This window comes from Tasmannia lanceolata, unplaced genomic scaffold (genome assembly GCF_043159265.1).
Source record: "Tasmannia lanceolata isolate RefF3 unplaced genomic scaffold, GAP_Taslan_0.1 ptg000037l, whole genome shotgun sequence".
NCBI classification, from domain to species: Eukaryota; Viridiplantae; Streptophyta; class Magnoliopsida; order Canellales; family Winteraceae; genus Tasmannia; species Tasmannia lanceolata.
In genome coordinates this window covers 45,079,246-45,151,334 of record NW_027518714.1, presented here as the reverse complement: position 1 = coordinate 45,151,334, position 72,089 = coordinate 45,079,246, and the positions used below count along the sequence as shown (strand labels likewise).

The 72,089-nt window shown below is 39.1% G+C and overlaps 3 protein-coding genes and 1 long non-coding RNA gene across 6 annotated transcripts; 3 read left to right on the top strand and 1 right to left on the bottom strand.

The window, feature by feature from the left end:
* Positions 1 to 6,596: 6,596 nt before the first annotated feature.
* LOC143861478 (UPF0481 protein At3g47200-like) lies at positions 6,597 to 10,512 on the top strand. Its single transcript, XM_077372405.1, has 5 exons — positions 6,597 to 6,659; positions 6,766 to 7,029; positions 7,479 to 7,859; positions 10,275 to 10,328; positions 10,420 to 10,512. Exons 1-5 carry the CDS (start codon positions 6,597 to 6,599, stop codon positions 10,510 to 10,512), a joined length of 855 nt encoding a protein of 284 aa, XP_077228520.1.
* Positions 10,513 to 16,393: 5,881 nt separating this feature from the next.
* On the top strand, positions 16,394 to 18,661 carry LOC143862199 (strychnine-11-hydroxylase-like). The gene is made up of 2 exons (XM_077373211.1): positions 16,394 to 17,353; positions 17,721 to 18,661. The coding sequence occupies exons 1-2, from the start codon at positions 16,472 to 16,474 to the stop codon at positions 18,354 to 18,356; spliced, it is 1,518 nt and encodes a 505-aa protein (XP_077229326.1). The 5' UTR covers positions 16,394 to 16,471; the 3' UTR covers positions 18,357 to 18,661.
* A 4,552-nt stretch (positions 18,662 to 23,213) lies between these two features.
* LOC143860542 (uncharacterized) lies at positions 23,214 to 30,609 on the top strand. Its single transcript, XR_013239748.1, has 2 exons — positions 23,214 to 23,890; positions 27,896 to 30,609. It is a non-coding gene; the product is annotated as an uncharacterized LOC143860542 (long non-coding RNA).
* Positions 29,976 to 53,888, bottom strand: LOC143860540 (GDSL esterase/lipase At5g14450-like). 3 transcript variants are annotated; one of them, XM_077371223.1, is made up of 5 exons: positions 53,411 to 53,888; positions 48,978 to 49,187; positions 48,718 to 48,887; positions 31,275 to 31,545; positions 29,976 to 30,347 (listed from the first exon to the last, which is right to left on the bottom strand). In XM_077371223.1, the coding sequence occupies exons 1-5, from the start codon at positions 53,676 to 53,678 to the stop codon at positions 30,160 to 30,162; spliced, it is 1,107 nt and encodes a 368-aa protein (XP_077227338.1). In that variant the 5' UTR covers positions 53,679 to 53,888; the 3' UTR covers positions 29,976 to 30,159. The 3 variants fall into 3 exon arrangements, with proteins under 3 accessions (XP_077227338.1, XP_077227340.1, XP_077227339.1); XM_077371225.1 differs by lacking the exon at positions 53,411 to 53,888 and adding an exon at positions 49,583 to 49,733; XM_077371224.1 differs by having other exon boundaries at positions 30,205 to 30,357.
* Between the last annotated feature and the right edge of the window lie 18,201 nt (positions 53,889 to 72,089).

Below are 72,089 nucleotides of genomic sequence, written 5' to 3'. Positions count from 1 at the left end.
ATTCGTCCGAGTGCAAGCACTTGGTCTCTTATGCCATTTATTATTAACCTCGAAGAGTTTCGGGCGAAAATCATATGAAATAGGAACAATTCACAGGAATCGTCTACCTAAGCATGCATTTTCCGAGGATAAAGAAATAAGCATACAAAAAATGAAATAAAAGATGGTGTCACCTAAGCAAAACTAGGTTACGAGTTACATGCCTAATGGGTGTCTAAATTCTGGTGGACATACACATGCAAGCTACAGCTAAAGGTATAGGTCTGTACAGGAAAGGAAATCTAAAATTAGCAGTTGATCATGAATAGTAAATGAAATAAGGAACAAACAAAAATGCCAGGCAAATAATAGAAGAATGAAATAAAACCTATGGCGTGCACATAGCGCCTATCTACAATGGGGCGAATACATAGCGCCTAATATAAAATCCTAACACATCTCATCTAGAGCGCAGTAAATGACAGATAACAATTGCAGTAATAAAAACCTACGGTGTGCACATAGCGCCTATCTACAATGGGGTGAATACATAGCGCCTAATATAAAATCCTAACACATCCCATCTAGAAAGCAGTAAATGACAGATAGCAATTGCAGTAATAAAAACCTACGGCGTGCACATAGCGCCTATCTACAATGGGGCGAATACATAGCGCATAATATAAAATCCTAACACATCCTATCTAGAAAGCAGTAAATGACAGCTAGAAAATGCAGAAATAAAAACCTACGGCGTGCACATAGCACCTATCTACAATGGGGCGAATATATAGCGCCTAATATAAAATCCTAACACATCTCATCTAGAAAGCAGTAAATGACAGATAGAAAATGCAGAAATACCGTAAAGTGTTACAGCTAAGAAGATAAACATGCGCAATGAGCAAACATCAGTAGATGATAGTAAAGGATAATAATCAGTAACCTAATAAAGATAGAGAATTACAGCTAAACATGCGAGAACTACAGCTAAGCAGGTAAGAACTATAACTAAACAACTAGGTAAAACACATAAACAGGTAAATGTTACAGCTAAGTACGTAAGTAAGTAAGGAAATGCACACACGCTACCATGATCTTACGCTAAAATCATCAACAAAATGCAAACACAAACCCTAAAGTACTATCAACAAAACCTAAGACTCTAATGTTTCAGCTCGAGTCTTTAGATGATCTGATATTCATCCAAAGAAGCCTACGTATCCCCGCCTCCACTAGAATCAAGGCAGAGTAGTTCTTCGCACATATTCTAAGCTAGGATGCCTAGACACCTAAACCTCTATCCTATACTCGACCTAAAAGACCGGACTAGTTCTTAAAGCTTCTTGAACGATCATTTAGATTTAAATGAATTGTAGATTTTCGGACACCCTATATGCCATAAATAAATGCATGTTAGCCCTAAGCTAATGCAGGTGGTTCCTATAACCTATGTGTAACTAGGCTGTGTTTCCTAAGGAAAACAAAGGGTGGACTAGCGTATCTTATTCTAGTCATCAGTCGGCGATGTGGATCACCAGCTGACCGGACGGAGGCGCTCCTATAACTCTAGAACAAACCCCTAACTCTAAAACAAACACATAACAAACAAACAACCAAACAACCTATCAAAAGAAACTCCTAACTCTAAAACTCTCTATCTAGGAGAAACTCCTAACTCTATAGGAAGAGCTTTTCTAAAACATGTTGTATAAAAGATTTTTGTATTTTTTAAAAGGTTTGAATGATTTATTTTACAAAATTTGGCTGGACTTGGGATGTGAATCCCAAGCTGCACTACGTACCTCGTGAAAGAGGATCAAGCCAACGTAGTTCGAAACGAACTCTCCTAATATGCTATAAAACTCAACACTTTAGCTGATTTAAGGTTTTTTAATGTTTTTCAAATGTTTTTGATATTTTTAAAGTTTTCAAATATTTTTGAGTTTCAAATTTATAATGCTTTTTGGATTTTAAAGCTTTTCCAATGCTCTGGACCTTTAAATGCTTTCAATCTTAAAGGGAACACGCAAGCACAACCACAAACTAGGGCAAAGCCCTAAATCCAAAGGGGAAAACCCCGAACAAGCAACTAACGCCTCAAAGAGATGATCCACAACAAGTAACTGGTGTCCCAAGAACAATGAAAATGATCTAAGATCCCTAGCAGGTAAAAGCATCTTAAAAGATAAACTCCTATCTAACAGACGAACCAAAAGGTTACGGGGCGAACTCCTAACATATAGGATAACCAACTCTAAATGGGAAGCAAATGAGTCCAAGACTCTCTATTGCTCTATAAAGGAGGTCAAATGAGTCAAAGGCTCGCTCTAGAAAGGAGGGCTCTAACATGAGGCTAGGTAAGCCTTCTAAAGGGAAAACTCTCTAAATGAGACAAGACTTGTCTCCAAAAAAAGGAAAAAAACATTCTAATGAGACAAAGTGTGTCCCCTAGAATGAGACTCCTGGAATTTGGAAGGTCTGGACATGATTTGGAAGTGATCCTAGAAGTTTAGATGTCTAGGTTGACATATAGCACGAGTTCCAGTCATTTAACATAAAAAAAAATTGAAAGCACTCTACACAATAGGCAATTTTTGCAAATAAGGCTCTAAAATATAAAGTAAATCATGAAAATTGATCATTATATGATTTGTGACTTGCTAGCATGCTCATCATGTCTCAATACAAGCATTATAATCAATATAGGCTCAAAACAATCAAAAAAAAAAAAAAAAAATGAACTTTCCACTCAACATGTAATTTTCACAAAAAATGGTCGAAAATTGCCAAACAATTCATGAATATTATTCAATATATGATTTAAAACTTGTTACCAAGCTCAAAACATCCAAAACAATCATTAAAATTGAATAGAGCTCAAGTTGTCCATAATTTTCAAGAAATAGCACAATTATGACATATAGTGTGAAAAATACAACTTTTCACTGACTTTTGGACCCCTCAAACATCAAAACCATCAAAAACTCTAATAATCAAAATTGTAGATATCAGCATAAGAAACATTCTCTCAGTTGACTACTTTGTTTGGATCTGGCCAGAAGTGGCTGGAAAATGGCCTCTTCCGATCCATCGCCATTAAAAGACATATTAGTGTTTTAACTGAAAGTTCGGGCTTAGTTTTGACACTTAAAACATCGCTTCTGGAAAAATTCACTCAAGGACAAAGTATTAGAAAATCTTTTTAAGAACATTTTTTCTTTATATGGCTTTGGACGAAACAGACCTGGAATAGCCTAAAAATGGCCAACAAGCTGCTGTTGCAGAAATGACAGTTGTTTCAGGAAAACTGAAGCTTGCAAGTTATTTTTGACATATTAAAAAGCATTTATGAAAATATTTGGTCAATAAGACAGTTTTAGGAGATATTATAACGAACACTTTTCCAGTTGACAGTTTCGAACAATTCCGATCAAAAGCACCCCAAAAATTACTCGACACGAAAATTTCTAAAAAAAAACTTGACAAACAACGTTATGGGCTGAAAACTTTAAACGGGCATAACTCTCGTCTTTTGGCCAAATTTGGGCCGCCATATGTCGAACTGACCGGCTTGACGAGATCTACAAAATTGATATGTTTGTTTTTGGTGATTTTAAGCTTTAGAAATCCTAAAATAGAAAACAAAGGGCTGGACAGCAAGCATTTAAGGGTATTTTCTAAGCATACAAAGTGTAAAATAAAAGAAACATTCACTTTCATTGTATGAACAAAATGACACTCATGCAAACATGGAAACAGGGATGATGCTAATATCATAGCCACATGTTGAGGCATGCATTTTAACCCAATGTTCAAACGAAGTTTGGTTAAAAATTGTTAGGGACAAACGATTAGATAAGCTAAGCTTGTGTCATTATAAGAAATGATGATAACCTTAATAATCAAGGGTCCTTACCATTCCTAAAAAGGATTCTCACAAAATTCATCTAGAATAAATAGAAACATCACCAACTCATAAGCAAAAATTGAAGGAAAACAAGGTGGGGCTGCTATGGGCATCGCCATGCCTCACGAATTATACCAAGGTAAACCACATAAACTATTGTAGTTTCACAAAAGGATATGATGAGCAATTGATTGAAATAACAATGGCAGACCCGTTTCATACTATTGCTGAAACTGACTAATGCTATAGGTTAGGACATAGAATAGAGCAATGATATGAACAAAAGCTTGCATTTCTTGTCTTGCTCCCGGTCAAAATGACCACCTTTCTGAGAATTCAACCAACTGTCTAATATGATGGGAGGAACAAAAGGATTCAATGCCATTAAATGAAATTGATGGTGTAAATACATGAAAATCCCCTGCTCAAAGCTATTCCCATAAATTTGGTGAGCAAGAACCAATTAACACATAACATGGCTATGAATATCAATAAAGCTTGACAGAAGACACTTTATATGATACAATCACATTCATATAATCATTTATCCTAATTGAAATATAGATATTTATAATACCTTCTCCTCTTTATCATATGAACCAACTATACACTCACATACTCATACATATATATGTATACACACACACATAACTTGGGCTGAAATATAAATGAATGAGCTGACATTATGACACAGAAAACTTGGGCAGAAATGTGCATAAAAAGAAGGGCTGAATTTTGGATTCGGACTGTGCATAACAAGGGCTGAATTGGTGGACAGAACTTGTGCCAAACAGGGGGCAGATTTGGTGGACAGAATTTGTGCTATACAGGGACAGATTCTAATCCAAAACAGGGGGCAGATTTGGTGGACAGAATTGTGCCAAACAGGGGGCAGATTTGGTGGACAGAAATTGTCCTAAACAGTGGCCGAACCATGGGCTCACATTGCCAAAACATAGGGCTAACATTTGGCTGAATTGTTCAAAAAAACTGGAGTTGTTTTATGCCAAAACAAGGCTTAAACTGTGCCAAAACAGAGATTACACTGTACAAAAACAGGGGATGTTTTATGCTAAAACAAAGGTTGAATTGTGCCAAAACAGGGGTTGATTCAACAGGGACTAACATAGGGGCTGACTCAGCAGGGACCAAAACAGGAGCTGATTCAACAGGGACCGAAACATGGGCTAATTCAAATAATGGGCTGAAACAGGGGCTGATTCTAATAAGTTATAAAGATGAGTGGTGTTGTGATTAAAGTAGAGAAAATAATTTTTAGCCCAAACACCCATTTATTCACAAGAAGTGTACTAGGTGTGTCCTCAAAAGGAAATCATAAACAAATTTATGCTAACCAATACATATAGACCACGAATTAGAACTAAAAATGGTTAACCTCACAAATCAATTAACAAGGAAAAAAAAAAAAAAACCTTTTTTCTTTGAATTATATGGGGTATCAACGATGATCGGAGCTTTCTTCTTCTTTTTCTTAAAAAATTCACCCAAGCAACTCTACTCTATCTCAACAGATCTTGACTCAGAAAAGGAAAAATGTAAAAAATATGCATTTTAACAAATTGATAATTGCAAGGGCAGTAGTGATCATGAGAATAAAGTCTGAGTTAAAATCAAATTGTTGTCTGAATCATTCCGGAAGAACCTAATTTTGTAAATCTGATCAATTACACTCCTTTCCCCTTCATTTGTATCAAAATCAAGCCTTTTATCTTATAAGACAACAAAGAAAAATTATAAATCTAGCACCTGTTTCAATTTCAGAGTAAAAAAAAAAAACTCATTTAATAAGCATCCAAAAGAAAACTGATTTTCTACAGAAGAGGAATTTGTACTCATACATATGAGAAGTGAATAAAAATTGAAAGAAGAATACCTGGAGCAAGATCGTTGTATTTTCTTTATATCAAAGCTTTAACACAAAAGTATGAGAATAATAGCTTCAGAAATTGCCATTGACAACTTGTCTCCAGTCCTTCTCCACTCTTTTCTTTGTTTCTATCTATATTTCTCTTTGATCCCTCGGCAGTTAGGTGAATGGCCGGAGCTCGTCGGACCTTGCCGGAGAAGACAAAAATCTAGGGTTTGGATCGTGAGATCTACTCTCTCTCTCTAAATTTTTTTGTTTTTTTTTTAGAAAACCCCCTTTGCCAAAATGAAGACCCTTGCCCTCTATTTATAGAAAAATCCCATAATTTTTACCCCCCATAAGTTGTCTTAGTACAACCCCCTTCTATGTTATTTGCCTTTGGCTTTGGTTGCATAGGGTGGCCCATGTAAAATTTTTAATGAGATAAAAAAAAGAAGATAAATTCGTGCTTCTCTGGTTACCCAGGGACACCCTCCTGTAGCAAATTACCCACGCTTTATTCCCACCAGGTCACCTCCTGGTCAGGATAATGCACACCCCTTCTGCGATGCTAAATTTATACAACACTACTTACCCCTCTCGTTTGCTATGCAAACCGCGACGGATTTTTCTGAAATTTTAGAGGGACCTAAATGGGACCCTGACCTATGCTAGGAGTGATTTTGGGACATCATATTCACCTATTTAATTTTTTTTTTTTAAACGAAAGCAAGGGTTTAGGGTTCGGTCAAAATGGGGTGTCTACAGTAGTGAACAACAATCGATATACAGAGTACCCACTTGGGTCAAAGACCTCAACATTAAGGCGTATGAGCCGCGATGGGTCTCCTTAGGTCCGTACCATCACGGAATTCCAAAGTTGATGGCAATGGAAGAACACAAGTATAAAGCTCTCCATTACTTCCTCTACCAAACAAATGGTGATATTTGTAATTATGTGAAGCCATTTCATAAAATTGTGGACTATTTGATGGGTTCATATGAATAGCTCGACGACAAATGGAGGAGAGATAGAAGTAGATTCTTGCAACTCATGATCCTTGACGGAATTTTCTTGTTGGAAATCTTGCGCAAAATCCATGACTTAAACTATGGTCACTATGCTGGTAATGACCCCATTTTTAGCAGACATGGATTATTGAAAAACTTTAATGTTATAAAAGAAGACATGTTGATGATCGAAAACCAAGTGCCTCTGATGGTTCTTGCAACATTAGTTGCTACTGAAAGGGAGGTGACAGTAAATGATGAGGTGAGTCCTAGTCCAAACCACAACTGTTTTCTCTTTCATTCTTTTCCCCTTTGGCTTCTAGCAGCATTTCAATTTTAATTTAGATGTATGACCTCTTTTGATGGATACCTTTAAAAACTATTTGCACATAATATAAGATTAACTTGAAATAACTTTACTTGCAAATAACAACGGACGGATTCTAGTGATATCTAAAGCGGTCCTTGGTGTATATAAAACGAATCCTTTATAATTGTGTTCATAAATCAATCCTTGGCATTGGTCCTTAGTGACCCATTTTGTGATGATCGGTATTTAAAAAAATATGCTTTTTCATCACCCTTCACAAACATGGTAATCATTTAACAAAGATTTAATTTTTTTTTTCTTACCATTTTTTTGTGATGATAATATTATTACAATAAAAGATGTGTCTAGTTATTTACTCACATTCTAACTTCAAAATGCAGGTTATTCGTTACATAAATGATCTAGTGTTCCACTTCGTTGGAGAAACAAAATTTTCCCTTCAAGTAGACCAAAGCATAGAATTGAGATCCAACAGAGGTCTGCACTTGTTGGAGTTAACTTGGCGGCTGGTGAGTGGAGAACGATATGAAAGAGTTTTTGAAAGAGATTTAAGAGATTTCAATATGAAACCCGCTCCTGCGAGCTATCTTTCTGAAAATGCCCAAGTTGAGTTGAAGAAGAGTGAAACCAACAGCCTCAATGGAATTAGATTCGAAAATGGTGTCCTCATCCTCCCTATACTTCGAATCCGGTCTCCCACTGAATCAGTGCTTCTCAATCTTGTGGCCTTTGAACATCTTCATGCCGGCGCAAGCCATGAAGTGAGTTCCTTTATCGATTTCATGAGTCGTCTCATCATTTCGTAAGGGGACTCATCGTTGATCAGAAGTAGAAATGTCATGGAAACCATATGGAATGATGAGGAAGTCGCCATATTCATACAAAAGATTAGAAATGACATGGGATTCAACACTTGCTATAATGATAGGCTACATGACATGACTCTCACTTTGAATAAATATTACATCATGAGTATGGAGAAGAGTACGGAGAAGTGGAGGAGATGACTTCATGAGTGGGGTTCTAACCTGAAGTAGACTTACTTCCAAAATCCTTGGACTTGCATAGCTCTCCTTGCCGCAACTTTGCTTTTGGTCTGCACCCTTATTAAGCAATCACCGGATTACTATTTTTAAAGTGTAACCGAAATTGAAGTTAGCACGATGTTTTGGTCACCATCATGCATGCTTTTGAAGCTCGATTAACCCTCTTCTTCTGTCGAATCAACTTTGTTGAATTATGGGCTTGTTCATAAATTTCAGTTGTATGACTGCCATTACAATATTGGATGACATGTTAGATATGTTGTATGTAATAAAATCATTCTCTAAAATCAATTTGAGAGTGGTTATCATCAAATCCGGATACATGAAGGAGATGAAAGGAAAACTACATTAAAAAACAATGGAGGAACTTTATAAGTTGATGGTTATGCCATTTGGTTAGCCCTGAAGCATCAGTTACTTCAATGCATTAGATAAATCAGAAACTTAAGCATTCAAAAGTTTGTGGTGGTGTATTTTGACGGCATACTAGTGTATATTGCTTACCAAAGGCTCACTTGTGGCGCGCGCGCACACCCACACACACACAAGCTGTGTTGCATGGATTCTTTGCCCCCTATGTTCGAGGGATCGGGTCCCACAGACTGGCGACTCTGCTAGGGACCACCTAACTTCATTAATATTTCAAAGGATAACTCATTTGAATTTAGTTTAATTGGCTCATAAAAACTCTATCTTATTTCTTTCTATTGCTCTTTGCTAGATTGGTTTGTATGTTATGCTTTATTTTCTTATCACACTATACTGCAAACTAAATTTAACAAAACCTGAAGGCATCATAGATTGCGAAAACTTATTGCACACACATTTTCATTACTTGTATCCAATCCCTTGCATCTCACATACATGCACATCATATTTAGGAACCCGGAGTGTTATCTAGCATGGCTGACTCGTAGGTCATGATCCGGTACCTCTATGTTAGAGAAGTATTCCACCCTTCGCCTAGTACCTTTATGGTGCGTAAACGGATTCGTTGGTTCACGTACTGCTACTCTGGACACCGGTAGAGTATAACGAACACGGATTCGCGCTAAGAGAACTCTTAGCCTTACCCCTAGATTACCCCACACTTGCATATAGTACGAACACGCGTTCGTCACGTGTGTGAGCTTAGAGTAGGATATCCTACCTATTTGTGTCTAGATTAGGTCGCAGTCCATCTTCCAATGGCTACGATCGATTTTAGGTACACAAACAAAGTCATGAGTCGAGATCCTTTCTCCACTCCGTTAGATTAGGATTATGATGTGATGCCTTCAGGTAACACCAGATAAGATGCAAGAAGATTAAAAGCTTTTCCTTTGATATTAGAATATAAATCTCATCTTTTCCAAGATCTCATAAGTTAGTCTCTTCTTAATCTATCTCTCAAATCGATCTTGGGTGATCATGCTAAATAATATGATTATGATATCCTGATTTTTCTCTTAATGGCATAATCATACCTGTGTCCCACCATATCTGTTCCTATTCGATTCCATAATTTTCAGATTTTGGAAATTCCCTATCATTCAATCTTTAACTCAGTCCTGTCATTTCTAATCTCATGAAGTTCCTTGCCATTACTATTCTCAGTCTTAGGCAATTTCGAATTGCTTAACCTTTATCGCTAGCCTAAGACTAAGAAAACCTATTCCCTAGGATATCTAGTCTCCCTTGTATATTATCACTTTCATTCTCATTCATCCAATCTTCATCTTTGAGTCTTCTAGATCCCAGTCTATATGTGATCTTATAGGTCATGCGTCATGTATATTAGGGTATCCATAGAATGTTCCATTCATCTAGGATAGAGTTTTCATACTTGGTCATCTAGCCTAGGTCATCTCCTTTAATGTTCATTGCATCCCTATTCTACGGACAATTTCTTCTTACTCTAACGGCAACCATTTTTAAAATCATCTGCTAAGCCCTTCAGAGTTCATGTTGATAGTCCTTAAACTAGGGGCATTCCCCTGCACTGTTGTGTCATCATTATTATGTCTCGGTCATTAAGGATTCATCCTATCATCTCCATTACATGTTTACTCCATAATCATTTTCAGTCATTGAGAAGAAACACTCCTTGAATGTTAAGCTCATATACCATTTTTATTGTTTCCATGTCAGGATTGTCCACCACTGAGAATCCAGAAAAGATCCTTAGGTTTGAATCTATTCGCGGTTAGTGAGGAAGTTAATTTCCCATTTTCTTTGGAAGTGTCTCCACTCCCCTCTTTCCATACTCATGGCAAACTCTATGGAAAATTCACAGCTCTCTTACATCATGGAAGCCCTGACCCGGCTTGTCCAGCAGATGAAGGAATTGAAGGAAGAAAATCAATTCATCAAAGCCCAACTGACTTAGAAATTTGATCCAACCACTGTTTCTTCTAAGGGCAAAGGTCCTAGCTGCATATGAGTATTCTCAAAGTTTCATGGTTATGGGTTCTGAAGAACTGATTGCGAATCTTTCTAGACAAGTGGCCGCCCTAGCGCATGAGGTTCATCAAATCAAGCAGCAAATGCAGACGAATTATTCCCAACCTCAGGACTCCGAACACCAGGATGATAGAGCACAAAGTTTTGTTATATGGGATTCGGCTAGTCAAAGCTCAAAAGAACCTCTCATGCCTGTAACTCATGGACATGATCGGGGAGAATCATTCAAAAAAACCAAGAAGGGAATTCATCAACCTCCCAATCCCACGATCCGATGATCTGAAATGGTTGAGTATAAATAAGGGACAAGAAATTTTAGATTTGAGAAATTAGAGATTCGAGTTCTCCAAACCAGATCCGATAATTGAACTCAGTAGTAGTAGTAACAATAACAGTGATTCAGATGATGAAGGAAAATTTGACGTAGTGTTGCCAGATGGATTCCTCAATCACTTGCGGCCAGAAAAACTCATGAAATATTATCAGAATCAGAATCATCAACGCGCTGTGAATGCTGCAAGCTTGATCTCCACGGGTAAAGAAATCAAAGAGGCCGTGACACATGGGGCTTATAACAGAGGCAATTTTAATTCAAAAAATATCGAGGAGCCTACACCAACTCAGATTCCTGAAATAAGTAATGTATCAAGGACTAACCAGTCGCAAAACCCTATGGTATTCAATCAATCAATGGTTGCATGTCGACCACGGGTCCAGATAGAATTTACTCCTCTCTCTCTTCCACCATCTGAGATACTCAAGCAGTTGTGTCATGCCTCAAATCACACCGTGGGCATAGGACATGGCAGCGCCTTTTGGTGACAGCCTCATAAACACCGAAATACCAAATACTTGATTGGGCTGTCCCGCCATTTGTGGTCCTTGAACTGGCTGCTGCTGATGAGGCTGTTGACATTGCTAATTTGCTAATCCAATCATAGCCCTCATAAAATTTCTCAACTCAGTTCTCTCTTGCTCCATCTCATTTTGGGGCTGAGGTGCCTCAGGATTCACATTTGGTACTGGTCCTTCCTGATTCTGATTTCCTTGAATTACTTTCTCCTCTTGAGCTCCATCCTGAGGTCCATCATGAGCTCCATCCTAATTTCTTCCAACAATATCATCAAGAGTTCTTGTTCGACTTCCTTGTCCACGCTGTCCCCTGCGACCCACGATTCTATAAATCCAATAAAAGTTCAATTGGAATTTCCTAATATTGATAGCAATATTCAAACATTATACTTATATCTACAAACTAAAATATCCCATTTTGGAGCCATATCTATCTCTTAAGGTCTTTTCCCAAGCACATACTCTCTTGCTGCTTAGGCGTCCCCAAGTGCATTTAAGTTCATAACTGGGCTTTGGTCGTGTGACTGACTCATGTGTTATTTATGCATCCCCGAAACACACGAATCTACCAAACGCTGCCTAAGTGCTCCTTATCTAAATCCCCAAATCACATAATCAAAGTCTTTGGTGCAAATGTTCTACCTAGGACCTAAAGCCTAGGCTCTGATACCACTGCTCTGTCATACCCCAAACCCCACCCTCGGCGTAGGACATGGCAGCGCCGTACACCTGCAAGATAAATCCTACAAGCTACAAGGCTACAAAGCAATAATAGTAATAAATCCGGCATTCCATAACTTAAGGTATCAAGAGTCTCAAATAATGTGGACCCAAAATAGTCAAATGAAATCCCAACTCTCCCCCAAGCCAAAATAAAATACCATATTCTTTACAACTTATTCAAAGTACTCACTTCCTAAATAAATCAAATAAATTAAATTAAATCTCCAATCCGAATCCGGTCCAAAAGCTAAGCATCATGTTCCTCGTTCTCCTCACGAAGGTCAAGATCTGAAAATGTTATATAACCACTGTCAACTAAAAAGCTAAGTACACAATAAAATACTACTCTAAGTGTAGGTCTAAGCATACCATGGCTCAAAGGATAAACAAAGGGGTCAGAACTGTATACTGAATATCTCATAGGATGCACAACAAGTACTGGACAATAAAGAGTGAAAGAGAACTAATGGTATCAAGATAGTAACCAAAACCAAATTGGGGTCTAAGTATCAGAACAATAGTCTATGCCAGAATTCAAACAGAAATCAAATTCTGAAGGTGTCCAAAGTGTAGCTCCACTTCAAGATCATCGTCCTGGTCCAGAAGACATGCTATTGCTTACAACGACCATCCACGATGTTGGAACTAGTTCCTCCAAATTTAGATACCTATCGACAGAGCCAATTGTTTCACCCCCATATGGCAGGGTCCAGAAGTCACACGTACTACCCCCATGGATGGGTCCAGAATTTTCCAATTGATTTACCCCCATATGACAGGGTCCAGAAATTACCCAAGCCTCCATCAAATTGTTCAGATAAGAAATCTAAAGTCCAGAGCCCAGAACATATATTTTCCAGAGGTTCAGATAGCATATCAAGGTTTCATAAACAAACTAGAACAACCAAAGTAATGGCGGTAACAAAAGCAATATGAGTCCAAATAGGTGTTGTGTTTCATATGGTTCCAAAACAGGCAGGCTAGACCCGAGAAAGTTTCAGAAATTCAAGGCTAAAACACAGATACATAGTCTCAACAATAGTCTTGCTCAAACTTGGTAGGGTTTAAGAAACACCCAAAGTAGTACTTTATTACGTACCTCGATGATGGATATTCCTTCTCTAAACTTGTCGTATAGTTCAAAACCAAGGATCAAATTTCAAAATAAAACTTCGGAATTCCCAAGGTTCGGACACCCGAACCCCTACCTTTAGACGTCTGACGTTTGAACACCCTCCGGGTGTCCCCTTCAGACGTCTCTGAGTATTTCCACCTTTCGGGTTAAATTTTCCTTCATGTTCGAACGCCCAAGTCCTTCAGACATCCGAACACCCCTCTTCAGGCGTCCAATATTAGGCTGGGTTCCAGTTTGTGAATTTCCAGATTTCGTCCATTTTCGTAAAACTTTAACAATTCATATCTGTTTTGTTTGGAATTTGAATCGCGCAAGGGCAGATCTGTTTGACTCGTATCGACAAGGGGAATCCAACCAACCTAATTTCACGGTCCGAATTCCAACGAACGATAACCAGTAAAATAATTAAGCATCTAGGTCAAAGTCTCCAATTCTCAGAATTCAGATTTCTCAACAATTGATCTTGGGTTCGTTGGGATCATAGAACAATATCAATCCCAAGAAACTCAAGATCAGCCTTGGGATTCTTATTTCTAAGCCATATTAGTCACAAATCTCTTCTTTTACTTACCTAATTCTTGTTTTAGGGTTCTTAAACACCCAAATCTGTCATAAAACATAGATCTTACCTTGATTTGTGTATGGAATTTCCAAGGCGCGATCTTCTCTTCTTCTGTCTCACGAATCTCTTCTCTTGTGGCTGAACAAAACAATTAGGGTTCGTTTCAGCCATGGTTTTGAATTTCGGTTTCGGTACCGGTTTCGGACCCCAAGGAAATTTCAAAATTTCGGCCGAAATCCTGCGAAACAAAGAAAACACTATTTTATTCTATACAAAATTTTGGCTTAAATTTCTGAAATTTCGGTAAATTATTACAAGTTTACAAATTACAACCCACTTTCTTCTTTTATAATTTGACTGTGACACCAGTCACACCTCAACACTTACGTGTACAAACACTCCTCTTTATGAGAAATTACAAGTTTACAACCGACTCTCTCTTTTATAATCTGATGGTGACACCTCAAGACTTACGTCATGTAGAGATGCGTAACGTGGTGACACCTGAGTCAAGACTTACGTTATGTGTAGTTGTGTACAACACTCCTCTTTCTCAAGCTTCATTTCTCGCATAGAAAACAACGAGCCGGAAAAAATGGAGGAAGCAACCCGTGATGGAGAAAAAAATGACCGATGAGGAGAGAACCGTGCACGAGCAAAAGCGACCGGAAAAAACGAAATTTCGACCGAAATTTCGGATTTCGATCGAAATTTAAAACCATGGTTTCAGCTACATAATGATGTATTTATAGGTTTTCTTAAGAAGCCCTAATTAAAATGAAACTTTCCAAGACAAAAACCCCCCTTACTATGGTGGGGGACGAATTTTAATAAGAGGGGTAATTTCGGGTATTTACATGTTGTCATTATAGTTGTGGTACCATATGATATCCACGAGCTGCCGGCTTAGGCTCTGTTCTTTTGAGATTATGACAACAGATGGTGAGCTCCCAAACTGATTATTGGACTTAAGTTACATTAATTTTGACTCCAATAATCGGTTTGGGGGATCATCATCGGTTATCATAATGTCAAATGAACAGGGCCTTAATAGCAGTTGGGACGGTTCAATAAGGTCTATAGCATGTGTACATGTTTTGTTTTCATTTCATAATTATTTGTTGGTTGCATTATTATTATTTCTTATTTTTCTCGGAAAACTAGGGTTTTGATGTCTTGGTGATTGTACATCTATTTGCACATCGTGTCGATTCTTAGACATTTCTGCATTGTCTACTTATTCTATTTCCAATGCATTGGCCTCATGATTTTCTTTTGGCATGCCTTGACCTGCTGAGTGTTCCGTTGTTATCTAATTTTTCCAGATTCCGAGGTCTGACCTTGTGTGGGACTGGAGGGAGCATATGCACGGATTCGCTTAGACCTTCTGGTTTCAATTTTTGTTACTTTTCTTTATTTCAATTAGCAGCTTGGAATGAATAATAGATTCTAGATCGTATGGTAAAAAACATGAAAATTTACGCAGAGAGGAAAGAGAAATAGCCAATAGAGGGGCTACGACCTCCTTAATTCGTTCACTCATTCACTAACTCTGTCTCGTTACAGCCGAGTCCAGGGGTGATGCTAGAAATTTTGCACAAGGGGGCAAAAATTATAGTAATTTTTTATCTATCTTAATTTTAAGATAGAAAAGATTTCTATCTAAAATTTTGCACAAGGGGGTAAAAATTATAGTAAATTTTGCACAAAAAAGGGAGATAAAAATGGTAACATTAAAATTTTAAACTTGTTTTCTATCTTAGGGATGATCGGAAAGGGAGCATATTTTTTAAAAAGGGGTAAGTATAAAAAAATATTAAAAAATAAAGATATTTTTTTTTCCAAAAAATAAGGGGGACAATTGTCCCCGTTTCCTTACAAGTGGCATCACCCCTGGCCGAGTCCCATAAAAATAACAGCTAACAACAATGAAAACGGACAAACATGACATGGTAGAGATAACTACGAATACAGATAACCAATACTCTAACCAAGACAACTAAGTCAATGGATATAGCTGTGTGGGATAAGGATTCTGTAAAATAAGCTGGAAATTAGGGACGTGTGATAGAACCTTGTTATTGACTTTGATTGATTTCATGAGATGGCACCGAGTTGACCTCATAATTTAATTTGATCGTTTTCATGGGAGATTGAAGACCTACAATTTTGTTGGTTGGATAATTTATTTGTGAATATCATCAGTTACTGTTGGTATTAAAAGAAGTGTAAATTGCTCGAGATTCTAGCCTTGCAGGTGTGCAGCGCTGTCATGTGCCAGGCCGAGCCCTGTGACTCGAGCGTGACAATTTTACAGTTACAAAGTGGTTTAAAAGTTTTTTTCTAACCATTTTAAAGTCGCGTGTATATGTCCCTTGGATGCATCACTTTTTTTCTGGCACGTGTCCCTATTAGTTTTCGACCATAGAAGGTGGATCCAATACAGCCGATTTTCAGGACCACATGTTCATGTGATGCAAGTGGCTCCACCAAAACGTTGGCATCTTTAGTAGTCTATAAAAAGCCAAAAGTCACATTGCCAAACTAGTTGAAGTGAGCGGTCCTGTTTCTTATCTGAGGAGTCAGCCATTTCGAAATTTAGTTCAATCTCTCATGGCTCTCTATACTTTGTTTTCATGGCTTTCTTTGCTTCTGATAGTTATTCCTCTTTTGCTTATCCAACACAAAATCAAGTATGCAAAATCATCTAAGCTCCCTCCAGGTCCCCCTAGGATTCCCATTCTTGGCAACCTTCACCAGTTTGGTAAGGCCCCCCATCGCTCGCTATGGTTACTCTCTAGAATATATGGCCCCCTCATGTATCTTCAACTCGGTCGCATACCACTGGTAGTTGTTTCCTCTGCAACAATGGCAAGAGAGGTCATGAAGATTCATGATCTTGAATTTTGCAACAGGCCTTCATCCCTTGTCGCTGCTAAGAAACTCTCTTACAATTTCTTAGACCTATCTTTCGTTCCCTACGGGCAATACTGGAGGGAGATGCGGAAGATATCTGTTCTTGAACTCTTTAGCTCCAAGAGGGTCCAATCATTTGGGTTCGTAAGGAACTCAGAGGTTTCAAAAATGATTCAATCCATATCTCAATCCTCCTTTTCTTCTGTCAATTTGAGTGAGATGCTGCTTTCCCTCGCAAACAATGTGATTTCGCGGGCTGCTTTCGGCAAGAGCTACGAAGGAGGAGATGAACATGAGAAAGAAAGCTTTCATAGAATTATGGATGAAGCTCGCACTTTATTGGGTGGGTTTTTCATTGCCGACGTTTTGCCACAGATGTGGTGGATGGATGTTCTCACTGGGCTAAATGCCAGGCTTGAGAAGAATTTCATGGACTTGGATGCTTTCTACGAGCGGGTCATCGATGAACACCTTGATCCGAAAAGACCCAAACAAGATCAAGAAGACTTCGTTGATGTCTTGATACAAATCCAGCAGGATCTTCATCTTACAAGAGATCACATCAAGGGAGTTCTTATGGTATCTACCTTTTCCTCCCCTTGGCATAATTAACCTCTTATGAGATAAACATTGTTTTACAAACCATGGATTTTTCATTAACTTAGAAAGACGGATTTTCTAGCAATGACCTTGTCGAAGTTGACAACACTGAAAATCATCAATGCCTTTGTTCTCTTGCCTTCTCCTTTTCTCTTCTATTCGTTTTCTTTCGGTCTTTTTTAGCTTCTTCTTTTCTTTTTAGTTATATTGATTGACTTAGTGGAGCAGAATATTTGGTCAATTGCTCTGGAATTTAATGTTTTACTACTCAAATTTCAAAAGTGAATTTTTTTGCAACTAAAATCATTTCTAATTTTTTTTTTTTTTTTTTTTTTTTTTTGTGCAGAATGTTTTGATTGCCGGCACAGATACAAGTGCCGCTATGATGGTATGGGGAATGACAGAGCTCATGAGAAAGCCAATTGCAATGAAGAAAGTGCAGGATGAAGTGAGAAAGATTGTTGGAAGGAAAGAGAAGGTAGAAGAAAGTGATCTTCAGCATCTTCAATACCTCAAGTGTGTGGTAAAGGAGACTCTAAGATTGCACCCTCCGGGCCCACTACTTCTCCCGAGAGAAACAATGAAAAAATGTTGCATAGATGGATATGACATTCCAGCCCAAACTAGGGTTTTTGTCAATGCATTTGCAATTGGGAGAGATCCGAAATCTTGGGAAAGGCCAGAAGATTTCTTGCCAGAAAGATTCATGGATAGCTCCATTGATTACAAAGGGCAAGATTTCGAGTTAGTCCCTTTTGGAGCAGGTCGAAGGAGGTGCCCTGGTATGCATCTTGGAACAGTGATAGTGGAGCTTGCCCTTGCAAACCTTCTCTATTCTTTCAACTGGGAATTTCCTGCAGGGATGAAAATTGAAGAAATAGACATGAAGGAATCATTTGGAATAGTAGTGCTAAAGAAATCTGCTCTCCAGCTTGTGCCCATCAACTATAATAATTCAATTGATGGGCAAACAGAAGAATAATCTTTCTCTCCCTCTCTATAGAATAAGGAGAAAATATTGTGAAAATTAAGATGTTGAGATTGCTACTGTAAAATTAGACCTTCCACCATAACTGTAAAAGATGGAAGTACATCAAAATAAGAAAAACGGAGATGAATGAAAGTGCATAAATGAATAGTTGAGACCGTAATAACTGATAATGACAAGGTACTGGCTAAAAATAGTGTCTTCGGCAGAGAATACAACATTATTGGTGGACTTGCAATGGAGGATAAGCATTATGATAAAGTCTCCTGCAACATATAAGAGAGTTTTAGTATTTTGTGCGTGGATGTGTCTCTTTATATCTTCCATCTATATATTTAGATGATATTTTCACCCCCTGCATTACGCATTCGCCCCCTTATAACGTGAACAGGGTGCGACTTTAACGCTTTTTGACATAAAATCACGATAAAAGGGGGGCGAATGCTTACTAAAAGGAGGGGGGTGAAAATATCATCGCCCTTTATTTTCGGAAATTATAAATGACATGTATTGAGGTAAGTCGATTCGCTATTCCCCTCAAATTCTATCTTTTCAAGTGAAATGGTATGGATACAAATATATATTTAATCAAAATAAGTAAATCATATAATCCCATAGTTGGATCCGATTATTGAAGTTTTATCGCATTTTTTTCCTATGTAATAAAGCAAATTACCACTAAGATATTAACTCCCGGTCCCATTTAAGGGAGTTTTGATTCCTTAAGTTGATTGGTTTTGTTTCCTATTGTATTTTTGTTTGAATGGGAAGATGGGCGTGAGATTTTCCTCCCTGATCTTTCACTTTTGGTTTGATTATTTTGGTTTTCCTATATTTCGTCAGGTTTCATAGATTTTGTACTTTTTTTTTTAAGAATTCCTTAGATTTTGCAGAAAAAGAAGGATTTTTGGGGAGATAGGGTGTGAGAAAGAGATTTTAAGGAGATTAGTTTCAGGTGGCTAAGAGTTTTGGGGAGCTTCTTAAGCTGGACATGGATTAGAGAAATTTAAGAGAAGGTTTAGACAGTGGTAACAAGGAGTTGTAATCGGTTTATATGACAGTGATGCAGGACCGTCGAGCAGCACCACAAGATGGAGATCACACAGAGAGCAACTACAACAAATTTGTGAGGGTTCGAAAAATTTATACCACGGTTTTGGAGAAGCACTCCAGTATAACACATGAAGGAGCCAAGCTAACTACGTGAAATAGCGAAGGCTCTTGATGCAGGAGCATCTCATCATCACAAATAGATCGACGACAAAAAATTGAAATCCACTGTCGGGCTGTCAAAATTCCCTAGCTTAGCAGTTTCTATTTTGGGTAACTTCTAATTTTGTCAATTTCCAGTTCGGGGTATCTTTAGGTAGAGAGTATTTCTAAATCTAAGACATGGATTTCATTTTGGCAACTTCATGTTCCTCCTTTACCAAAGTAATTTCCATTTCTTTATAAGTTTTAGGGATTTGTTTAGCTCTTTTTCAAAAATGATAATTTTCCACTCTTAGTCCATTCACGAGGTACCCTTTTCATAGTATTATAATATTAGTTCTATTAAACTTAGCAATCTCCTGAAGTCTTCCATTAATAGTTTCTCTCAGATTTAGAAAACCCCAACAAATACCTCCACTTCTTGCACATAATTTTCTAAAGTTAAAAGGGGTTCATTCCATTTTTAGAGGTTGAGTATAGAAACTTCTTGTTTTCTCTAAAGTCATAAGAGACAAGTGGAATTGAGCTCCTTCTCTTATTGAACACTTACTGAAACGCCCTAGCTCTAGGGATGTTTTTGTCCATTAGCCCAAATTGGGCGTGGTTGGGATATTAAATAATTGCTAGGGGTAATTAAGTCAATTCTCTTTAATATAGGGTTAACAACTGTAAATACCCATTGATTTCCATAACTCGTCACTTTATCTCCAGAGAAAATCCTAGAGAGAGAGAGAGAGAGAGAGAGAGTTGACGAAGAAACCTGTAAGCCCAAGGGTGCAACCCATCCATATTTTGATGATCAACAAACCCAAATTGATGGTAGATTACTAATTGATGGTAGATTACTAATTGATGGTAGATTACTAATTGTTGCTCTAGTGTTGTGATCAAGACAGGAATCATTGAAGTCATCACTAGAAGCAAAGAGAAGAATGGCTCAACTTGGAGCAAGTCAAGCCTTGGTGGTCATCTTACAAGCATTGGAGACTCAAGGAAACCACATGCATAAAAGCAAGATAGAAGACTCTTCCAAGTGAACACCTCATGCAAGTGCCTAGAAGACAAAGACTCAAGAAGACACAAGAAGACTCAAGGCTCAAGTAGTGTGTAATACAGTCATCTTGATATAGAGTCATTTGCATGGATTTATGTTTTCAAAACTCTTCAAAATACATTTTGACAAACTTATAAACATGTTTGAAAACATAGGACAAAAGCCCAAAGACCTTAGCCCATTGCCCCATGGTTTTAAATTGTAAAACTAAAATTCAAAGCCCGGTCGACCGGGGTCCCCTGGGCGACCGCGGAAGGGTTGCTGGAATCCCAACAATCACCTTTCGAAAACGGGCCGGTCGACCAAGTCCATCCCGGTTGACCGCATATATGCTCTTGGATTTTTTGGAGCAATCCAGAAAGGTCTTGGCGGTCGACTGCAGATAAGTATTGAATGAAAAAAAAAAAAACAAACAGGAAGCTCTCGGTGGGGTGACTACTACAACCTCGGTCAACCGCGGAAGCTTAAATTTCAAAATTAAAAAGAAGCGTCTGATAAGGGCGGGCAACCGCCGTACCCCGGTTGACCGCCCCGGTATGGAAATCTGGCTGTTGGGGCTTGCACGGCATACTTTTTCTTGGCCAAATATTTACGGTATTGCCCCCAAAAGGTCATAAAAATATTTGGGCTATTTAAACCTCATTCAAGACCATCCAAAGCACCTTTTGAACATTGATCATGCAAACCCTAGATCTTTCTCTCTTGAAAACAAATGGTTTCTTCTTCCTCCTCTTAAAGCATTTATTCTTGCATTTATTTCTTGTCAAGAGGCACTTTTTAGGACTTTGATTTGTAATCATTAGGAGTGATTGGGAGCTTTGAGTGATTTGTATTTGCCTATCTAGAGGCTTGTGAGCTTTATCTTTCCTTTTCTTTCTTGTATTTGCAAAGAGGAGTTGTACCCTTTGAGGCGGTGTGCGAAGAGGGTTGATTCCTTGGAAGCGGTGTTTGCAAAGAGGGTTTGTTCCCTTGGAGGCGGATTTTGTTGTAAAGGCCCGGAGATTTGGGGTGCGGAGTCTCAATATAGTGAAGGAAAATCTCAAGAAAAAGACCAAGTACTTGGGGAGTGGAGTAGGTCCGTTTGTGACCGAACCACTATAAAAATCTCCGTGTGGTCTCTTTACTCTTCTCCTCTTCTCTACGGTGTTAGGTAATTTTTTTCCTTAACTTGAAATATTATCTTGAACAAGGGTTAACATAATCTAGGTTTAAATCTCACACTCCTTGTAGTTTTAGAAGAAAAATTTTAAGTAACCCAATTCACCCCCCTCTTGGGTTGCCCTTTGGGATTTTAATTGGTATCAGAGTTAAAGGCTCTTACTAGAGATTTTTTTATTTTAAAATCTTAAAGAGAAAAAATCCATGGCAACCTTATCTTCCACCCAATATCATGAGGATCAATCCTCATCTTGGCCACCATACTTCAATGGTGCCAACTATGGTTGTTGGAATGCCCGGATGAAGATTTATCTCAAAGGCCAAGAATTTGGCATTTGGAGGATTATTGAAAAGGGGTATACCGAATCTACCACCGATAGTGAAACTCGGAAAGACACCGAAAAAGCCGAATTCACTTTGAATTACAAGGCCATGAATTCCCTCATTTGCGCTCTATCTGCGGATGAGTTTAATAGGGTTTCCACCCTTAAGCCCGCAAAAGAGATTTGGGATACACTTGAGGTAACCCATGAGGGAACTACACAAGTGAAAAAGACCAAAATTAATCTACTTTTAAGCGATCTAGAGTCTTTTAAAATGAAACCCAGTGAGTCCGTCACCGAAATATATACTAGATTCACTAACATTGTGAATGAGTTGGAAGGTCTACGTAAGGTCTTCTCAAACGAAGAAATGGTCAACAAGATTCTCCGATCACTCCCGAAGACATCGGATCCCAAGACAACCGCCATTGAAGAAGCCAAGAACGTGGAAACCATGAAGCTGGAAGAAATTGTCGGCTCCCTCATTACATTTGAGTTGAAGATGAAGAAAAGGAAGATGGAAGAGCAAGAGGCCCCAAAAGAAGATACAAAGAAGAAGAGTATTGCCTTCAAGGCACAAGAAGAAGGGAGTGGAAGTGAGAATGAGAAGGAGAGCATCAAGGCTATGAGATAAGATATCTCCCTCCTCACAAGGAAGTTCAAGAAGTTTACAAGAACAAACAGGAGAGACTTCCAAAAGGAGAAGAGTTCAAGAAAAGAAAAAGAAGAAGAGAAAGATGACTGTAGACACCCCATTTTGACCGGACCCAAGTTTGCTGTGTTTGTACGAAACCCCATCCAATCACCAAACTAAGATCCCAAATTGCATCGCAAGTTAGGTTAGGGTCTCACAAAGGCCCCCGCCAAATTTCATCGAAATCGGAGCCAATTTGCCCGGTGAACGAACCTAGGCAATGAGTGTAATACGCTCCCAAAAGGGGGGTGATTTATCCTGCAGCGGGCCAACCCAAGCAATAATAGGACAAATTGACGGGCGTGCCTTATCAAACCGCGCTCCCATCAATTTGCGGAGTGCCGATATCCACAGATCTCATGTGGGTATATAAAAAAAAAATAATGAAAAAAAAGAGAGGGGAAGAAACTGTTCATTTTGTTGAGAAAATTCTCAGAGAGAGAATGAGATCCCCAAAACCCAAACCCTCTTTTCCGATCGAGATCTCCTTTTCCGATCATATCTCTCGTTTGATTCTACTGGATTCCGCCAAACTCTGGCTGATTTCCTTCCATTTTACTGCTTGATTTCTATTTTTCATTCTCCCTTTCTCTTGATTGTGTCTGCAATCTTCTATTAGAAGTCAAGGTGGATTCTCGTAAAATCAAAGAAAGAAAGAGAGACGAGAGATTTTACTCTTCTTCTTCCCTCCGATCGTCTTCTCCGATTAGATCTATCCTATTCCAATCTAGAGCTAGCCCAATTCCATCAGATCTGGAATTTTTCTTCTATAGAAACTCTAACCGAGCTTTATTTTCCTCAAACCCTATCCATGAAACCTTGAGATCCATCTCTTTTCTACATCTGGAATCCTAACTCATAAATCCTAGATCTACTCCCTTCTCCTTAGATCCATCCCAAATCGCCATTTATTCCGACTATTTTTGTCGGAATTCGCTCATCTCATTCCACCTAGCCTTTCATTTTCTCCGAGATTCATCTATTTTCTCCTTGATCTGAGAATTGAAAGCTCCGATTGCAAGCGTGTTCTTCATCTGAGGTGTTTGTGGCATTAATTTTTCCTTTGATCATCTTTTCTTCTGTTCAGGTAATATCTCTAATCTTTTGAAATTTGGTGATATGATTTGAAGCGTTTTCTTTGTGATGCTCACGGATTTTGCATAGAATGTGATTTTTGCTTTGAATCTACAGTGATTTTTTTTCATTAGATTGTGATGATTTTGCTCTTGATGATCGTTTAATGGTGTGTGATCGCAATTTTATTTGAGATCATGTAGGCTAAAATGAAGATAATAGGGTCTAAGCTTTATAAATTAGTTTATTGTGGTCTATCATGTGTGATTAGGTGTAAATTCCTTGTTAATAATAAGATCTATGTGTTTGATTTTATTTTTTTATTTTTATTTTTATTTTATTTTTATTTTTTTGAGAAATAATGCTAGGCGTGCAAGTTCTGTCCGGATAGAAATGTATATTATTGTTGTTGATGGAATTTGAGGTTCATGAGTTTCAACCTGTTCTATCTCCCCTTCTTTCTTCATTTTATCAAAGTTGCCCTTGATAATTCGATCAACACCCTTGCTAGTAGCATTCTCCTAACCTTGATTTTAATGACAAGGCTTAGTTAATTGGGTATTGATGTTGGAGGAATATTGCTTTGGATATTTTTGCGAATCAGTTGATTTTAGATATTTTGGGTATCGGTAATATCTTAGAAATGGTATTTTCACATGGAAATGATACTTTCACATTATTTGATCAGTTTTCAGATAGAAATGATGTTCATATTAATTTGAAAAGATCATGCTATCATATTGGTGTGCTCCTCATTTGATCTAATGAATTAGTTATAGTGTGAGATTTGTTCGATATTGATAGCAGTTTTGATATGATTATTACCTTTCTGTCGATGAAAGAACTTGTAGTAATCTTTCACTGTTATAACTGGATAGTATGTGATGATGAGTTCAAACAACAAGTCCTTGATATAGTGTGAGGAGAGTTAAATCATTAGTGCTAAATTGAAGTGAATGATGCTATGTCCAGATGTGTGAATTGAAAATTCTGAGTTGTTTTGGATCAAATTGTTTAAAAGGTGAAATGATGCGTGAGTTGAAACATTCATGAGATTATCAAATGGTCTCGATATGCAGACCTTGTTTTTTTTCTTGTTTATATGCATAAAAATTGTTTTGTGAATGCTGTCTCATGCCTTTATAAGTACTGTTAAAGTGCTTATAATTTCCCAAACAACCGGATAAAAAAAATAAGCCGGGAAATGACAATTGCTCTTTTGATTGTATCATTAGCTCTCTAACAATGAAAACTTTGAGTGGAATTTCTTTATATAAAAAAGAAGGGAAACTGTCGACAATGTCTTACAATGTTAATTGACAGAGTGAATCAATTTTTATTAATTACCTTGTTAATGTTCTTGAGTATGATGACATTTCAAAAATCAAGTTCAAAAGCAGTCCCTTCTTTGTTGTTCAAATCATGGCTCTAAAATCTGTTTTGCTTCATGTCTTGAAATCTCAGTTCTATTGATATGGGGCTGATCAATTCATTTCATATTCTGTTGAAAAAACCAAAAAGACTATTTGTCTCTCTTAGATAAGTGGTTACTTGTTTGTGAGCTCTTGAAGTGGCTACCGTTTATTCCAAATCTCATTTCCGCCAGAGACATGTATCGGCTGTGCAGCAATGCGTGGTTGCTGTCCCATATGTTTCACACCTCGCATTTATATTTTGTAAATCAGTTGTAGGTGTATAATTGTTGTCCCATATGTTTCACACCTCGCATTTATATTTTGTAAATCAGTTGTAGGTGTATAATTGTTCTCCCATATGTTTCGCACCTCATATTTATGTTTTGTAAACTGTCTATAGGTGCAAGGCTGCTGTCTCATCTGTTTTTACACTTCATAATGGTGTTATTTTTTTATAAATACATAGCAGTTCTCTTGATTTTAGTGTGAACAGCCCTCATTTCATCTTAATGATAGCAGCCTGCCATTGTTTTGTTCGAGCACACACAAGGCATTATCCGTTTGATTGTTCGCTTTATCATAAGTTACATAGACTATTTAAATGAGGAATCTCCATTGGGTCTTTTGTAGATTTTATCATCAGTGTTCCCTTTGATTTGATTTGTTATCTTTAGCTTTGTTACATGATCTCTGAATTTTTATTGTTTTAATCGAAGTCTTATTTCTAGGGGTGTAGAGTTTATTAGAACTTATGTTCTTCTTGATTTCTTGATTCTATATTGCTATGACCTACATTCTATCATGCCTGAGATGAGATAATGCAATCATTGATACAAGAAATTATTAAATTATGTCTCAACAATAGTATTAAAATATGACAATGTTAAAGTTGGCTCTTTGTTTTGGATCACGAGCCCCCTTTGGGAGTTATAATGCTGTTGGTTGAAAGAAAGACAAGGTGACTATAGCCAAAAACAGCAAAGCGATGCTTGGATAGATACCTTTAGTAGCTGGTTTTACATTACTACAGTGGCACTAGCTCATCGTGTTTAAAGAGTTGTCATAATCGAAAATGAAAAATCAAATGGAGCATAGTTGTTGTCCTATAATTTCTATGCCTTATAATTGTGATTTGGTTGAATTAAAAATCATATATCTGCCGTCCTTTGGAGCGTAACTGCTGTCCTGTAGGTTTCATGCCTTATAATTGTGATTTTGTTGAATTAAAAATCATATATCTGCTGTTCTTTGGAGTGTAACTGCTGTCCTATAGGTTTCATGCCTTATAATTGTGATTTGGTTAAGTTAAAAATCATATATCTGCTGTCCTTTGGAGCGTAACTGCTGTCTTATAATTTCTATGCCTTATAATTGTGATTTGGTTGAATTAAAAATCATATATCTGCTGTCTTTTGGAGCGTAACTGCTGTCCTATAGGTTTCATGCCTTATAATTGTGATTTGGTTAAGTTAAAAATCATATATCTGCTGTCTTTTGGAGCGTAACTGCTATCCTATAATTTCTGTGCTTTATAGTCATGATTTTGGATGGTGTTCTGAGATCATGCATTTTCCTCTTGATTGTCTCAACCCAAGCCCATCCTTAGGGGGCTTACACAGTCCAAGTAGTGATGCCCTCTTTATCTAGTAGACTTACTTCGTCTTTTAGACACCCTTATTCATTGATCCCTCCATTTAGGAGACCCTTGTGGTATCATTAGTGAGTTTCTTTAGGAGACATGCTTTGTCTCATTCAGGTGATCCTCCCTTGGAGGCAAGCCTTATCGTTTGGGACCTACCCTGGCTTACACCAACCCCCACTCCCCCGGTTTGCCATCACTTGGGCATATAGGCTAACACGTGGATTTTGTTTCGGCAACTTCCTATCCTCCCTAGGGTGAAATTTCATTTTTAGAGCTTTGAGGGGAGGGGGTCAACCCATCCTTATGAGTATTCAGACTAAAACAGTTCCAATGAACAGTGACTCACTTTTGATAGTTATACGATTCCAGAAGATGAAGCTTGCTGATTTATTTGAAGAGTTTTCTGCCCAGCAAGTACTTGTTGAGAAAGGGATGAAAATGCTACTTTGGACAACAATGAAAAGCTTCCATTTTAGTCACAATTACTTGCTGAATTCTTAGCTGCAGATCATTCGTTCTTTTTAGCTTGTAAAAATAGCTACAAGCTAATGGGCATCTAAGTTGTTTCGTATTCTTTCAAAGTCTCTATTGCAAAGGATTTTATCTTATGACTATTGTTGAAAACAATGAAGAAAAGGGATTAAGTTTTTATAATTAAAAACATTGGATAAAAGTTTGTTCTTACAATTCTTTCTTGGAGTTTTCCTTTAATGTGGGTTAGCTTTTAAGCACCACAAGTATCCTCCGTAATTTTTTATCGGATCATCATCTCCGTTATTGATCAAACGCCGCCCCTGCGTTAGCTCTCTTCACAGAGAATCTTTCAAAAATTAATTTTATTGAAATCTAACATTTCCTTCCCTATGTTATTAAATTATATATATCCAAAACTCAAGAAAAGAAACAAAAAGAAAGAAAAAAACTATTCATTTTTTAACCTCTCTTTGACACACTATTGCAGATGAAGACCACCAAGAACGTGTTGTTCGTCCATGACTACAAAGTGTGGAAGAAGTCCTTTATTCTTCAATTTTTGTCTTCTTGTTTGTAGCCTACTTTTAAGCATCAAATCTTGCTTGTTTAGCTTGATTTTGGCATCTTTGGAAAGTTTTTTCGTTTACCTATTTATGGAGCCTAAGATCACTTGATTTGGACATGATTTGACAAAGTTAAAGACGATTTACTGACATGATACATGTCCAATATTGGATTTCTATTTTAGGGTCATTTAGTCATTTTCGTAGATTTTATTTAAGTTACTTCATATGGACTGCTAAGATTAATTGCTTATGTCATAATATAGCTCTTAGGGTGTCATTTACTTAATATTATCAAAGCATTGTAAGGAAATTCTTTGAATTATTGAATGAAAATTGCCCTTTAGGCTTTTGAGTTCTTTCAAAACTTTTGGGTTCCTTGCAAGAGTATTTTCTAGTTTCGCTCTGAGAAACTCGACTTCGATGGAATAGAAGTAACTATTATCCCCTTGAACAGTGAACGAAGTATACTATTGATCCCGTCGAAGGGCCTCTTTTCTTCTTTATTTTGTCTTTTCCCTTCCATTGCTACACAAGGTAGTTCTAGGTTTTTGGACTACATCACACATCTACTTAGATATGGATATTTCCCAAATAATCAATAAAAGAAACATTCTAAGAATAAGCTTACCAGTCTAATATTAGCTATCTAATGAAAGAAACTTTTCATGATGTGGAAAGGAAATATGATAGGTTATATGAACATGAGTTCCTAAATTGGAACTAGTTGTGAGCAATCTTTTTGGTGGGTCATCTACTACATGGCTCAATACAATGGCCACCTGCTTTTCATTAAGAAGGCCAAACAGATAAGAAATTTTATTTTAGGAAGGAGTCTTAATGGTTGGCATTAGGGTTGGTTTTTTTGGGATTGGTGTCATTGGAGATTCGATTCTATTTAGAATAGAGTTTCTAAAGAAAGGGGACGTCCAAGATTTGTTTGGTTTCAGTTTTTATTCAAATGAGGTTTGGGTTGTGTAGTAGGAAGGGGATATTTGTTCCACTACAGATAAGCTTTTTTTTTTTGTTCGTGGCTTTTGAGAAGCAACAGAAATCCTTAGATTTCTACATTTTGCTGCTTTTCAACGTTTGGGCTTATACCATAGACTCCTTTGCCTATATTCAATTCTGCTGGAATTTTTAAGCAGCTGCACCATAGTTGTCCACAGTTCATAGATCGGTAGTCCCTCCACCTTCTATTCGTCCTGTTTAGAATCTTCCCTATTCAGAATAAGTTCCCCAGCCCTTGGCTTTCAGTAAGAATGAATAGGCATGGGAAGAGTGGATCTCCTTGTAAGGACTCTTGAGGATTTGAATAATCCATTCAGATCTCAATTGAAGACAATAGAGAACCATCAAGATTGCTTGACTTCTCTAATTAGTGGTCTTCAGGATTATAAGAACCCAAATTTCTTCAAAACATCTTAGAGAAACTTCCAATTCAGGTGGTCAAAAGCTTTGCACATGTCAATACTGAGCAAGACAGTGCCTCCTCTCACTTTTTTCCCTAAACCTGTCATCATCAAATATATAGCAATGACAATGTTATCTCTAATGCATCTTATGAAAGACATATTTGCATGTCTTGTTACAATAATTTTGGAAAATACTTTATGACAAAAGTTATAGAGGCTAATGGGGCGACTTTCCGAAATATCTTTAGGATTTACAATAGCTCCTTGATTGAGTTTATGATCACTAATTAGTGAAAGGTGATATTTAGAACTCAATTACTTAAATCAAATGTTTAGTACTCATGAGTTTTATTTAATTTTATTAATCATAATTTATTTTTCTTTTATTCTTCGTCTATTGTTTCCAATGGCTACTAGGGTTAGCATCTAAGAGAGGGAGAAGAGGAGGATTAAGGGCTAAAGACGAGGATAGTGGGATATCTAATTGATCCCTGACATGATCATCTTTCAATCAAGTATTCTTAATTGATTTCACCTTGCCCAGCTGCAACCTCCTTCCATAAAACAAACAAATGCACCATCAAATGAATTTTTGAGCTAAAAATCTCTAATATTTTCAATGGAATTTGATCATACATAGGAGATTTTTGACATCACTCATTTTCGGATATCAATTGAAGAGCAAAAGTGTTGATTATATACCTTTGATTATTATCATTATTCATCATATTCAAGATTCTTACAAGTGTGGCATGATATCAGTAGCACTATGGTCACTGCATGGACTTATGGCATGCTTGAGTGATAGAACTTGGTGGATCAGAAAGAGAACCATTGAAAATGTGGTTCGCAATCCATTGGTTCGCAGCCTCAGAATAATGTATTCCATCCCAGCTAATATAGTTTGATGGGTTTCCACATGAAGCATTGCCAGAACAGAACTTGAGAGGATCAATAAACCCTGCCACACCCTAAACGAAAATTAGATACATGGAGAGAGAGAGAGAGAGAGAGAGAGAGAGAGAGAGAGAGAGAGAGAGAGAATCCATTTTGAAATGCCTTCAACAAATTATAGTGTAAGACACATTCTACCAGCTCATATATTGGAAGAAGATAGAGCATGGTCCTCCCAAAACAAAATAGCTATGAAAATGTAAAGTCCGTAGTAACTGTTTAGATTGTAACAACCTCCTCTTATACTTAAAAATAATTACTCAGCCTCTCATCTTTATGTCCATGTTTTGCTGCCATGAAAGTTTTTTCCATATAATTGTAGTTTATCAATTTGTGAGAGACGGGGCTAAAGAGGATGGGAGGTGGAGAGACTAAGAGATGCCATGAGGGAGGAGAGAGTTAGAATGAAACACAAGGAAAAGAAAAATAGTAACCAAAATACAATTATTTTTTTCCTTTAACCATTTCTTACCATCTACATAGTCAAGCGATCATAAATCTCTTAACTTTCCACGCACCCTAGCCATCTCTCACCACTTGATAAAGTAATATTTCAAAGGGAAAAAATTCATGATTGCCAAACAAGGGCGACAAAATCTGGAAAATCCCTCGTCTTTTGTAACTACTCCTTTCTGAATTTTTAAAATAATTGTGGCAAGTATTTTGCAAAATGTCACTGCAAACATTTGAAGATATCATGTCAATATTTCCGCAAAATGTGCATAGTAGTATTTTTTGAATTACATAAAATAGAGTTATAATTTTGGAGTTCGGAGGCGTGCGTAAAATATAGACGATTCATAGGGACTCTTAAAAAGCTCAAATGATTTGCATAGTAATACATGGATGTTTTAAGTTGTATATTCTCGAAAAGCTAACTGATGATGGTGGAAATCATTGTAAGAAGGACAATGAATGCATTGAAGATACTTACCTTGCTTCTTTGCCTCACTGATTAATCTATATTTAGTCGAATAAACGTCAACGTAGATCAATGCTGCAGAAGGTAGTTGTTGCCTCAACTGGGTCATTCTATCCTTGAGTTGCCTATTGAATTCTTGTGCCACTTCATTCTGAGGCTTCACACAACCATTTTGGTCGAGATTTCCAGACTTGAAAGGATAAAACATAACTGAGTAAGGTAAACAGCCAATAGGTCCTGTGTTATGTATCCAAAATACCCTTGCTCCTTGATGGTAAAGTTCCTGCGACAAAAAATGAAAGAAGGAATGTAATCTTTGAAATGATTAGCTTAAGATATAATTAAAGGTTTATTATGGGCATGCCTGCCCTGATACCCGAGTCGCAGTAGCTTTAGCTGTGGAGTGGAACTTGCATAGTATCATAAATAGCTACTCTAGAAGACCACTTTCTTTTTATACTACTTATCTTGCAACGAGAGAAAATAAATTGAATAAACTCAGCTTGTCTTTTTTTTAATATGCTCGTGAGAGCTTTTTGGGAACCATAATAACCTTTGACAACTGTTTAAAAAAGAAAAGACAAGCTGAGTTTGTGCAATTATTAAAACATGGTAGTACCAACATCATTAGCCTAAATCTAATGCCAGAATGAAAAAAATCTAATATTAAATGTTGGAAGGAACTTAAGAAAAATTGAGGACCCTTAGAAGCACGAAGCAGATGCGGGGGCGGAGGCGGGGGCTGGGAAGCACGGGGTCAAGAAAAGTCTAAGGTTAGGAGCGTATTGGGAGCATTTATGTAATACTTGCTTTATATGCTTTTCAAAATTCAAGTACATCAAAAAATAGTAATTTCAAACCATCTTCACATTTCAAATTTTAAGTACATCAAAAAGTAGTAATTTCTAACAATCTTCAATTTTGTGTCCACTTTCCTCGTGCCTTTTGTGCTTGCTCTAATGAAGTGCTTTGAAGAGTTTGACACAAGGGAGTTGGAGATAGTGGGACTGATGGTGTAATAGGAGCATATTGGGAGCGTCATGGGAGCAGTTCCCATCTCTTTAGGAGCGCCATGGGAGCGGTTCCCATCCTAAGGAGTGCCGAATTGCGTTTTTGGCATGGGAGCGGCACCCATGAGGAAGATTCCTGCTTCTAAAGGCCCACATAAGATTTTCAAGGTGAAAATAAGAATAATTTCAAGGTGGGCTTTCTCAAGTAGCAACAACATCCTAGCTGAAGACAATTTTAACTTGGCCTTCAACAAATAGGCCCAAACTCAACGTGCGAGTAAGCTTATAGCGATGCCAACTAACTAAAGGTGGGTTGCTTACTCTAGCTTTTGGCGTGCCCTAGTCGAACTTTAACTCTTAGTCCAAGGTTTTGACTTCTATGACACGTGTAGGTAACCTTTTATTAGCTTCTATTGACCTCTAACATACCCAATCTACCTTCCATTTGTTTGACGAAAATTGCCAATCCTTGGTGAAGTGCACGGACCTTGGATTCCGTGGAGTCTGTAGTACTGATAGGGCCTGGAAAAGAAAAGATAAGATCGCCTGAGAAATTCCTAAAAGAGACCTCAAATGCATGCTTTGCTTGGGTTGCCTATAGAGCAACCATCGACATTCATCTTGATGATGTTTCTAGAAGGTAGTTTTCATCTTGTGTATCCTGAAAAAGAATGGTATTGGAGAGCCCATGAAACTACTGTTGATCTGATATTCTTAGCCATAATATCAGATATTCTAAACCATAATATCAAGTGTGGATTCAAGTGCCGATTCTCTACCTTGAAAGATCCACGCATTTCTTTCCTTCCAAATGATACAAAAAACAGCAAACGGCATAAGATACCAAAACATTAGATTGAAAGAGCCTAAACCTGTTATTCTCCAACCCCACAGTATCTCTTTGACTGAATTCGATAATACCCAACTAACTCCAAACAATTTCAAACCCTCTCCCATATGTGAGAAGCCAATCTGCAGTGAATGAAAATATGTGAGGGGGATTCCTCATCCAAATATAGTCTTGTAGGCGAAAGGGATTAATGACGGTCCATGGAGACTCGCTAATCTTAAGGATGAAATAAAAGATGTGCTTGTTTTGTTTTTGATCTTTGTCTCTCATCCCAATAAGTGTTAATGATTTGACTGATAGTCCAGCCAAATCAGGAGCTTCTAACGAATGATTTTATATGGGGCAATCCCAAGATGTGCAGATGGATCTGGTCCGATTTTAAAGATCAATGGCCAAGTTCATCAGATCCTTGATCAAGCTGCCCAGGACTACCAAATCACCAATTCGACGATCCAAATCATCTATCAAGCCCGAATGGTGTTGGATCTTATTCTCCAAAGGGCGATCATCCTAGATCGTCCATAGTTCATAACCACAACCAGATCAATGGCCTGCATTGATCATCATGCTTCAAGAGTCCTAAATTAGTTTTATTTTCTTTATTGGTTATTTTTGGTATTTTTTTAAAGTTGGCCTAATTTTAGAGATTGACTTGGATGAAAGTTTGAATTAATCTTGGAGATTGTGGAGAGAAGTTTTAAGAAGTTGTAGAGATATTTTAGGATTTTGAATTGTGTTTTTCATTGTTGAACGAAAATTCTCACCTTAGTTGGTCGTCCAATTTTTGGAGAAATTTTAGGAATTTCTTTAATTTCCTAGTTCTAGTTGGATTAGGATAGAAGTTTAAGTTTTAGTAGAAGTTCTATGCAAGTCTATAACTACATCATCAATATAAACTATTGAGAAGCATCTGATGATGAATAAAAAATTTATTTTAGTCCCTTGGAATTGTCCCGTTGCGGAAGGAAGAGATAGCCACCTACTGCTATGTTAAAGCGGAAGCCACCTGTTGCTTACTTGTCATTGCCACCAAAGTCCCTCGACTTTTCCTAGGTAAGCCTCTTTCCTCACCAAATCCTTTCCGTAGTTTTATCCACCTTCAACCTGCCCATCCTTCTCTAAATTAGGCTATTTCTTCCCTCAATCTTGTACACCATCTTCCTTCACCTCTGTTGATGTATGTATATGCCTATGGGCATATAAGTCATTGTATATTTCTCTCTATATATATAAATACATAAGTGAGGGGGCGACTCCTAACTCACTTTACTCATTTTCCTCTGTCACGTAACATGGTATCATAGCCCTAGGGTTTTTTATCCCTAGGGACAAATTGCCAACCTCCATCTCCATCTCCAACCTCCACCCAAAAGGCAAATCCATTTACTGCCATCTCCAACCCATCATCTCCACCTCCCTCACATCTTGAATCTCCACCTCCACCTCCATCTTCGTCTTCTCCGTCTCCCTCTACCTCCATCTGTTCCGTCAACACACACCCCTCCCTTCCATAAACAAATCCCACCCCAACCCCCCTTTCTGTAAAGATATCCCCCTCGTATCTACCCGTATACACCCCCCCTTCTTCCGTAAACACATCGCCTCCTCCCTTGTATCTACCCGTATACGGCCCCCCCACGCCTTTCCCCCCTTCCGTATCCCCCGCCCCCCCTTCCATATACGCCTCCCCCCTCCTTTCTGTAGACTACGCCCCAACCCGTATACGCCCCCCACGCCTTTCCCCCCTTCCGTATCCCCCGCCCCCCTTTCCATATACGCCTCCCCCCTCCTTTCCGTATACTGTCCCCTACCCCCGCCCTACGCCCGCCCCGCCCCCGTACGCACCCCCTTTCACGCCCCGTACGCTCCTCCACCCCCCATATCCCGGTACGCCCCACCCAAAACCCCCCACCCCATACGCACCCCCAACGCCGTACGCCCCTCCCCAACCCCCTATCCCCTCCTCTCTCCACTATTGTACCCCTCTCATCTCCTTGTACGTATTATTCTCTCCCTCGCCCCTCTCTTTCCTAGCCCCACTTCCCTTTTCTTTCTTCTTCTAATGGCTTAAATCCCTTTTACCTATTTTTTACTTCTCTTCACGGCTTTGATTTTATATACCTAGATCTATTTGTTTCCTTCATGTCATCAAGGGTTTCTCTCATGCCCTATTTCTCCTCTATCTCTCTTCGGAGCCGCGATCTCCATTATTGATTTTTCTGATCTCCTCCTCAGCATTGTTTCTTCTCGTCGGTCGCGTCTCTCTCTTCGATTATTTCCTCATGGATAGCCCTGTAATTGAGGATCCCTCCCGCGGGCAGCCCCCTATGGCTATTGTTCCTACGTCTCGCTCATCATCCTCCTCTTATAAATCCTCATCTTCTTCGATCAATGGTTTATTTCCTCCCATGACCACAGTCAGAATTGATGGTTCCAATTATCTGAATTGGAAAGTAGCAGTGGAGACCTATCTGATTATTAGGGGGAAGATCTCTATTATTCGTCATGATCCCCCTTCTTCCAGTGATCCCACTTATGAGAAGTGGGAGCAAGAAGATGCCCTTATTCGTACTCTCCTCTGGCAGAGTATGTCCCCTGAGATTGCCGGGACCATGATACACCTTCCCACTTCTCGCCAAGTCTGGGATCATACTACTATTACCTTTTCCGGGAAAGGTAACCTATCGTTAATCCGTGCCACCTATTCTCAGTGGATATACCTTCGCCGCAGTGACACTCCTCTCTCGACCTACTATAGTCAGTTTGTTTCCCATTGCCAGAAGTTAGATGTTCTTATGCCTCTTTCCACTGATTTGACTACGGCCGCTCAGCAGCGTGATCGATACGTGTCGTTTAGTTTCTCAAGACTTTGGGTCCTGAGTTCGTACACCTTCATCAGCAGATATTTAGGTCTGGCATGATGCCCTCTCTTCAGGAGATTTACTTGCGTGCCAACAGTGTGCTCTTGATGACTCTGTGTAGGCTCCTTCGATCGATAATACTGCCAGTGTTGCATGTGGCATAGGTGATTGTGTTACACATGGTGAGGGCACCTTTGGCAGTGGCTGTAGCCGTGACTCTGGTCGTGGTGGTCGTGACAGTGGACGTGATCTTCTTGCAGGGCGTGGTAGCCGACCACGTCCATATTGCTCGCCAATAAAGCACGGGTACTCTCTCGGGGGTCCCGTACCCGTACCCCACACGTATGGGGTGCGGGTACGCCCCGGGTACGTACCCTACATTTGTTTTTAAGAAAAAACTAATTTTTAAGTCTGGGTGCTTGTCGGGTGCGTCGCGGGTGCGCACCCACGCCTACCTGACACGTTTGGTGGGTTTTTTAAAGAAAGGGGGGGTGTGTGTGTTTATAACATATGGGGGGGGGGTGTTTATAAAACAAATAAAAGGGTAAAAACCCCGATCATTTCCTAAACCTCGTTTTTCTCTCCCTCTCTGAAACCCTAAATCCCTCTTCTCCGGCGAGATTCCCTCCACTCCGGCGAGGTCCCTCCCCTCCGGCAAACCTTAACGGTAATCCTCACTCCCTCTCACCTCTCTCTCTCTATGATTCTCTCTCTCTCTCAGCCTCTCTCTCTCTCTCTCTCCGTCTCTCTCTCAGCCTCACTCTCTCAGCCTCTCTCTCTGTTACTCTCTTTCTCTCTCTCAGCCTATCTCTTTGTTTCCCTCTCTCTCCATGACTCTCTCTCTCTTAGCCTCTCTCTCTCTCTCTCTGTCACTCTCTCTCTGAGCCTCTCTCTCTCTCTCTCTGTATCTCTGTCTCTCTCTTTTTTTTTTGGGATTTTGTGAATCTGTTTTTTTGGGGATTTTGTGAATCGATTTTGAGTCCAAAAACAGATTATTGGGCCATCTTTCTTTTGGATTTTGAGGACAGATTGTGAGTTCAAAGCAGATTTTTGGACTCACAATCTGTTGAGTCTAATTTTGAGTCCAAGAATCAGCTTCGGACTCACAATCTGTTCTCAAAATCCGAAACAAACAAGGCGTAAATGCTATTTTTGGTGCAATAATCTGTTGGATTCAAAACTAATTGTTTGTCTATTTGTCTAATTGTTTGTCTATTTTTTCGGTGCAATAATCTGTTTTTGGGGTGTAATACCTGTTGAGAGTCCAAAACTGATTATTGGATTCAAAATTTTGTTTAATTTTGAGTCCAATAATCTGTTTGGAGCTCAGAATTACATTTACGTCATGTTCATTTGATATGGATTCAAATGAGAGGGAGCTCAGAATTCTCTGCTAGTCTCTCTCTCTCTCTTTTTTTTTTGGATTTTGAAAATTGATTTAGTCCAAAACAGATTATTAGGCCCTATTTGTTTTGGATTTTGTAATTTTCAGTCCAATAATCAGCTTTGGACTTAAGTTGGTTTGAGAAGTGCAAAAATCCAAAATTAAAAGGGCCTAAATGTTCATTTGCGATTGTGTCAACCGATTGACAGTCCAAAATTGATTATTGGATTCAAAATTTTGTTTAATTTTGAGTCCAATAATCTGTTCGGGGCTCACATTTAGGCCCTGTTCATTTGATATTTTTATACTGTGATAGTCTGCTCATTGTTCATTGAATAGATATTTTATTATATATCTATTCAATAATTTGTTGTATATTTTATTCCAATAATCTGTTCATTGTTCTTTTAATAGATTTAAGAATGTCTTCATCCGGTGCTAGTGTGACACCTCCTACCGATGAAGATGTCTCGAAGCCTTTGTGGAAGCATGTGTCGAGATTTGATAAAGATCCTAAAGGTGGACGGAATGTGAAGTGGCAGTGCAATTATTGTCAGAAGAATTTTAGTAGCTCGTACACAAGGGTTAGGGCACACTTGTTAAAGATAGCTGGACAAGGAATCGGAGAATGACCTTAAGTGAAGACGAGTGATCTAGTTGCTATGCAAAGGATGGAGGAAGAGGCCAAGGAGATTATGAAGCAAAATGCTCCCAAGAAAGTGTCATTGCCGCCATCGTCGAGTACTGGATCATTGGGTTGCACAAGTATGTTTGTGGCTCCAAGTTATGATTTGAAGAAGAGAAAGACAAGTGGAAATGTGAGTGCACTTGAAAAAGCTTTCAACATGGCGGCCCGTGATCAACTACATGCCGAGATTGCTAGGATGTTTTACTCCGTTGGCTTGCCCTTTCACCTAGCAAGAAACCCATACTATGCTAGTTCCTACACTTTTGCCAACAATGCACTTTCGGGTTATTTGCCTCCGGGGTACAACTTGCTTAGGACAACTCTACTTCAAAGAGAGAGGGCTAATATTGATAGGTTGTTGCAACCTATTAGAGACACGTGAAGGGAGAAAGGCGTGAGCATTGTTAGTGATGGATGGAGCGACTCACAGAGGAGGCCTCTCATTAACTTCATGGCGGTATCAGAAGGTAGACCTATGTTTCTTAAGGCGGTAGATTGTTCGGGGGAGACAAAAGACAAGAATTTCATTGCTAACTTATTGAAGGAAGTCATTAATGAGGTTGGACATGATAAGGTTGTCCAGGTAGTTACCGATAATGCTCCAAATTGCAAGGCGGCCGGACAATTTGTTGAAGCTCAATTTCCTTCCATATTTTGGACCCCGTGTGTGGTGCACACACTCAATCTTGCTTTGAAGAACATTTGTGCTGTAAAGAATGTGGAAGTAAATCAAATTGCCTATGGAGAATGTAGTTGGATCTCGAATATTGCAGGAGATGTCATGCTAGTGAAGAATTTCATCATGAATCATTCGATGAGATTGGCCATATTCAACGACTTCAATAGTTTGAAGTTGCTTTCCGTTGTCGAGACTCGCTTTGCGAGTGTTATTGTGATGCTTAAGAGATTTAAATTCTTAAAGCAAGGTCTACAATCGATGGTGATTTCAAGATGATGATGTAGGAAAAGCAAAGTTTGTGAAAGAAAAGGTGTTGGATGATATTTGGTGGGATTCTATCGATTACATACTCTCTTTTACATATCCTATGTATGACATGATAAGAGAGTGTGACACGGATAAGCCTTGTCTTCATTTGGTTTATGATATGTGGGACACGATGATTGAGAAAGTGAAGACGGCAATCTATAGGAAGGAAGCAAAGAGAAAAGAAGAAGAGTCTAGCTTTTATGAAGTGGTGCAAGAAATTCTTTTTGATCGTTGGAACAAGAGCAACACTTCGCTTTATTGCTTGGCTCATTCATTGAATCCAAGGTTAGGTGACTTCAAATTTTATTTAGATTAATAGTTATGTTCATTGTGAACTTTATTTCCTACTTTTAACATGAAACTAAATTATTTTTTCTATTCTTGAAGGTATTACAGCGAAGAATGACTTAGTGCCGGTTCAAATCGTGTTCCCCCACATAAGGATACAGAGATTTATGCAGAGAGGGTAAAGTGCCTCAAAAGGTACTTTCCCAATTCAGCAGATCGCACGAAGGCTAATGTGGAGTTTGCCCACTTCTCTATGAAGTCTGGATTATTCAATGATGTTTATTCCATCAATGACCGAGCTACTTTAGAGCCTCATGATTGGTGGGCTGTCCATGGTACGTGTGCTCCTATGCTTCAAAGCTTAGCTTTGAAGCTTCTTATGCAGCCTTCGTCTTCATCTTGTGCCGAGAGGAATTGGAGCACTTACTCCTTTGTGCATTCTTTGAGAAGGAACAAGATAACTCCACAATGGGCTTAGGACTTGGTTTTTGTTCATAGTAATCTTCGTCTTCTATCAAGACGATCTCCACAGTATGCACAGGGAGAGACGAGGATGTGGGGCATAGGTGGAGATTCATTTGACTCTTTTGAGGATGTTGGGGTGCTTGAAGTTGCTAGCCTTTCACTCGATGAGCCGGATTTGGAAGCCGTTGTTTTTACCGATGATGTAGATGATGATATTGGAGATGAGGCGACGGACATTGTATCTAATGAATGATGAGATCGTAACATCTTGTACTTAAAGTTGGAACTTATGAAATATGGAACTTATGAAATATGGAGTAATATTAGATTTTGCTATTTTGGTGATGTTAATTGTAATTTGATTGTTCTTTAATTGTTTTTAATTTTTATAAATATATAATAAAATAATAAAAAATATTATTATATTTAACGTACCTGAACGTACCCGCACCCGGGTTTTTTGGAAAATCACTTACCCGCGTACCCGTGTCGTACCCGTACCCGTACCGTGCTTCTTAGTTGCTCGCACTATCGTCGTGAGGCACACTATATGAAGACTTGCTATGTACTGCACCTTGAGCTTCGTCCCTCCTCTGAGCCTCGTTTTGGCCGCTCAGCACATCTCACAGCACCAGAATCTTCAAAGTCCTCCTCTCTCTCAGTTCCGCCCAGCATTGGGCCTCAGGTTGATGGGGTCTTTATGTCTCGTGCCGACTATGATGAGTTATAGCGTCTCAGGTCTACCAGTGATCCCCCGACTGTGACTTTTGCTCAGCTAGGTAGCTCCCTTGCATCTGTTCTTACTGGCTCCAACTCCTGGATCATTGATTTTGGAGCTTCCAATCATATGACATGTACTTCTTCCTCACTTAGTTCATTTCGTCCCCTTTCTGATCAGTCCATCACACTTGCCGATGGGAGCTCAACTCCTATCTCTGGTGTTGGTGATATTTCGCCTCTTGCTGGTCTAACATTGTCCTCTGTTCTATGTGTACCAAAGCCACCCTTTAATTTACTCTCAGTTAGTCAGATTACTAAAAATCTCAACTGTTCTGTTTCATTTATCCCTCTTATTACTTGTTTCAGGATCTCTTAACTGGGAGGACGATTGACTCGGGATGTGAGATTGATGGGCTTTATCGTCTGGACTGTAGCCCTCCTCATGCCATTTTACACAGCACCAGTGACGCATGTCAGTGGCACAGCCGTCTTGGACATCTCAGCCTTGATCGTTTGCAGCAGACATCTATCGTTTCTTCTTCTGTTAACCCTTTTTCGTGCGAGGCTTGTGAACTTGGGAAACACCATAGGGTGTCCTTCACGTCTAGGCCTGTTAGTATGGCCTCGCACCCTTTTGATTTAGTGCATTCCGATGTATGGGGTCCCTCGCGGACTACCTCTGTTTTTAGACATCGCTATTTTGTCATATTTATTGATGATTATTCACGTATGTGTTGGCTTTACTTAAAGACCGCTCAGAAGTGTTCTCTGTTTTTCGTACTTATCATTCAGAAGTTACTAACCAATTTAATTACACTATTAAATGCCTTCTTACCAGGAAATATTTCTCAAAATTCAATGGTTTTGAGGAGTTCCTTTCCACTCGTGGTATCCTTCATCAATCTTTATGTGCTCACACCTCTCAACAGAATGGTGTTGCCGAATGGAAAATGTGATCTTTATTGGATGGAACTCGCACTCTTCTCTTCCAGATGCGAGTTCCCAAGTCTTATTGGGGTGATACAGTTCTCACTGCTAACTATCTGGCCAATCAACTTTCTTCCTCGGTTCTAGGCGGTTCATCCCCTTTTTCGATTTTATGTCCTCATCATGAGTTGTTTCCTATTACTCCTCGGGTTTTCGGGTGTGTTTACTTTGTCCACAACCTTGGGCCTGGATTGGATAAATTAGATCCTAAATCTGAACAATGTATTTCTCTCGGCTACTCACGGACCCAGAAAGGTTATCACTGTTATAGCCCTTGGTTACGTCGATCCTATGTCTCGGCAGACGTTACCTTCTTCGAGACTGAGCCCTTCTTTCTGAGCTCTTCGGATACGACCCCTCTCTCTCATTCTTCAGATCTTCCTCTACCGATTCCCGTTCTTCCTGACCTGGCAGTCAGTCCATCTCCCCATTCCCGTTCTTCCTGACCCAGTAGTCAGTCCATCTTCATCGTCTCTCTTACCTTCACTTGATGTGGTTCATGTTCTAGAGACCTCTCTTCCCTTACAGGTACCTGCTCTGCCTCCAGCTCTAGTCACTAAGAAGATCTATCAGCGTCGCCATACCTCAGCAGCTCATCCATCTCCGGCAACGCCATCGCCAGCCCATCAAGAGCTCCCTCCTTCCACCTCCGAGGTATCTGTCGACTCTCTTATTGCCTCCTGCACTCGTTCTCATAGTACTACTCATCCTATTTCGTTTGTTCTTTCATATGATGATCTCACGCTTGCTTTTCATAAATTTGCGTCCTCTCTATCTTTTGTTTCTTTGCCTGAGTCCTTGGCTGCAACACTTGATCACCTGGGGTGGTGCGCTGCTATGGACATTGAGATGGATGCCCTTCAGGCCAATCAAACTTGGGATTTAGTTCCTCTGCCTCCTGGTGCACACCCTGTTGGGTGTCGTTGGGTCTATACGGTCAAATATTTACCTGATGGCTCTGTTGAGCGCCTTAAGGCTTGCTTGGTTGCAAAAGGAACACTCAGACGTTTGAAGTGGACTATGGTGAGACCTTTTCTCCTGTGGCAAAGATTCCCAAAGTGCGTCTTCTACTTTCTCTTGCTGTCAATCAGAGCTGGCCTCTACATCAGTTGGATGTCAAAAATGCATTTCTTCATGGTGGGCTCACAGAGAAGGTTTACATGGAGCAACCTCCTAGGTATGTTGCTCGGGGGGAGATGTCCTCTATATGTCGATTAAAGAAATACAGTTTCGGTCTCAAGCAGTCTCCTAGAGCATGGTTTGGAAGGTTCAATGATGCAATTATGCGCTTTGGCATGAAGTAGTGTCCAGTTGATCATTCTGTCTTCAGCTATCAGTCTACAATTGGGTGTGTACTCTTGATAGTCTATGTCGATAACATCATCATCACTGGCAGTGATATAGCTGGGATCTTGAAGTTGCATATTCTACAAAGGGGATTTCCCTCTCAAAGAGAAAATATGTCTTAGACTTATTTGAGGAGACATGTTATCTTAGAGTGAACCCTGTCTCGGTTCCTGTTAACTCAAATGGGAAGTTACTACTTGAATAGGGAGACTTGTTAGATGACCCAAGCAGATACAGGAGGCTGGTTGGTAAACTTATCTATCTTACAGTCACACGCCCAGATATCTTCTTTGGTGTTGGTGCTTTCAGTCAATATATGGGTTCACCTCGTACTTCACACTGGGTAGCGGTTCTTCAAATTCTTCTGTATTTGAAAGGTGATCCAGGTAGAGGGTTGTTATTCAAGAAACATGGACATCATAATATAGAAGGGTACACAGATGCAGATTGAGCAAGATCTCCAGCTGATAGGAGATCTACCACAGGATACTGCACATTTGTGGGAGGTAACTTTGTGTCATGGAGAAGTAAGAAACAGGATGTTATCTCCAAATCTAGTGTAGAGGCTGAATATAGAGCGATGGCGCACACCAGTGGAGAGCTACTTTGGTTACACTCTCTCTTGTTAGAGATTGGTTTCTCCCCATCATCCTCCTTCTCAGTTAGGCTGTGACAACAAGGCGGCGATTCACATTACCACAAATCCAGTCTTTCATAAGAGAACTAAACATATCGAGGTTGATTGCCACTTCATCCGACATCGAATTCAAAGAGGAGAAATATACACAGTGTTCACTAGATCGGTGGACCAATTAGCGAATATGTTTACCAAGCCATTGAACAAAGCCAAATTCAGTAATAATTGTAGCAAGGTAGGAATGTTTGACATATACATTCCAGCTTGATGGGGAGTGTTGATGTATATATATGCCTATGGGCATATAAGTCATTGTATATTTCTCTCTCTATATATAAATACATAAGTGAGGGGGAGACTCCTAACTCACTTTCCTCCTTTTCCTCTCTCACGTAACAACCTCCAACCACAATCCCTTAATTTTAGGCGCCACTTACCACCCAAGTCCAGTCCTACAACCTTCTTCTTTACATGCTAAACCTTCGACCAATATAACAAAAAGAGACCCCTTGTCCTTCTTGTTATGTTTGACCAATACCCTTTCTTGAACTCTTATAACTAACCTTTCAAGAACCCTTTAGTCGACCACCTAAAGTCCTATCATAATCTCCAACAAAATTCACTCATACCTTTTAACTTTCACTTCCCTTCCTTATATCCATCTTTATTTTCAAGAACCAACCTAAGAATCACTTTTCATTACCTTTAAACCGATTTTACACTCCTTTATTACTCACAGAGACCTCCTCTATTAATAACTGACCGACCCTTCTTGTACAATTGATAGAAAATTCAACCCATCTATCTTCCTTGCTTCTAACAGATTAAAAACACCTTGATTTTCCTTCACTCTCATAACTAGCCAAGAACCCCTTCCTGCTGTCTTTAACCGATTAATACCCAAATCATGTTATTCTTTAACTACCAACCCCAAAGAACAAACTACTTCTTTAAACATCATATTATCTTCTTTTACCTAGTTACATACGCCCTATCCTTACCAAAACAACTCCATTAGATTTCCAACACCCTTTTCAACTATTTCACGTGTCCTTTTCCTCTCTTTTACTTAGTTCTCCCTTCCTTTTCCTTCAAACTTTCCTTTAGCTTCTGCATCCCCACAATCGGAGTATCTGCTACCCATCCCTGCATCACCTGGTATCAGAGCTCAGGGAGTAGAGGGGTCCATCTCCTTGGTAATCTTGGGCTAGAAAAATAATAGTTGCCACCATGTCACCATCACGAGGTATAGAGAGGGATCAAATCGCCAGTTGTTGAAGATCATAAATCATATGCAAGAATAGCAATGGGTTCGTGGTGAAAAGTTTCAAACTCAGATCAATGCCCTGATAGAGCAAGTCAAGGCGAGGATTGATGGATTACTCGCGTGTTGAGGAACTTAATTTGAGCCAAACACCATCTCCATCCATTATTGAAGATCCGCAGATTCTAGAAGAACATCACCTTGAGGATTCCCTTGAGGAAAAAGATGAAGTTGATGAGGATGCCTACGATGAGTCAATTAAAAGTGATCTCACACCTGAAGAAGATCTTACCACAAGGATGGACGAAGATCCTCCCCGCCTTGAGGATTGCAAAGCTCTTAATTCCATCGAAGCGAAAGCTACTTTTTGCCTTTTCCAAGCAACATAGAAGACTACATCGAGGGCTTGCTTTCCAACCAAATCAAGTCCCACCGCCTGTCCACACATGCCAGAATAGTCTCCCGGTGGAAATATTTAATTCGGTGGAAAGGCCTCCAATTCGAAGTCAGCAAACTAGGCGTCGGCTATGACCCCTCATATCTGGATTCCCTACACCAACATCAACTTGAATCTGAACTCATGGACGAATTCTTTTTAAGAAGGATGTATGATGCAGGTGCATATCGCCCAATTTTGAAGTTCAACGGCCAAGTTCCTCAGATGCTTGATCGAACTGCCCAGGACTACCAAATCACCCATTTGATGATCTAGTTCATTGATCAAGCCTGAGATGATGCTGAATCTTCTTTTCCAAAGGCCGGTCGTCCTAGATCGTTCGTAGTTCAAAATTGCGACCAGATCAACAGCCCACATTGATCATCCTGCTTCAAGAGTCCTAAATTAGTTTTATTTTCTTTATTACTTATTGTTGGAATTTTTTAAGTAGGCCTAATTTTAGAGATTGACTTGGACGAAAGTTTGGGTTAATCTAGGAGATTGTCAAGAGAAGTTTTAGGAGTTGGGGAGATATTTTAGGATTTTAAATTCTGTTTTCCATTGTTGGACAAAAATTATCACCTTAGTTGGTCATACATGTATGAGAAATTTTTATAATTTTTTAATTTTGTAGTTTTATTTGGATTAGGATAGATGTTTGAGTTTTGGTAGAACTTCTATAAGTACAACATCGATGTAAACTATTGAGAAGCTTTTCATGATGAATAAAAAATTTATTTTAGTCCCTCGGAATTGTCCCGCCAGAGAAAGAGATAGCCACCTGCTGCTATCATCAAAGCGCAAGCCACCGACTGCTTCCTTGTAATTGTCACCGAAGTCCCTCAAGTTTGCCCCAGTAATGCCGCTTTCCTAACAAAATCCTTTCCCTAATTTCAGCCACCTACGACCAGCCCATCTTTCTCTAAATTAGGCTATTTCTTTCCTCAATCCCATACATCATCTTCCTTCACCTCCAACCACAATCCCTGAATTTTAGGCACCACTCACCACCCAAAACTAGTCCTGCAACCCTCTTTTTTACATGCTAAATCTTCAACCAATATCAACAAAAACAGACCCCTTGAACTCTTATAACTAACCTTCCAAGAACCCTTTAGTCGACCACCTAATGTCGTATCATAATCTCCAACTAAATTCCTCTGTACCTTTAACTTTCACCTCCCATTCTTATATGCATCTTTATTTTCAAGAAACAACCTAAGAATCTCTTTTCATTACCTTTAAACCAATTTTACACCCATTTATTTTTAACAAAGACCTCCCATATCAATAACCGACCAACCCTCAATAGAACATTCAACCATCTATCTTCCTTGCTTCTAACAGATTAAACACCTTGATTTTCCTTCACCCACATAACTACCCAAGAACCCCATCTTGCTTTCCTTAACCGATTAATACCCAAATGTTGCTATTCTTTTACCTATGTCGCAAATATCTCCGATATTTTCAACATATAGAGATTTTATCACGATATTTTGATAAAACGACGAAATCCAGAAATAATCCTTTGAATTTAAAAAATATAGCGATATTTTAATTTACAGCGATAATATCACGATATTTTTTATGATATTTTATATTTTTTCCTTAATTTATTGATTTTTATATATTTTAAATAATTTTATTTTATCATTTTTTCCCGATATAAACCTGAAAAAGTAAAAAATAAAATTAATATATCCCGAGATTTTCCCATGCCGAGAAATTCCCAAGAAGGATATTTTTTGACAAAGTATTTTACTACCAACCCCAAAGAACAAACTACTTCTTTAACCACCCTATTCTTTAACCTAATTCCATACACACTATCCTTTCCAAAACAACTCCATTAGATTTCCCAAAGCTCTTTTCAACTATTTCACGTGCCCTTTTCCTCTCTTTTACTTAGTTTTCCCTTCCTTTTCCTTCAAACTTTCCTTTAGCTTCCGCATTCCCACAATCAGAGCATCCGCTATCCGCCCTTGCGTCACAATCCTCACCCCCGAGTGCATTTGTAATCTGATCTTAATTAATAAAATTATTATCATTCTAAAAAAATTAACCTCTACCATATGATATTTAACACGAGAAGTTGTCTTTCCCAGCCTATTTACTCGAGGGTCCTCAACACTTCTCATGCCTTCATTAGATTGTTTAATTACGCCAGAGTTGTTGAATATCATCAATGTTGTCAAGCCTATGTCGTTAAGCCTGTTGGATTATGTGACCATCAACCCTCGATCGGAGATGCATGATGAGATAATTTTGGCCATTGATAAACTCCATCACATGATAAATCCACATCACATATTATTGAACCCACGCACTTGCATGTGATTTTCTATTTCTCTTTTTATATTTCATTATTTTTAAAAGGGATGTCTTTATCAAAATCATGACATATGCATTGGAGACTTTAGAGAGGATGAATCATGCCACAAAATTGATCAGTCAGCTTGATGATAGTGACTTGTTAAGCGTCTGGACAAATATTTTACCTAATGAAAGAGTGGTTATCTTATTAAGTGATAGTGTGTGATTGGTGGAGACCCTTGCATTGATCCGTACACTTGATTAAAATAAAAGATAGGTCATAGGTAAGAGATTTAAAAAAAAAATCTTCTTATGTTATTGCGTACAAACAACTGTACACCAAGGAAGAGGAAAAATCAATCTTTGCTTAAGATCTTACAATTCATGGCTTCTTGAGAGAAATTTTGAGATTTATTGGAAATCATTCGCCATCACCCTTCTTCGAGTTACCCTTTGCTATGTTAAATCTCCCCGACTTTGATTTTCAAAGCTAAATGTGTTTGCCTAAGTGCCATGTACTAGACCTTTTCCCTACTGGTCTTCCGCTATGGATAGGCACATCTCATGGGATCTTACTTGATATAAAATTACCATTAAAGAATAATGCTAGGAAGACGTTTTGAGTATCTCTCAGGAGTAATTCAGCTCAAAGGAACACGAAAATAAATTGAAGTTCCTGATTTTTCCTCTGAGGAGTATTTACTACAGCAGACGGGTCCACCAAATCTGCTTCTAAGAATAGATAGTTTCATCCTTCGATTTTCCATCTATAACATTCTCTTATTTGTGTATGTATTATCTCATCAAGAGACATTCACTGATGTAATCACATTTTATACATTGGTTTATTGGCTATTCATAAAGTTATGAGAATCTTTCCAACATGATTTCAAATTAGAAGAATTAGATATGTGATGGTCAGTGAAAGAAAAAAAACCCTTACATCAACAATAATGATTTGTGGATTATTTTTTAGAAGCAATGAGCTCCAATCCCACATGATCAATGACTATTGAGAGGGATTTATCGATCAAGATAGATGGAGGGAGACTTGTATAAGGATGGAATAGCAGTAAAACATATTTTCGCATTCACACACTAAAACAAGCCAGAATACCATCGCACCAACACGATGCCATTGTGAGACAATAAAGAAAACCAAAGCATAAAAAAACCATTTCATGGCTTCTTGACTTTATTAAATTTACCCTTACTTGGATTGCTAGAGAAAATTGATTGAGGATGTCAGGAATCGACTCCCGAACTTGATCATCTGACATAGATCTGAAACCGGCTGCCAAATCATTTTGCCCAATATCGAATGTGTAGAGTGCCTTAGAGAATTCCTCGGGGTTTGGGAAATTGCTTATGAAGGGGCTTTTACCTGAACAAATCCATACCAAATCAACCCATGAGAAAGAAGAAATCTTACTCCTAAAAAATGGGAAGATGGGTTCTCTCTCTTTCTCTTTACCTTCGTTATAAAGCTCATTGGTACGTGTTTTGAACTGCAAGAACTGCCGTAGCTGAACATTGAGAGAGAAAGGGCTGAAACCACCCCAGAACAAGCTGGTATTCTGCGGCCGAATCGTGGATCCTGCCGTCGCAAAGTTTGCTCCTTGATGGAAACTTGTTCCGATTGAATCCAGGTAAGCATTCAAGTATGGTAACATCAACTTCTCAGCTGTATAATTAAAATGAATTCTCAATTAAGACATGCCCAAGTCAAGAAAAATATAATCAGACAACGAGACCCACAAAATAGGTACATGATTCCACAAAAAGGGTGAACACCACTTTTTTTTAACCCGGAAAAGAATGCAGCCACGGGGTGGACCTCAAATTCTATTGGGCAGAACTACAAAGGAAGATTAAACGTCTCACTATGAGGGCCAAAATGAGGGTAAAACCTAAAAATCAACCACAAAAAAGGAAGAGGGGCACCCCCACCCCCACCCAAACCGCTCAACTCCCAAAGAGCAAGAGGCCAAGAAGAGAGATGAACCCAAAGCAACATGGGCACCCTCCAACCGACCTCGAAGGACCATCATCATGAAGAAATATAACATATAGATTTACCTGGCTGTGTAGTAACTCTACTTATCTGATTAGATTTAATCTTTCGGACCTGGCTATCAGGCTGAAGATTCATTTCAACCTCATAAGTAAAGCAGAGCTGTAGTTGTCTTCTCCAGCTCTATTTATCAATTCTTGGATTCTAGTATCTAAATTAGGCACACTAGCTAACAACCCATCTTTACTTGGAGGCAAAGAGGGTGCCCCACCCACTGAGATAGCACCCAAATCCATGTCAACCCTCTTACACGGAAAAGGAACTGAATTGGAAGAGCGAATCACATATATAGTGCTCACCATATCTGGAGATCTATTAAGATTCTGGACAGAGGTCTTCTTATTCTACTTACCAAAATTTTTTGGACTCATTTTACTCCTTGCCTCCCTGGTAACGACAAGGTGTCCTTTCCAACTACAGCCGAGGGTGGTGCCTCTACTGAGTTATTATTGAAGGTATCCACTCTCTCTGCTACATCTCCTACATCAGGGTTTCCTCTAGACTGATCTGGTATTTCTATCAAGGGCTCAGGCTGAGCTATATCTAGATCATAACTGCAGGCTTCCCTCCACGGGTTCTGGACTTGCATACAAATCTTGGAGACTTCTCAAATTAGTCCCTTCGGAGACTGCCTTGCCTTGGCTACTTTTCTTTCCTTTGAGACATCAAGGAATAGAGGATCCTCCTTTATTTGCAACAGGGTCCCCATTGAAACTGGCTCAATAGAGGCCTTACCCGATATTCCTTCAGGGCAAAGTATTTCCCCACCCCTACTGTCAATATAGAGCTTTGCCTTAAAATCTCAGGAGAAACAGATGTTTCAATATACATATATACATTTGTGGTGACCCTGACACGCCGCTACCTACAACCACTAAATGCGAGGGAATGTTTGCCTCACTTTTAGCAGCCAGGAACACACTATACCCCATCGAGAAGCACAAAGACTTATCTTGCATGCCAGCCAAACCTCTAGCCACATCTATGAGGATTCAGCGAACTCATTCGCCTGAAGAGACTCGACGTCATTACCACTACCCTTAATCTTGCTTGCCTCCTCACTCTGCACTCCTCTAATGGCAATCATTAATGAAATTAGATCTGCAATCAATTCCAGCTGGTTAGCTTCGAAATCTTCTTCCTTCGAAATAAAGCTACTTAAGCTATTCTCATCACTGTCTACTTGAAGCAGGATGCCTCCTAGATCTTTCTCTTTGTTAAAAGCACTCTTCAGTCTTCACCCATATTTTGGTTGATGGGCCTACCAAATTATCAGTCCTTTGTTTTGGACCTTTATTTGGGTTAGAAGCCACTGCGTCTATGGCAAAACTATCCTCATTAGCCCCGATTGGCTTCCCTCCTACTCTGGCAAATTTCTTTGTAGGCCCCCTCGACCTGCATTCTAATCCTGCATGACCAAGTTTGTAGCACAAGCCGCATTACTCAGGTAACCGTTCATAAATGACTTTTTGCCAAGTCCCTCGCCCACCCCAGCTACCCAACCAAACAATATCAGGAAGATTATCGTTGGTGATCACCTCGACACAGATCCTAGCAAAGTGAGTTCATGTTCCTTGGATAGTGGGAGCATCAATTTTAAGGACTCTCCCTATCAAACTGCCTATAGAGACAAGAAATCTTCATTAAAGTAGAACATGGGAAGACCTTGGAAGATAATCCATATATGAGGAATAGACGGATCTACCCCTCCCTTGAAATCTTGCGACTATCTTAAGAAACAGAAGATGAAACCTTGTTTCTTTAGATTATCAGCTAACCAAACAGTTAGAAAGTCATGTTCATTACTAAACCTGAGAAGTAGATGGCGTTGCTCCATGGTGAGGAATGGAGCAGCGGAAAGATGAGGCTTTGCCTTGATAGCCTCTTTAACATTAAAGAGACAAGGACTGTCGTAAGAACATGTGGCCACTAACGCTAATCTGAAAGGGGCCGAATCATTTTGAATGTCTTCCTCGCTGAAGAATAGAGCAAGCAAACCACAGGCAGTCTTTAAAGGTTTCTTTACACCCAAGAAAAAAATTTCTGGATGTAGCAGAGACATAAGTCCGAGAAGAGCAGGGACTCTTGAAGCCGTAGGTGGAGGGACAAGGTAATAGGCTTCTGCAGATCTGGGGAGGGCTGGAAAGCTGGCGGGGGCTATGGTAGGACCAGATGGAAGAGAGGGGGGAGGAACCTCCACGTGCGGGGGCTCCTGAACAACGGCCATGAAAATGCACTCTACGGCATTTTACCAAACACATGGGAGGCCCAACGAAAAAGCCAATAAAGAGAACCAACACTGGAGAGCTTCCTAGAACATCAAACTCATCTCCCTCTGCCTCCCCAGAAACACTAGGAACCCTAACCTTGATAGACTATGCTTCTGAGAATTGCCCTGGATACTCAGTGCGTATTTCCACTCCACTGTTTCAACACTAATCAATGATAACAGACAACAGTAGTTCCATTTGCACTGCAATTGGTGAAATTTATGGGTGATTCCACAAAAGGAATCAAGGCGACATGAAGATTTCAGAATTTTTTAAAATTTTGGAAGATCATATTAGTACATTAACAATATCTTTTACTAATCTGTGTTACTACCTTTATACAACAGAATATACACTAATCAAATTTGACATCCAATGATAAATCTAGCAAATTGATATACATCAAATATTTATGCAACTACATAATTCCCATATATGCAAATTTCAAATTAGTCATTGAAAATTATGAAATAGACAGTTTTTAAGTTGATGAAAAGAGGAAAGTGTTCCTGAGCTTATCTAGCTATAGCTCAAAAACACATGTGGCCCCACATTTTTTGGGGGATCCAAAGCATTCATTTGGAAGGCCCTTCCATGAATAGGTGTGTACCAAAAATCAGCCCTATAGGATTATCCAAACCCTACCATTTGTGGAGGGAAAAAATGTGCAGAAACATGGACACACATTGTCTGTCCATTTTCCCCTCGACCTTTGATTGGGTTAGGATGATCATACAGGGCTGATTTTTGGTACACACCGTATCCGTGGAAGGGCCTTCCAAATGAATGCTTTGGATCCCCCAAAAATTAGGGACCACATGTGTTTTTGAGCTGCGCTATAGCTCAGGAACACTTTCCTCTGTTGAAAAATATCAAAGTTTACAAAATATTACATTAAAGTCTTTTTTGATAAAATAGCCATCAACCTCTTCTAAAACCATTAATTAATTTTTCCATAAAAAAAAAATAAACGCAGCCTTTTCTCATTGTCAAAAATAAAAAATAAAAAAAATCTCTGTTTCAAAGAGATCTAAAATAGATAAAATTTCGACAAAAAATCATGCTTTTAAAGAAATCCATTCCTCAAAGGATCGTCTGGTTAGATACACAATGTATCTGAAATAACATTCAGGGACCTATTGGAATTAACTTTTTCATGGTTAAACTTTTCGCTAAATCATAACGTTTAATAAATAATCAGTATATTCTTTAAAGATTACTGATTTATAAGTAAAAATCCATCTAAAGAAGATCATGGGTAGAAGTAAATGTCCTTCTTGTGATTTTTCTAATTGTTAAAGGCAATAAACTAATTAACATGGGAGGAGGGGTTTGCTCTACTCCATAATCAATTTTTCTAATTGTTAAAGACAATAAACTAATTAACATGGGGGAGAAGGGTCTGCTCCACTGCATAAACAAATTTTCTATTTGTTAAAGGCAATAAACTAATTAACATGGGGGAGAGGGGTATGTTCCACTCCATAAACATTCATCTACCCATATGGGCAGACATTTTAAGCCATGATAAACAAGAATTTAACATAAAATGTGGTGCTTTACCAATAAAATCTATGAGTAGACGCCCATCACAAACCCTTCCAGAAGGTTTATGGAAGAAGGTTTCACCATTGGGAGGCAGAACCTGAAGAAAAGATGCAGAGATGGCCCCAGTATCAGAGTTAGAGTCTCCAAAGTTGAAGATGGCCGGATAATTGCAACTAGGAAGAATGCCTATCTCAGATCTTCCATGTAAAACCAAGATGGAAAAGCCCAAGACCAGAATCCTTGCAATTGGCATTGCTTTGAAATACTTGTTCTCATCCCTCATCTTAAAAAACAGAACTCTTGTACTCTCTTCTACAATCTTTACTCCCTTCTACAAGCATAGTAATAGAGTTAATACCCTTTGTCTAATGTGACTACTTTTACAATGTAGTTCATTTCCCTTTTCCATGAATGGATAGGTGAATTGCATTGAGTCATGAAACTCATCTGTTCTTTTGCAACACTTGTTTTCCTTATTGGACTGTTGTTTCTTTGCTATTGACGAGCTTTGGATGTCTCTATTATTGGTATGATAATGGTTTTGTAAAAGCATCCCGGTTTTTTGTTTTTTCTCGTAGGTGTTACCCTCAACGTCTTTATAAGTAGGACAGAGTGGTGGGTCTCTCTGTTGCTCACAGTAAATGGCGTTCTCCACTTGGAAAGTGAAGCAGTTTGGAACATAGTCCGCAAAACTCCGTTCTAAACGGTGTTTTTTTTTTTTTTTTTTAAACTCGTTTTATTAGTGTGCTCTTTAAAACTTATACAACGAATTAAACTCCGTTTTTTTTAGGCAAAGGTTTTAAACACTTTTTTTTGGCCAACTTTCCAATTTTACCCCCACCATATTATGTAAATGACAAAATTCTAAACGCATTTTCTTGTGTTTCCGTTTTTGGAACCATTACCGTATTAAACTCGAATTTTTGCCGTCCCATTTTTTTGCCGAATCATGTTTAGCTAACTATGATTTGGAATTTGTTTGTATAGGAAACATGAACCGTTGGTGGGCCCAACAATTAATTTGTTGAAATCTTTGAACAAGGTGGGCCCCACACATATTTTTTAAAATGAACTTTCCATAGGATGATCCAAACCACCACAAAGGAAATAGGTTGTGCCACGCAAAATATCATTTCCATAAGATGATCCTAGCCCTCGGATCTAAAGAGAAACTGTTTATTGTTGAAACCACTATAGATTGGAGTGGGGATTTTAACCTGGAAGGGTGGGGGAGAAATATCACTGCCCGCAAAAATAAATGTGGAGGTTTTATATGATGTATTTCATTATTAATTTTTTCAAAGGATAAAATTGAGCAGGACGAAGTAATAGTGGCTGTACTAGTTCAAATCCTTTCTTACAAAACCATTAATCTCTCCTATCCTTCTTGAATTTCCATCATTTTCGTTATCTTTCTTACAAAATCATGTCCAAAATCATTTGCTCTCTTATTCTTCCTAATCAATAGGGCTTTATCAAAGGTAGACACATCTCCAACAATATTTATCTTCCTCATTAGTTAACTTACTGGATGAGACTAAAGCTTTATGAAAGTTTCCTCTTGTCGGTCATTTTCTAAGTTTTGTTTTAATGAGAACATCACTTCTCTCACCCACTATTGAATTTCCTCGGCTAGTTTTTCCATTCATATTAATGGGAGCCCAAAGGGAAACCATCCCAGTTTGCTATTCTTTCTGTCTAAGGAAACCTTTAGTCAAAGCATCGCACACTTTCTCTCTACTAATCTCATGCACACTTTCTTTCTACTAATCTCATAGAATTCTAATTATTCTCATCATCCAACCACCTAATTGGCTATTTGCTTTCCACCGATGGCATTCTCCTTTTCCTTCTTGGGAAAGTTATAAAGGCCATCAATAATATTCTCATCCACTACCAATGGGTTGCTAATATGCCTATCAATTGTGATAAAAGTCAGCTCTTCTCTGGGAGAATGGACCTGTTAAGAAAAATAAAGCTCCTTACCAATTGGGTACTTTAATTCAATTGTTATATCCATACATACCAAATTGGATGTCTGGTGTTCTAATTAATCATATTCTCTCAAATATCCCTATGTAGAACCTTGCACCAGTGCCTTCCGAATAAGGGAAGGGAGTTGCGATAGGTGTTATGAGTTGAAAATGTGAATGAAAATTCAATTTTTTGAGGAGAGTAGCCACCTCAATGTTTTGGCTTCTAGAAAACATAATTGACATTGATATTGAATGATTTAAGATTCTAGGATGAGTAAACGATTTGGTTACATGATTAAAAACCAGTTTTTTTTTTTTTTTTAAACCAGAGAGTTTACTCCCCGTGCAGACCGGCAAATGTACAAGTAGGGATCATACAAGAGGAGGTCAGACCTCTTAGTCCTAGCCTAAAACACAACAGACTAAAGCCCTAGAAAAGATCACAAGCAATGGTTATAAGGAGCCATTCAAAAAAAAAATCAATGATTATAAGGAAATGTGAGAACACCCCGTGCTCGAGCCTTGGCTCAACGGTAAGGCTGCTCGATTGTGACTGGTGGTCACGGATTTGAGTCACGAAAACAGCCTATCTGTAATGCAAGGGTAAGGCTGCGTACAACTAGCCCTCCCCAGAACGCCGAATAGCGGGAGCCTCGTTGTAGACACCTCATTTTGACCGAACCCTAATAAGCTCAATTAGGATAGAAACCCTATCAAACTAATGTTTTAGTGTCCCCAATTTGTTCTTATAATAAGTTAGGGTCTCATTTAGGTCCCCATAAAATTTCGTCTGAATCCGTCGCGATTTGCTCGGTAAACGGATGAAGTTTGTAGTATAATGTAGTGTATGAATAAGGGTGGCGGTTTAGCCAGAAAATGGGGTGCTCTTGGGCCTGGAAAGCCAGTTCAAATTTACTGCGGTGGGCTGTCCAGGAAGATATATGGGTGTGCAGTTTAATGTGCAGCATAATGGAGGTGCATTATCCGAGGCCATGGTAGTTTGGTAAGTATGGAAGATTATTTTCTTCCTTTTCAAGTTGTGTTTAAAGCCTAATCTAAATTAAAAAGGGGTTTAGGGCTAGGATTAGTTAGAAGGCATCTTAGGAAGCTTCCTAGGTAGTTAGAAGTCCCTCATCTCAACCCTTGATTTGTAAAGGGGATTTGGAGGGTTGAGACCATTTCTAAATGAGAGATTTTAATAAAAAATTTCCTCTTGGTATTTTTACTTAGCCCCCCTGTTAGCATAAAAAGAATTGTTAAAATACTTTGGGGAGGCTGTCCAAGTGAAATAGCAGGGGGTCAAATATATCATTTTCCTTTGGGTTTTCTTTACCTGGCCGCCCCCTGCTATTGTAAAAAATTGCTACAAATACACTATAGAGGGCTATCCAAAAGGGGGAAATTGGGGGGGGGGGGGGGGTAGAAAATTTCATTTTTTTTCTCTAAAAACCCGTTGGTTAGGGTTTTGAGAAGAGATGCCTCATTTTTACAAAGAGAGAGAGAGAGAGAGAGAGAGAGAGGGAGAGAGAGAGAGAGAGAGAGAGAGAGAGAGAGAGAGAAGGGGATGAGGAAGAAAAAGAAAAAGAAAAACCCCTTTTCTCCGGCCCCATTTTCGGCCGAAATCCGGCCGTCCCTCCTCCCTGTCCTTCAAAAACCCAAACCTTCTTCAACCACCATCCCTACCATCCACCTCCATTTCCTACTTCTCCTAACTTCATCTTCTCCGGCAAAAATCCCATCGGAATCCGGCCAAAAACCCAAACCCTCTTCAACCACCATCCCTACCTTCTCCACCACTGTCACTATCTCCTTCTCTGCCCTAACCCATCTTCAAGCTTACCATCCATACCCTGCTAAATCAGACCCAACAATCTCCTCCAGTGGCTCCGGCCATAGCAGAGAGAAGGGAAGAGAGACTTGCAGGAAGAGAGAAGGAGAGGGAGTTGTCATCTCCCCGACCATTTCTCATCTTCGGTAAGCCACCGGAATCCGAGCTCCACCACCATCTCCCTTTTCCTACTACCTTCACCCTCACCATCAAAATCTCCTTCCTAAACCCACTTCTCATTTCCCCAAGACGCACATCTACCATCACCACCACTCCGGCTAGCCACCTCCACCTCTGATCATTCCATGAATCCAAGGCACACCAAGTTGAAAATACGGGTATACAAATTCTTCTTAGTGTCTCTCTTCCTTTGGCAAATTAGTAATGGCCGATTCTTCTTCACTGGTATTTCAATTACTTTCAATTTGATTTACGCTTCCTTAGTTACTAGTTCATGTTTAAATCTCGCGTATGTGTTCTGTCATGGTACTTTTATCTGATTTTCAACTCTGTTTTATGGTGCAAAACTCCAAATGCTTTGTTGTTATGATCTTTCATTTTCATATAGTTTTGTGGATTTGTGTTCCAAATGTTATAATTGCTTTTTTTTATGAATCCTTTGTCTTGTTATACCATAAATATCTCGTTTCTAGTGGTTAGCAGATTTGTGATTGCCAATGGGTTCGACAATTCAGTGAGCTGTGTATATATTCCTCTCACGGTCAGTGAATTTATATGTTGGGTTTTTGCCAAGCCAATTTCAAGGTCGTCATGTTTTGTTGATTTGATGAGATCAGTTTGTCCCTCACGAACATTCAAGTGATGAGGGGCTAAGTGAGTTTCAGGTAATCATTAGAACAATGAGGCACTATGCAAATACGCCTTATTGAGTAATGGGCAGTAGCTTCACCCAATCTTGATGATTGCACAAGATCATTATGTCTTTTCCTTGTCTCTTATTCATTCACAAGATTGACTTCATGAAGTTGCAGGGAAGGATTTACTGATCCGTCTACTTTGTCTTCTCCTAGTTCCAATATATGATTTGAATTTTAGATCATCTTGCATTGTTTAGGGTCACTAAATATTTTAGGCCAGTCATATATTGACCATTTGATAATGTGGGCTTCCCTTGTTTGAGCCACCAAATGCAGAGGACTGGCCGTGTTTTGATTACTTGGTAACGCGAGTCTATTTTGTTTGGATCATAAAAAACAATGTGGGTCAGTTATGTTTTGATCACTTAATGATATAGGCTTACTATAATTAGATCATTGAAGGACATAGTTTTTATTCTTGTAGAGGACATAATCGGTTGAACAATTCATGTGGTATGATGGTGGGCTTGGCTTATTTTCTTGGAACAACACAATATATTGTAGCAGAAAATGTACTTATGGTTTGTGTGGTTGTACATCGTCTGTGGGTATAATTTGTCATCTTGATGTGCACTCAATACCCACTGTGTGTTGATCATGTGAACCCAATAATCATTTTAGGTGTTTAGGTTCTGATAACCATATGACTGCAATCTCATCTCATGTATCTGCTCCATTTTATTTATTCTTCAACATTGAGGCAATTGTCGGTAAGGATATGTTAACTAGATTAATTATGCTATCTTAATAGTAAAATTGGAGAGTTTAGCATAAAAGAAACAGGGTTAAAAAAAAATCATTTTGCTAACAGTTTTGAGAGGTACAGCTTGATAATGCAATAATGGTATTTGAGCTTTGATAATTGTCTTGTTTAGATCAATAATCTTGGATATGGATAATCTCATCCTACTTCTATTAGTACAAATGTTCGGTCTTTAGGTTAAGACTTGTTTAAAAGTTTTGATTTTATATTTATTACCTAGAATGAGTCCCTTTTCCTTTCCTCTTCCTCCTTTCTAAGCTTGGGTTTCGTTTACGATTCTTTGAGCATCTTTCCATCATTAGGAGGACTTACTAGGATATGGTAGTACCCCCTGTCTTCTTCTTCCCTCTTCTTTAGGCAGAGAGTGTTCATTCTTTTAGATGTCCTTCTAATTTTAGATAACCCTTCGTCTTTGAGGACGATGAAGGCGCTAGCCCAAGCCTATCCTTAGGGGATTTGCTCAGTCCAAGTAGCGTACCCCTCCTTTGTATAGTAGACTTGTCTAGTCTTTTAGATGCCTTTTAGATCTTAGAACCCTTCTCATTGCAAGGGCAATGAAAGAGTTATCTAGAGCCCCACTAGGAGACACGCTCTGTCTCATTTAGGCAGTTCTCCTTGGAGACAAGCCTTGTCGTTTAGAGCCCATCCATTAGGGAGTTTGCTTTAGTAAAGAGTTTTCATATAAAAGGCATGGCTTGCCTGATTTATAGAGCCCCTATTTGGAGACAAGCCCTTCGCATTTAGAGAGTTTTTCCTTTAGGAGACTTACCTAGCCACATATTAGAGCAACCTTTTCCTCTAGAGCGAGGCTTTGACTTGTTTGCACCCATTCTGTAACATTGCAACGTTTAGGAGTCCATTTCATAGATTGTTAGTTTATCCTTGGCTTAGGAGTTAGTCCTTTAGAGTCGTTGTCCTTTTCTTTGTTATTAGAGCGTTGCTGGCTTGGGATCTTAGATCATTTTCAATGTTCTTGGGACTCGTCTTCTTGTTTGTGGATTGTTGCATTTTGTTTTGGGATACTAGTTTGCTGGTTTGGGGTTTTTCCTTTACCCTAAGGGTTTTACCCTAGGGTGTTGCATTGTGTGTTCCCTTTGGCCTTTGACCAAAAGGGTGAAAGCATTTGAAATTTTAAAATTCATAAACTTTGAAATCATTTACAATCACAAAAATAGTGAAATTATTTGAATTTACAAAAACATTGGAAAACTTTAAACTCCAAAAACATCAGAAATTTAAAACATAAAACGTATTTGAAAGCTTAAAAGCCATCTAAAGTGTTGAGTGTTTTTAGAAGCGTAGTTTAGGAAGTTTCTTTCGAACTACGTTGGCTTGATCCTCTTCCGCAAGGTACGTATTGCAGCTTGGGATCTTTATCCCAAGTCCAGCCAAACTTTGTAAATAAATTATTTGAATTCTTTTATAAATTATTTTCAAAAAGCTCTTCCTCTAAAGTTAGGAGTTTGTTCTAGATAGATATTTTTAGAGTTAGGAGTTTGTCCTTGATAAGTTGTGTGTTTGTTTGTGTTTGTGTTAGAGTTAGGAGTTTGTTCCGCCTCCGTCCGGTCAGTTGGCGATTCACATCGCCGACTGATGACTAGGTCTAAGATGCGCTAGTGATCCCATTATTTTTCTTATGACGCACAACCTAGTTACACATAGGTTGTAGGAACTACCTGCATTAGCTTAGGGCTAACCTGCATTTAGTTAGGGCATATAGGGTGTCCTAAAATTCACAATCCACTGGAACTTAAATAATCGCACAAGAAGCTTTAATAACTAGTCCGGTCTTTTAGGTCGAGTCTAAGATATATGTCTAGATGTCTTAGGCATCATAGCTTATAATAGGTGTGAAGAACTACGTTGCCTTGATTCTCGTGGAGGCGAGGATACGTAGGCTTCTTTGGATGAACATAAGATCATCTAAAGACTCGGGCTTAAACATTAGAGTCTTAGGGTCTGTTGTTAGCACTTTAGGGTTTGTGTTTGTATATTGATGATGATTTTTGCATAGAATCATGATACTGTGTGTTTATTTCTTGGCTTACTCGCATGCTCATTCTTTTATCTGCCTGTATTTCTGTTTATTCTTTATTTCATTTACTGTATCTCAATTCATTTCATGATTAACTTCTAGTTTTAGATTTCTCATCCTGTGCAGACCTTATACCTTTAGCTGTAGCATGTATGTGTTTACCCACCAGAACTTAAACACACATTAGGCATGTTACTCGGAACCTAGCAATGCATAGGTAATGCTTCTTTCATTTATTTTATGTGTGCTTATTATTTCATCCCCGGGTCATGCATGATTAGATAGACGTCTTCTCGGAGATATTTCGTTCCCATTTTACATGATTTTCGCCCAAAACTCTTCAAGGTTAATAAATAAATGGCGTAAGAGACCAAGTGTTCACACTCGGGCGAATTGGAGGCGCTCTTCGGACCTTGTTTATTCGTCACCAGGCATGAACCTTTTGTATCTTTGGTTATCCATTACAACAGAGCATTTGTTTTTGGTTCCATGGCGTATCCATGGATGGCGACTCTGAGTTATTTTTAGGTACATCTCGGTTTCGAGCCCTGGCTCCGGATCAAGATGTATCTCATTCGTTATGTATCGTCACTCGTGCTGTGTTGTGAGGGTGACACTTATTTTGAGAGTTCCTTGGTAGAGCTCTCCTTCACATGTGGAGATCTTTGAGGATTGCAGGGGGATCTCGCTTCCTCGCCACTCATCCTCTCAGGATCGGGGTGCACAGGCTGGCGACTCTGCTGCGGAGTTCTTGAAACATTGCGTAACTCTATTAAAATGCCATTTTTACTAACTTTGGAAAATTTTGGGCCAAAATCATTTTAAATAGGGATTATATCATTAGAATCCAGGGGCACCAGATAGGTGCGTAAATAAAACAAGGGAATCACACACTGCACAACATAGATTGTTATATTCTTTATTTCTTTTATTATTTTTCATTATCATTGGTTCCATGGGATAAATACAATGCGTGCCAGGTGGGATGTCATTACCCTGATGGTGCTGTTGTATCTATTTCCAAGCTATGCGTCAGTACTGCACCCGTAAACACTCGGTTCACTTATGTTTACAACAGTCGATGAGCAATGAGGCATACTATGTATAACACTCGGTGCACTTGTGTTATACATCTAAAGTATGGATCATATGCATAGTGCCCGGTAGATTGAGTCCGGAATCCTACTTTGTTTTATATATTATGTATATACTTACCAACTTTGTGAAATCCAACTAGGAAGTACCTGTGTTTATATACATCTATATTGCATTCACATAGGAACGAACATGTGTTGCTTATACATGTGAAGCCTAGGATTAGGAGCCTTGTCCCTTTTGTAGACTAGGGTAACTCACCTTGCGTGGCTACAACACGGTCCTAGTATGCTCACTAGTCTGTCTCAAGTCGAAGCTTTCTTGACTCCGCTAGATTAGATTAGGGCTAGTGCCCCTGGTTAGGATGTATATATGTGTGTGTGTGTGTGTGTGTGTGTGTGTGTGTGTGTGTGTGTATGTGTGTGTGTGTGTGTATAATGTGTTATTCTTAGATTAGAACCTATCTTCTCGACTAGGTTTCTATATCTATTTCAGTCGTACCATTCTTTTAGGCCTAGTCGATGACCCTTGCTCTTGCTTGGTCATCATCCAGATCATATGATTCTAATATCTCGGATTTATATCCATTTTGTCAGCTGTCAGATCGAGGCCTACTTTATATTGAGATTTTTCGGTCTATTATCACCGGTTGGAGTTTGTTCACTATTTCAGTCTTGGATCTGGCCGATGGTTCTTGTTCTCCACCTTTTATGACCATGGTCCATTTCTTGATTCCTTGTTAATCGTTTTTAATCGAAATCTGTGAGTCTAATCACTCCTTGTGATAGTTGTTAGACCAGGACTTGTCCATCAATAAAATTTTCAAGTCTAACTATTAGCTATTTTCTTTCACCCTCTAGTCCTCTAACCTGGTCAGTAATTTTTCTCGGTCGTTATTTGGCCATGGTCTATGATCTGCTTCTTAAGTGTACAGTTATGTCATTCCTTTGTACATGTCTTATTTGCTGAGTCGATATAGAGTTGTCATCTTCTTGTGCATATCCTATTTGTTGAGTCAATCGTTTAGATTAGGACCCATTTTCATGGGTATTCCTGGTCTAATGTATCCTATCGATATGGTGGATGACATTTCTTTTGCCATTGTTGTGACCATAACCCGTCTTTTGTTCTCAAGTAATACAGATCTTTTGTATATACCTCCCTTTCTGTCGGTTGATTAGACTAGAACCCATTTCCAGTGGGGGATTTCTGGTTCAATCAATCGTATTTGCATTCTTTTAGATTCATTTAATCGATGGACCGTGCTTGTCACTATCATGGCCGCAGTCTATTTGTCCCCCTATGGATTATATATCCATTCGTTTATTATGACATAGGTTCATGTTCTGTTTATGTTGCTCTCCGATTGTGTACCCATCATATTGTCGTGTCATATATCCACATTGTGTATATTACCCTTTAGGTTAGACTTTGGTTTGTTTGTCTGCTTTGTCTCAGATCTGGTTGATGGCTCACCCGCTGTCTTTATTGGCCATGGTCTGTAAATACCAATCTCTTTGAGTGTGCAGTTGTCGGTATTCAAAGTCAGATTTAGACCTGGTCTATGACCTACTTCTGTCACTTTGTGGCCATGGTCTGTCTTTCTGATCTGCCGACCATCTTTGATCATTGATGAAAAATTCTGTGTCATCAATTGTATCCTTCCCATATGACTGATCATTAAATTTATCCCTGTCATTTATTTATACCAAGTTCTCTCCATTTTCTCATAATCTTATCATATCTCTATATCAGGTGTTTAATCATGTCGAACAATGTATTGAAAGATTGGATAAGTGAGGCTACCAAAGCTCTCCCGCGTGAGCATGAGAGGAGCATGGTTGATCGATTTATAAGCACGTTCAATCATTTGAGCATATCCGGTGTGAATTGGAAATTTCTCCAAGCAGCTGCAAAACTCTGGGATCCCACCCTTCATGTTTTTCGATTCAGTCCCTTTGAACTTTGTCCAATCTTCGGAGATTGGTGCACCTTGTTAGAGATCCCACCTGAAGGACTCTGGATTCGACCTTCGAGCATGGATTTCCCTAATTCCCTCTTCTGCGAGCTATTCAAAAATGATACTGTTGATGCTCTACCTTGTTTTAAGGGCACATAAGTAGAAGTTTATGACCTCATTGAACTCTTTTCCAAAAACGCCGACCCTGCTAACTCCCGTTTTCAGAATTGTCGGCGTAGCGCCTTAATCTTTGGAGTTCTTGCACGTCATGTCATTCGTGGAGACTCTCGTGTTGCCCAGTTGGCTTTGCTTTATATAGTAGACTAAATTAACGAAGGAAGGAATCCTGCTCCTACTATGCTGGCAGAAACCTTTTCTGGACTGGACCGTATTGACCGTCAAAAAGTCCAAAATAGTTTCTATGGGTGTGTCAAACTGTTATACGTATGGCTTTGTGGAAAACTCACTCGCCTCCAGCCACAAAGCCACGACAAGTACACCCTGAAGCATTTTCCGTCCTGGCAACCAATGGCCAACCAACCGCAATCCATTGGTGAGTGGTGTAATTGGTTACAGCACGTGGAGGAAAATCAGTTTTGCTGTGTGAGTCATCCGTGCTTACAAGTTGTCACTAGCACTTACCCATATCCATTTGTGTATCTCATGGGTTTAGAAAAGTCAACCTTTTATGCACCAACCCGTTTGCTTCATTAGATCACGGGATATTCATGTTCTCTCGGAACTGTAACACCTCCACCTTGTGAAAAACTATCTCCTGATCTTGTGAGGATCACTGTAGCTGCTTGGAGAAATAAAGTCGTGGAAAAGATATTTGCCTTACTATCTAAGGTCCGATGTGAGGAATTACCAGGAAAGTTCACAGGCAAGAGAGCTCGGATTGGAGAGCCTTGAAGATTCTTTTTCATGAAATTGTCATTTTAATTTCTTCAAATTTCATATAAATAGTTACTTTCATCCAATTGTAATCAGAAATTAAAATTTTGGCAGTTATACCCACAGTTTAATTTGAATCAATCAAATGTGTCTGAGTTTTATCTTATCTCTATTTGACCAGAATATTTTTTTTCCAATTATCAATGTTTTAATCTAGTATTTATACTTCCATCTCAGGATTCTAAAGGCGAACAGTCATAGCTCCCAAGAAAACCATCATCTCAAAACCAACCTGATCCCGTTAGTCTTCTGATTCCAAGCTGAGCAGACAATCTTTGTCGCCCATTTCATTTACTTCTCCAATATTACCTTTGACAAACTTTTAGGAAACACTTTCTCCTATTCAACCTACCCCTAACACAATGGCTGATCCAGTGGACCCCATGATAGGTACACAAGAGATGTTGAGAAATATATGTCGAGATATAGCCGGGCTGAAAGATGAAGTGATTCATCTGAAAAATCAGAATACTGAAAAAGTCTCTATTTCTAGAGATCCTGTCATTCAACCTCCTCCGGCCATATCTCCTAACCTCACCAGACCAGTCATCCCTCCTAAGGGTGCAACTTGGGTCGGGTTGAACCCGATTTTTGGGCGGGTTGGGTTGACAAAATTCGGGTTGGGTTCGGGTCCGGGTTGGGATTTGGCAACCCGACCAAAATTTGGGTTGGGTTGGGTTGGGCATCAAGCAACCCGACCCGACCCGTAACCCTGTAACGATTAACATATTTTTTACTTTTTAAGTTTTTGACGTTTTGTTTTTTGTAGTTTCTAATTCTATCCTTGAAAATATAATATTATATTATATACTTATCAAAAAGAAAACGTAAAGGCAAACCCTAACGTTTTGTTTTTTCTAGTTTCTATTCTCTTTGAGAGAAGCCACAGCAGCAGCAACCTCCATTCTTCTTCCGTTCTTCAGCCACAGCAGAAACCCTAACCTACAAGGTTCTCTCTCTCTTAGAATTCGGTGATTGAAACCCATATATGCGTATCTAGGTCTCTCTCTGACTGTAAAAAATTTCGTTTCCACTTTCCGTCTTGTTTACTTATCCTCATTTCCTTCTTTTCGAATACCAGTAAAAAATTTCTTACCGGATGCAAGAGCTACTACCTCTATATCTTCTATTTTTTACCCCACTTTTTTTGTGACACGTGAGAAGCTTCACGCTGTGGAAACATGACCTGAAACTCCTTGAATCTTGTCCAAGCCCAAAACAAGGGTCTTAATTTTTTGCCTTTTGAATTGTCTCTTTAACTCTGTTTTTTTAATGGTTTTAAACTCTCTTTTTTCAATGGGTCTTTTTTATCTCTGTTAGGGAAAAACCAAATTTTCTTACCCAACCCAACTTGGGAATTCAAGTCGGGTCGGGTCGGGTTGGGTTCGGGTTAGTGAAAAACCAATTTGGGTTGGATTGGGTTAGCCATGCTGGGTTGAGAGTCGGGTTGGGTTGGGTTAGGGTTGGAGATCCAGAATTTCGGGTTGGGTCGGGTTGGCCTCAACCCGACCCAAACCGACCCGACTTGCACCCCTAATCCCTCCCGTTGAGATCGATCTGGAGGATGAGCAATATGCCGAGGAATATTATGTCCCTCAGATAAATAAGGAAAAAGAATTGTTTGATATGTATGAGAAGATGGCTCGTGACATTGAGAGCATGAAGGTTCAGGGGTCTGTAGACACCCCATTTTGACTGGACCCTTTTCCCCAAAATCGAATACATTTCTGAAGTTGAGTCGAAGTGCCAAAATGAAATAAATCCTAAAAAGTTCTCATTGGTGGATAATTTTCGAAATCTCTTGAAGCCTGAATGGTCCCCAGGCGCCTATTGAGACCCTTGTTTAGTTGCCCCAATATCCTTGACCATTGTTATGAAGCCTAAATGGCTTTGATGCCGGTACCCCATTATTTGAGCCTTGAATCGCTGACTTTGATACCTCGCACTTAAATGTGCAATTCAGGTTATTTCAAGTTAAAAATTTTGTGAAGAAATGAGCTTAATTGGCCTGAACCCGATCCGATTTTATGTTGAGGGCATAGCTTGAATCTCAGGAATTTAACCCGAGTTGCCCACCAATTCTTATATTTATCCCAAAACCAATGTAAAAGATAGGTGAATTATCCAGCCAGGGTGTGCCATTATTAACATCGTATACAATGAAACAGAGCCCAAATGCTGATCCATGTTCTTTCCTAAGCCACTCCCTATGTTGAAAAAAAGTAGTTACAAATATACTATGTATGGGCTGTCCATGGAATAAGGAGGGGTGTAAATTTAGCATCTTGCTTGTTTTCCAAGCAAACAAATTAGGGCTTTCAAAGAGGGGAGTCTCATCATGGCAGCCGAACAGGAGAGAGAGAGAGAGAGAGAGAGAGAGAGAGAGAGAGAGAGAGAGAGAGAGAGGGTTAAGATCAACCTAGAAGAAAGACCTAAGTATAAAGCCTCCACCGAATTAGGGTTTTAGGGAGGGGGGATTTCATTTTCTAAAAGAGGGAGAGAAGGGAAAAGACAGAGAACGAGAGTAGAGGTGGAGAAGGGGAGTTCGCCCCCAATTTCATCTCCGGCCAGCCCATTCCGCCGGGAGATCCGACCTTGCCCCCATCCACAACCCCCTTCTTCTTCTCCACCGGAGCTTCACCACGTACACCACCATCGTATCTCATTTGCTTCACCACCTATACCACCATCTCCTTCTACCCACCCTTGAAGCCGCCCTTTCCACCTCCAAAACCCATTCCCATAGCCATTACAAACCATAACCCCTTTCACCATCTTCTCTGGTAGTACTACCGGAATCCAGCAAACCCCGCCGGAATCCGACCCTACCCCAACCTCTATTTGGCCGAACCACCACCACCTTCAACCCCCAACCATCACTATCTTCCTCTACCCCCATCGGCCACCTCCCCTGCAAATCACCCACACCATTTCTAACCCCAAAATCCATCTTCCTCTTTCTTCCAATCAAAAACCCATCTTCAACCTCTAGCTTTAACTTCTTCTTTTTTTTCGCTTGAAACCCTTTTCCGGCCTTCATCTCCACCACCAAACCCTCACTCATCTCTCTTGATTCCTCATCACTACCATCTTCAACTCTCACCACCGCCATCTTCAATCCATTTCAGCAAACCCATCTCATCATCTTCCCCTCTCCATTTCCGCCCATTTCTTCACCTCCAAACCCCAACCGCCATTAAAACCATCCCCTCTAGATCTTGCCACCACCAAACCCATTTCATTTTACCCCATCCTCATCTCCATTACCAGTAATTTCAAGTGATTCCCAGATTTCTTTTAAAACCCAAATCCCCCCTCAAAGCACCATTAGAACCCATCTCCATCATCATCTATACTTGAAACCCTCTTCCATTTTCCGGCCACCATCTCCTAATCCCAAACCCAAATCCGGTCGTACCGCAACCTCTGCTTCCTCTGCTCAACTCCCATTTCCATCACCAATTTCACCACCGTTACCTCTGTTTTGGATCCAAAACCCATCACCCCAACCTGAAAGTTATGGCCATTCCTGCAATTCCGGTCACATTTTCCCCTACAATTCTGGTCACATTTTTCCTTTCAAATCCGAGTTTTTTTTTAGCTCAAATCCGAACATTATCACCCAAAACTTCCCTGCAATTATTATCCTCGCTAAGTTTTGTGCGCCTAATAGGGGAGATCTAAGCGATTTCGTGTCATTTCTAGCAAATATCATCACCTCTGAATTTGCAAGTAGATTTTCGTTCAATCCTCTAAAAAAGGAGGTAATGGCATTTAAACTCTACTGGATTTTGTAATTTTTGCGGTATGTAGTTATTTTTTTTAGAGATCCACTCAATACTGTGTGATAGAAATTTTCTTTGAGTTTGAGCTAATTCTCCTGTGCTCTATGGTTATTTTGCATTTGATGAAGCATTTGGTGAAATGTAGCTATGATTGGTTTAGAATCAGTGCGAGAATTTCTGTGATCTATGAAAGTTCTCTTACCAGACATTCATTTAGAGATACAAAGTCATGGTGTTGTGTAGGAATTTGGTAATCTCTCATGATCTGTTGTTATTTCTTTTTCTGTGTTTGTTTGAGAATAAGTGGATATGCCCTGTTTAGAATCATTGGTAGATCTTTTGTAATTTGTTGTGTCTTGCTGATCATAGGAGAATGATCTCCATTTTTCATTGGTTCTACATCACTTTGTCTTGAAGCATGTTACAAATTGGAATCTTGAATTTGTGATTGGAGTTGAAGTTGGAATTGCAAGATGAAATGGTGTGGGTGTTAAAGCTTGTTTTTAAGGACTTAATGACAGTAGTCTTTTCCTGTTTCCTCTCCGCCTTCCCTTTCTTTTAAGAAGCATGTTAACTCAACTTGCCTTTGCTAGTTTAATTAATTAACATCTAAATCAGTTTGGGTTTGCTATGGCTGCATTGGTTCGAAAAATCATTTGTAAGAGAGGGTCAATTTACTTAAATTCATTTAGTGTTGGGAGATTTTATGTGTTTGTCTGAGAATGGAACTTAATTCTTTTTTTATACTCTAGTGTTCCTTTTTATGCTCAAATGCCTAGAATCCAGCTATCGTCATATGATGCTCTGTTTAATACCATTTAGCGGTCATGCGATTGTATTGATAGATCTTTAGACTGAGTGATGCCAATGACCATGGTACGTCAATGATAACCTGTCAATATTCTTTGGAGTATAGTGGGCATCAGGTAATGTAATCAGTGTCACTGATTATGCCGTTTCATTTCCTTTGGGATGTTGTAGTAGGCTTCACAATCTTGTTTTCATGTTAATGCTTGCACTGTTCATATCTTATAGAATAAAGTGACCATTAGAAATTTCATCTGGAGCTCCCCATTTTAGGAGACAAGCTATATCTCATGCAGAAAAGCCCACCCATTAGGGAGACAAGTTGTTTCTTAGCAGAAAAATCAAAACCTTTGGAGACAGGCTTTGTCTCATTAGCGAGTCACCCATGGGAGACTATCCAAGTCTCAAGTAGATCCCCCCTACTAGTTAAGGACCAACTCGGTCTATTAGTTGCCTAATATTTCCATCATTGCATGATAGGGATACTTTGAGCCCTCCTTTGTATATAAGAGACTTGCCCAGTCTCATCAGAACCCTTGTTTAGTCATTTGTGTCTCAGAGACAAGCCTTGTCTCATATAGAAAGTTTCCCCTTTAGGAGGCTTACCTAGCCTCATGTTATAGTGGCCTCATCTTTTAGAGCGAGTCTTTGACTTGCTAGTGTTATTAGAGAGTCCCTGACTCATTTGTACTCCCTCCCTAGTGTTATTAGTTAGGAGTTTTTCCATGAGAGACTAACTCGGTCATATAGAGCCTTCCCTGCTTGGGATCTTAGATTGTTTTCTCTGTTCTTGGGATACTAACTTTCTTGTTGTGGATTGTCTCTTTGATACGCTAGTTGCTTGTTTGGGGTTTCCCCTTTAGCTTTAGGGCTTTGCCCTAGTTTGTGGTTGTACTTGCGTGTTCCCTTTAAGAGTGAAAATATTTAAAGGTCCGAAACATTGAAAAAGCTTTAAAATCCAAAAAACATTAGAAATTTGAAACTAAAAAAACATTCAAAAACTTTAAAAATATAAAAAATATTCAAAAACTTTAAAAATATCAAAAACATTGAAATATCTTAAAATAAAAAACATTTGAAAACCTTAAAAAATCTAAAGTGTTAAAGTTTTAGGAGCATATTAGAAGAGTTCGTTTCGAACTACGTTGGCTTGATCCTCTTCCACGAGGTACGTAGTGCAGCTTGGGATCTTTATCCCAAGTCCAGCCAAACTTTTGTAAATAGCATTTTTTAACCTTTTTGAATAAACAACTTTACAACCTTGATTTCAAAAAAATCTTCCTCTAGAGTTAGGACTTTGACCTAGATAGAGAGTTTTTTTTTAGAGTTAGGGTTTAGCCTTTGATTTGTTGTGTGCTTGTTTGTGATTGTTTTAGAGTTAGGAATTTGTCCTAGAGTTATAGGAGCGCCTCCGTCCGGTTAGTTAGCGATTCACGTCGCCGACTGATGACTAGAATATGATGCGTTAGTCCACCCTTTGCTTTCCTCAGGGCATACAACCTAGTTACACGTAGGTTGTAGGAATCACCTGCATTAGCTTAAGGCTAACTTGCATTTAGTTAGGGCATATAGGGTGTCCTAAAATCTACAATTCACTGGAATTTAAATAATCGCATAAGAAGCTTTAATAACTAGTCCTGTCTTTTAAGTCGAGTCTAGGATAGAGGTGTAGATGTCTTAGGTATCATAGCTTAGAATAGGTGAGAAGAACTACGTTGCCTTGATTCTCGTGGAGGTGGGGATACGTAGGCTTCTTTGGATGAACATCAGACCATCCAAGGACTCGGGCTAAATCGTTTAGAGTCTTAGGATTTGTTGTGTTGTTATATTGTATATTTTATTGTGGTTTCTTACTTTCTTGTGCAGATCCTATACCTGTAGCTGTAGCATGCATGTGTTTGTCCACCAGAACTTAGACACCAATTAGGTATCTCACTCATAACCTAGTTGTGATTAGGTGACATATTTTTTATTTTGTTTTGTATGTGCTTATTATTTCATCCCCTGGTCATGCATGATTAGGTAGACGTCTTCTCTGGGATATTTTGTTCCCCATTTCATATGATTTTCGCCCGAAACTCTTCAAGGTTAATAATAAATGGCAAAAGAGACCAAGTGCTTGCACTCGGACGAATTGGGGGTGCTCTTCGGACCTTCTCCATTCGTAATCAGGCACGAGCCCATATGCATTTCTGGTTATCCATTGCACAGAGGATTTGATTTTGGGGTTCCATGGCCTATCCATGGATGGCGACTCTGAGTTATTTTAGGTACGTCATGGTTTGAGGATTTGTCCTTGGATCAAGAGGTATCTCTTTCTTTTTATATCGCCACTCGTGCTATGCTATGAGGGTGTCACTAATTTTGAGAGTTCCTTGGTAGAGCTCTCCTTCACATGTGGAGATCTTAGAGGCCGCTAGGGGCTTGTCCCTCGCCTCTCTCTCGGATCGGGGTCCACAGGGTCCAAGGGGTTCGATATTTCTGAATTCCTGATATCCCCCGGTGCCATATTCCCACCTAAGTTCAAGGCGCCAGACTAAGATAAGTATGATGGAGCTGGGTGTCCGAAAAACCATGTCAGGTGGTTCATCACTCTTTCTCAGCAGCATGGCC

What these genes read in the sequence shown, in the direction of transcription:
- LOC143860540 (XM_077371223.1), bottom strand. Translation starts at nt 53,678, where the DNA reads ATGAGGGATGAGAACAAGTATTTCAAAGCAATGCCAATTGCAAGGATT. An exon ending in CAATGAGCTTTATAACGAAG is followed by an intron (nt 48,888 to 48,977) that starts GTAAAGAGAAAG and finishes GGATTTGTTCAG; the next exon opens with GTAAAAGCCCCTTCATAAGC. An exon ending in AATTTTCTCTAGCAATCCAA is followed by an intron (nt 31,546 to 48,717) that starts GTAAGGGTAAAT and finishes TTTTTGTCGCAG; the next exon opens with GAACTTTACCATCAAGGAGC.
- LOC143862199 (XM_077373211.1), top strand. Translation starts at nt 16,472, where the DNA reads ATGGCTCTCTATACTTTGTTTTCATGGCTTTCTTTGCTTCTGATAGTT. An exon ending in ACATCAAGGGAGTTCTTATG is followed by an intron (nt 17,354 to 17,720) that starts GTATCTACCTTT and finishes TTTTTTGTGCAG; the next exon opens with AATGTTTTGATTGCCGGCAC.
- LOC143861478 (XM_077372405.1), top strand. Translation starts at nt 6,597, where the DNA reads ATGGGTCTCCTTAGGTCCGTACCATCACGGAATTCCAAAGTTGATGGC. An exon ending in ATGCCGGCGCAAGCCATGAA is followed by an intron (nt 7,860 to 10,274) that starts GTGAGTTCCTTT and finishes TTTCCATGTCAG; the next exon opens with GATTGTCCACCACTGAGAAT. An exon ending in TAGGTTTGAATCTATTCGCG is followed by an intron (nt 10,329 to 10,419) that starts GTTAGTGAGGAA and finishes GAAAATTCACAG; the next exon opens with CTCTCTTACATCATGGAAGC.